Below are 72,089 nucleotides of genomic sequence, written 5' to 3' on the forward strand. Positions count from 1 at the left end.
ATGCTCTTTGTTAAAAGCACTATACAAATAAAATTGAATTGAATTTAATATTAGACTTGGTATATACATACACCACTGTATGTACCCTGTCCAGGGTGTCCCCCATCTGGTGAGTTGAGTGACCTGGGAAAGGCCCCAAGTTCCAGATGATCCTGTGTAAGATAAGTGCTACAGTAAATGGATGGATGGATGGATGGATGGATGGATGGATGGATGGATACAGTATGTACGTACATGTGTGTGCTAGGGATTAGTGCTTAAGTTTTAGTGTATAACAGATACCTGTAGAGTAGAAGTGTAGGGTTTGGGAGTTAGTGTCAGGGATAAGTGAGGGTGGGCATACCAATGACAGAACTGATCGGATGTGTTGTATTTTAAGGTTTGATGGACAGTGTATAGACATGTAGAGTTAGTGGAGGAAATGGGAAACGCTAGTGATTTGACAAGCTAATTTTTTTTTGCCATGAGTGAGTACTTAAATATAGGTCAAAGTTTGAATATCTGTGCTATTTTAACCCATTGAATGACTTGTAATAACGAGTTAAATCATGGTTTGTTAGGGGCAAGGACCTGTTCAGCGATACGATACACAAGAAAACAATGATATACCATATCTCCACTGTTTTTCATTTATTTTTCACCTCATCTTTTCAGTACATAACAAGCATGGATGATCGCACATGCAATCGGGGCAGCTCTTCTCTAATCTCCCCCAGTTGTGTGATTTGAAAAGCAGCAGGTGTCTAATTAGGAAGAAACAGCCCGTTGCTACTATTTTATTATCCGTAATATGAATGTATGTGGCGCTTTATTGCATCATAGCACTGATTTATTTTTCACATAGCCCAGCAATTTGATTCGGGTGTTTGACTGTTCAGCAGCTATGCATGGGAAACTGTACAGGAGTGGGGTTTTGTTTTGCATTTTTTACACCATCACAGCTCAGTGTTTAAAAGCAGTTTTGTCAGATTTTGGGGTAATATGGTGAAAGGAATCAGCGCTGATGAATTCTGACATTTATGAAAGCAAAGATTTTTTTGCTGTCCAAAAAGATGAAAAGTTAATTTTTTCCTTCATCATATTGGTTTCATGACCCTGATTTCCTTAGGATCCTTAGTCAGCTGTGTAATCCCAACAACCCTTGAGTGTCCATGAATGTTCACTTTGACAAGAGTCACATGTTATATATGATCTCATTCCTCTTGGCCAAAATAAACCACAGGGTTTCTGATCACAGCATTCTACTCATTAGCTTCTTGGCCTCAGGGCTGCAACCCTTCATCTCTTTTTTTTTCTTCCCCCTCCTCTCTACAGGATTTTTTCACCTTTAATGCTGCAGCTCATTACACAACCTACACTCTGGGGGTCTCAGGGGAAGCTGGGTGGATTTGAGATGAAGCCCAGACATACTGCATTCCACTTTCGCAGACTATCAGTACCAAGTGCTTGGAGAGATCCTCACTGGGATACAGTATATCTTACGAACAACGCATGAACAGGGGACCTTTCAATTGAGGGTTCCAAGTAGAACTCTGTTGAGAAGCCAAGAACCCTTCTTAACTATCCAAAAGAATTTTTTTAAGGAACGATTTTTCTGCCAAAAGTGCATTTTTATATCTAGATTTTCCAAATACTGTACAGTATGTCGACTATACAGGGAGGGTTTCAGGTAGAACCTCTTTATAAACACCTTTTAAAAATCCTTGACTGGTCAAAGAGACCAGAGTTTTTAAGTTTTATTCCTCACTATGGAAAAATTCACTAGCATCCATTTTGGCACCAGAAAACTAAAACTACATATTTTCTAAAGGCATTTGGTCCAATATCAAAGATACAATTTGTTCACTCTCTTCTTTCTTTGGATGAATCTTTGTTGAGTTGAGTTCTAGCACTTTACCTTAACTCATTTGGAAGACTCTTTTATTCAAAACAACTGGCAGAAGTTGAGCCATTGAGGGTTAAGGAACTTTGCCTGATAGTCCACTAGTACAGGTTCTACAAAAAGGGAAACCCTGTGTAAAAGACAAGACTCTTGACAATATGCCATTACAATACACCTAGGACTCTTTGAATACCGTAAAACAACTGTACATGAGTAATAATTTTGAATCCCACTACCTGGTTCCCCTTTGAATTCAGGTTCCCTCAAGCTTCCTGTTGTCTAGGTTCTCAAGCTTCTCCTTGCTGCTGCCTCATCTTGCTTTTTTTGTTAGGGATCTAAATCTACAACCAGATTTCTGTAACAGCTGAATGTCTATTATTCAAATAACACAATGAAATTGAATTGAATTGAATGTTTTAAAGCTTTCTAAGTGAAGATACAAGACTCATTAACAAAAACCGTCAGAAGAAACAATGCACTATTTTATTACTCATCAGTTCAAATGTTTAAAGAAAAAAAACAGAAAAGAACAAAAAAAGGGTTCAAGTCTAAAGGAAACCTGAGTGTTTGTAGCATCCTGTAATAAGAAAAGGCTCCACGTTAGCAGGCTTGAGTCAAACCTTTATGGTTTTTTGTGTGTGGAGTTTGGATCTTGACCCTCCTCATGCTTTGAGGGTTTCCTCTGGTTTTGTCCATCAGTCCAAAGACATGCCTTGTAGGTTGTTTAGCATCTCTAAATTGTCCAGAGTGTGAACAGGTGTGTTATTGTGCCCTGTGATTGGTTGGCACCCAATACATAGTGTCCACCACCTTGTGGCCCCTTGGATAGACTACAGGTTCCCTGCATAGGGTGAGCGATACCGAAAATGGATGGATGGAAGAAATGACGAGTTAGCAACTACCCATTTTCCGTAAACATTTTGTGGAAAGGTAAACAGTAATAAAACTCTACATTTCAGGCCAAGGTCATAGAATTCACTAACTCTACTGAATCAACAGTGTTTAATTGGAGGATGAGTGCATTCCACTGGGACTGTGTTTGTCTCCCGGGGATTTACAGCAGAGAGGCTCATGGGAGTTCACCTAAACACCCAACATCTGTGAAGTAATCATCGAAATGTCCACGCGCCAGCTAGCTCGCGTTTGGTGCCTGGCCGTCTGATGCATGAACGCTTCAGAGATTTGGAGTGTCTGAAACGCAGGTGGTGTTTTTTTTCTCCCCTCAACACATCACCTGACATTAGCCCACATTACAGCTCACAGATTACATCTTTTATAATGTGGCATAGTGAATAAATGACAGAACAGAAATACACCATCCATCCAACACAGTGTTGTCGTGGCAAAGTGATCAGGGTCAGTGGTAAATTTAGTTTGCTTGTGTGTGTTTTTTTTTTAAGCGCTGTGATTACGGGAGAGCCAGATTGCTTGACTGTTTCAGTTTAATTATGTAAATGTGCACACGTGTTGATTGATGACGCTGATGTAAAAATAAATGAGGGGAAAAGTCGTTACTCTGATGAAGGCAACAGACCAGAACGTGGCAGTGATGTAATGAAAGTGTTTGTTTAGGTTTTTTTTTTCTAATGATGTTGATGGAGCTGACTTTGTTCTTACGTGCTGTGAAAAGTACACATTATATATATATATATATATATATTATATATTACATTAGCAAAATTTATATATATATATATATATATATATATATATATATATTATAAATCCAGAAGTTTAAGATGTGGGTGTCAATCAGAGGTCAAACTTTTGACAAATGACCACCAATCAATCATTGGATTCTGCATCAGGCATGAGACAGAAGCAATGGGGAACATGCTAGGAAAATATGATCAAATAGCAATTACAGCAGATTTCTGTTCTGTAAATCTGCCTTGTGACAGTGTCTATTCTTAAAAGCGCTTGAGAAATAAAATTGGATTTATTTTTTTTTAATGATTTTGGTGTCAATGCTGCCACTCAGGACAGACAGCTCTGGATGAGTGTTTATTTACATGGTCTGGGAAGAGGGTTAAGGAGGGTGGAGACTTAAAGTGGTGCTCAGTGTTGAGTGGAGATTTTTTGAGAGCTCTTGGGGAGAGAGAGAGAGAGAGAGAGAGAGAGAGAGAGAGAGAGAGAACTTTTTCACAGCTATTTTCTTGAGTCATACAGAACGACATGTGCTGTATATACTGGGCAAAATGAGATTGTGGGTGGAGGAGAAATACCAGTAGGACGTCTGTATATATTTAATGTATATACAATGAAATAAGTGTCTAGGGCTCAGAGCAGTACTTTCACGTTGTGCCTCTGTGAAGTGTATCTGAATTTTTCATGAGTAGGAGGCAAAACAAGACAAAAAGGAAGGAAATGGAAAAAGGTTGTTGGGATCACTTCTGTTGATCTTTTTATCTTTATTGCAAAATTAACAGGTTGTTAAGTATGTGATATTCTCTATACTAACTTGACATGAATACTGTATATTCCACCCCAGCTCATGTCCTCAACCAGGACAAGACTTAAAACTTGGATTGTTCGGGAAATGTCCAAACACAAACATAACATGACACCCACTACCACAATTGGGTTTTGAGATGCACACATTTATTTCACACATCTGTATGAAGATTTTTCTCTTTTCTGGTGCCGACGTGATAGAACGAACATGCTTTAGCTCTAAATCTCTGGCGGTTTTCGAACGATGTCTAAAAACCTACATTTTGCGTGTTTAAAAAATGTCTGTATATTCATTTTGATGTATTACGGAGTTTTAGACTGACGATGCATTTCTGGATAACGACATCTGGCACATGCTGTTTATGTAAATCTGCACATCTGTATTTTACTCATAATAATCATACTTCTATTCCACGGATCTGCATCTATATATCATTTATGTATTATATTTTTATAGTTTCTACATACATACCTTCTATTTTTATTGTAATTCCATTCTTTTTGGTCTATTTCTATTCCACTACATGTCACACGGTGTATGGTTGTGTATGTGTGTATCAGTGTGCATCAGTGTGTATCAGTGTGTATTGATATAAAGTCTAATGCACTAATTTGTTAAGCTTGCTAAGCTGCAATCAATAACATGCTGTAATACTTCATACATGTGCATGCTTTGGGCGCTTTATTTGTTTTTTTTTTCTTTTTTCATCTGCAGAAGCTAATGTTTCTGAAAGGCTAATTAGTGATTAATGAAACGATTGTAGCACAATATACACACTACACACACACACTGTGTTTTTTTTAAGGTGTTTAGTACTAAATCTGAAGCATGGAGTCGATCCGTCAGGGAAAACGACACACTCTGGGAAAAGGAGAAACAAAAATTCCTACAGTTATGTCTCTAATGAAATCCCATGGCCATTTGTAGCTTTAATTATCATTGTTAATAGAAATTACAGAAAAAAAGTCTCAAAGCAGGATGTCACGGCTGAACGATTCACTCAAGGGCAGGCACAAGTACAGTCAAGTTCATTTGATCACCAAACCTGGTGGATTTCTTCACCTTGAGCAACGTTTATGAAAGCCAACCATTTATTTATTTATTTATTTATTTATTTATTTATTTATTTAGATTCTTCATTCTCTGTGCTAAATATTCACAGTACATTGTATTTAAAGGTCTAAAATGATGTTGATGATTTTCCAATAGCAGCACATCTTAGAGAGTTTTATTTCTTTCATACTACAATATTTTACCAATTCATTCCTTTCATCAAAGGTAAAAAAAAATAAATAATAAATCTATATTTGATGTTATTGAACATCCGTGAAAGACAACTTTAACTAAAACGAACTTAAGTCTGAAAAAACTGACACTGGAGACTCCTTCCTTTAATGTTAAACATTTCATTTCAGTCCTTTTATGGTTCAACTACATGGAGTCTCCTGCGTAAATATACTGCAGGCTTTCTTAGTGGACTTTTGGCCCACACACACACACACACACACACACACACACTTCACAGACAGTACTCAGCATCAGGTCGTTGAGTTTTCAGCCGTTTGCTAATGCATTAGCTGTGGCCTCAGGCTCCTGGTTTACGGCCTCGGGGCTCAGAGGTTTAAATCCCATCAGTCATAATAGACAAGCCCTAAAACACATAAATTGTGGCCTTGAGCTAAACCTATGTCCTGCTCTCCCACTCACACACACACACACACACACACACGCACACAATCACACACACCTACTACTGAGACAGAGTGGGTTGTTTTGGTCAGTTATCAAAAACTAAACCAAAAGTAGTTTCTTTTGTAACTGTGTTCATTACAATGTTATTGTACAGTGAGGGTGGCTTAGTAGCTTGTATGCCTGGGTTGTGGGTTTAATTCCTGCCTCCTCCTTGTGTGTGTATTTGGAGTTTTCTCCTCATGATTTAGGGCTTTCCTCTGGGTTTTCCGGGTTTCCTCCACCAGTTTAAAGACATGTTAATTTTCACTGAAGGCCAATACGAAATAATCCTGCTTAAAATTAGTTTCACTGACACCTGCTATGCACAAAGTACTCCTAAAAATCTATTTATGCGTCTTAATCAGGGAAGATAAAAGCACCCGAATTTACACCGCCTCAAAGAACATCATGATCCAGTGAGATAATAGCTAGAAGACTTTTTTTTGTGCCCTTATCTATTTTTTTTTTATTTAAGGACTAATCATATACAGGTCCTAATACTCTGGGACATTGTTAATCATGGTTGCTGTAAATAAATAAAGAAATGCGAAGTAGTAATTTTCCCAGTGAGAATGTTCGCTCCATGTTCTGGCCTGTGCTATTTCTAGCTTAACAACTGCATGTATCCTGTAATTATTCCCCTCCTATCACAAGCTGTTTTCATTCTCCCTCTTCTGCTCTTTCTATTTCATCAGCACACAGAGAGACGAGTGCATGAGAGCAGGATTCACACAGAGGCACATCGCTGTGTCTGGTCCGCATAGAACACACACACACACACACATTGTGTATGTAAGGAATAAAACACATTGGAGTATGCTCTTTTACAGGAATTGGGTAATTAGAGTTGATTATTTTTCTACAAGAGCAAACTCTGAAGTGTTTTGTTCCTCTTGCAAAACAGCAGTGTTCCAATGATTACAGTTTTGTATTAATAAATAAATTGTAATTTTTATCCATTTATAGATACATTTAATGTTGTGGAACGCCCATGAAAAAGGTTAGTTCCCAGTTATAGCAGTTATAAACAGTTTTTCCCTCACCATCTCTCTCTTTTTTTTCTTTCTTGACGGTGATCAGGCTAAAAAAAAATAAATAAATAAATAATAATTTTATAAACATATTTATTATTATTATTATTATTATTATTATTATTATTATTATTATTATTATTATTATTATTTAATTATTATTATTTCATTGTTTATTTTTTATTTTATAATATGTATTACTATATAACATATTATAATAAATTATATTGTAATTCAGTATTTAATAAATAAGTAAGTAGTAGTAATAAATAAGTATAAAATCTTCTGTCCTGATCATGTTAAACATGTTTACATAAACACTGGAGAGTCCTTATATTCTATAACTGTTCATACATTTGATTAATCCTGCTTTGTGAAAGTCTGCCATACAAGTCCCTGTGAATGAGCAGTTACCATAGAAACAGTGATGTGTTATAAAGCATAAAGTTCAGACTGATGATGCAGAACATTTTTGAGAAAATTCAAGAAACCGCAGTCATAGTTCTGGCTCAAAGTGGGCAGATGACACAAGATTATCCATAATCAGTGATTAATAAAAAAGAAAAAAACAGACAAGGGTCAAAGCTGGGAGTGACGGAACACGGAAACAACACGGAAATGCATGACGACGGCAATGAAACACAGGAAGCATAGAACAGGTGAAGACAGTTAGGTAACAAATCAATGAGAGAAGAGTAAACAAAAGAATGTAAACACATTGAAAACAAATCATGTGACCAATCAGAATCAAGAAATCAACAGCACTGTTATAAAAACCTGCCACGAACGTACTGCTCTGCATTTTATACAACATTTAGGAGGCATGAAATGTGTATCTGATATCAGTATGTTATGTATGCATCCATTTGATCCCTTTATTTAATTCAATTTATTAATTAAAGACTAAATTTCTCTTTTGAGCCTCAATAATGTTTCGCAGTAACAATAACCATAATCGTAACCACAACAATAACCATAACAGTGATGTGTGCTGAGGGTTAAATGAGCATGTGGTTAATTTATAGACAGATGGAGATGCCTGGAAAAAAAAGAAAAAACACAGCTCTGTTGGGGTTCGAGATCAAAAGATGAATATGAGAAAATGGATTCCAGCATATTTAAGTGTTTATTTTCTGATCATTTCATCTAGATGTGTTAAAGAACCTAAAATATGGTGATAAGCAAAAGTATTGGAACAAACCAATATTTCATTGCATATTCCTTGCGTGCAATAACGGCATCAAGCCTGTGAAAACTGTCACATTTTTCTTTTGTGATGTTTTAACAGCATCTTTAGGAGGTGAAATACTGCTCAATTGGGTTTTAGTCTTCTGACTGACTTGTCCAGTCTTAAAACCTCCCACTCTTTCCCCTTGATAAAGTCCTTGATAAAGTTTTGAATTATCGCCTTGCAGCATGATGAAGTTCCTCCTGATTCATTTGGATGCATTCTCTGTAAATTGTCAGACAGAATGTTTCTGTAGACTTCTGAATTCTTCAGACCATCATGAGCGCCATCATCAGTAAAGATTGCTGAGAATTTTCCAGAAGCTGCCGTGCAAACCCTAAGCCATGATTCCACTGTGCGTTTCACAGATGAGCTCATATGTTCTAGATCATAATCAGATCCTTTCTTTCTCCACATTCTGGACTTTCCATCAATTTGGTAAAGGTTCATCTTTGTTCCAGAGGTTTTGTGGATCATCTCTGTGTGTATCGTCTTTGTGAATTTCTGATTCTTGTTGCTGATGAGAAGTTTGCATCGTGTGGTATGGTCTCCATATTTTTGGTTTCAAAGTTCCAGTGGTGGATTGTAAGAACTTCACCCTGCCCTGTGGAGGATGTTGGTTGATTGTTTTAGGGATTTTTCTTCACAGTTCTCACAATATTTCTGATTTCTGATCTGTTCCATGTTTGGTTGTTAGAACGCCAGTGATTTCTTTCATTTTTTTTTATAGGAAATTCCATATTTTTGTATTGTTTATGCCCAGTGCTTGTGCAATGCTTCTGATTTTTCTCTCTTTTCTCAGATTCAGAATGGTTTGGTTTTCTCCCTTAGACAGCTCTCTGGTCTAAATATTTATTTATTTATTTATTTATTTATAATTATTTTATTCTTTTTATAATTCATTTTTTAAAAATATATTATTACTATTATATTATATTATTATTATTATTATTATTATTATTATTATTATTATGTTAAACAAATGCAGTATTCAAAGGATACCCTGGGCTCAAACCAAGAGTAGATTTTTTTTTTTTTAAAGCTATTCATTTGTTTAACCATTTAACAGGACTCAGCTGGGAGGAAAATGAAGACCTGTCAGTTACATGTTCCAATATTTCTGATCACCCAAAAAGGGGTGGGTTAAACAAAACATGCCAATCTCTTTAACACACCTTAGATGTAAATATCAGGAAACAACAAAAGCTGAATTTCTGATTCAGCCTTCAGTGTATGGAAGAAAAGAAGAAGAAGAAAGAATTGGGTTTGCTGTTCCAATACTTTTGGAGGGAGTTGTACATGGAGTTCTGGAGGCTGTGATAAATCTGGGTAGTAAATAGAGAAAGCTAATAAACAAATTAATTATAACTTATTTCTCTTTCCTTACTACATCGTTTTAGTCTTGACGTCCCTAGATGATTTAATACCTGAACTATAAAACTCCTTATGTTTTTGTACCGCTTTTTAATTAATGAATAAACAAAAAAAAAATGACCCGGCATGCTTATTATCCATTCTAGTTAACGTCGTGCAGCATCCATAAAACAAGGTCCTGTTCTCTGTTTTGAAGTTAAAAAAGAATGCAAAAACGTCAGCGTGTCCAGTTACTGAGCAACCGTACAGTTTCTACTCGTCCGTCTTCGAGTTGTCTTGAAGGAATCTCTGACACTTGAAACCTTTTTCTGTAAATGTTTTATAACCATTATAAGCAAATAAAAAAATAAATAAAAATAAATATCTGATTAGGATAAAACATCACTCTAACATTGGGATTAAAAAGCTCTGTGGTGAATTTAGTCTATGTAATGCACACAGATTGAATAAATGTATGATATAATGAAAGGCAGTTATCAATGTATCACTACATTCATATGCTCAGTACATCAATTTGCCCAGAGAATTGATTATCGATTAGTTTTTATCACAGATTGATTAGCATTACAAATACTTTGACTTTCCAGACAAACCTATTATCTCTGAATTTCTTATTGTTGATAGATTGACGTGTGTCTGGAGCATTGCATCAAAGTTAAGATTTTCTTTCACGCATCAGATGAACTCTGTTCTCGGTAAAAGGTTTGAGAAGAGAGCTTGCATTCCTCTCCGTCACACACAAAGCTATTGTCAGGAATATCGATGAGAAGCAGAGAGAGAGAGAGAGAGAGAGAGAGAGAGAGAGCGAGCAGAGAAACAGCCTGATCTCCAAGCTAATAGCAAAACGTCGAAGGCTCCGATATGGAAAGGTCAGACGCTGTGGGGGTGATGGAGACGAGAGGGACTGACCCTCGCCACACGTCTTTGTTTTGTTTTGTGGCTTCATTCGGAGCTTTATTGAGGTTTTTTTTCCGAAATGGTTGATTATGAGATGTGGCTAGGAGCTGCTAGCGCATGTTTAATAAGCGACCCGTTAATTAGCTGCTGATGTCTCAGTGGAGAATAACAGAGAAAACGAATCGGCTACATAAACCGAGTGAGTTTATTAAGGGAATTGATGTAGTCTCTAATTATCTGCCGACTCAATTTTTAAAAGCAGAGACAAAGAGAGAGTGACCACACCGTTCGTAATCTACTCAAACATTAGCCTGAATACACAACAAATCCTCCTGTATATTCATTTATTACGTTTATATAGATTCATTTTTGATGAAAGCAACTCACAGGTTTATCTTATTGTCTTAATACCCGATTGCTTTGCTGTTGCTATAGTAACCACTAATTCACAGGTACTTGTACAGCAGATGCTCGATGTCATTGTGGATATGATAAAGTTTTCTGACACCTTCTGGAAAGACGAGTTTAATCAAGGTAGGAAGAACACAAGACCCTGCTGAAGATGACTGTTTATAGCTCCTTTAATATAACAGTGATAACACTTAGTGCATCTATAAACCGATAAAAAATCTGTCAGAAGATTTTCTGATAAACTAGTAACCGATAAAAAGCTGCATTTTCTTTAAAGAGAGAGGGTAAAATGGCTGTGTGTGAGAACGATCTTGTTTTGCATGAAATGTAACTATAAATGTATAAAATGTACATTTCATTCTTTAATGAATTCAAAATTGAGGTATAAGAGGAGTAAAGTTCTTTTTTTTTTGGGGGGGGGAATCAGCTTTGGAGTGATAACAGTAAACTTAGCTTCATCGGATGAAGTTAATCCTACAATACGTTGTTTTGCTCAAACATTAAATTGATTGGAAAGTTTATTTTAATGTGAAATCTGTTCCTTTCTACTGACACGCTAATGCTGAAGACATGACAAAAAAAAATCTATAACACATAAGGGTGGCCAAGACTTTTCCTTATTCCTGCTTATTCCCAAAGGCGCGGCTGAGGCAAACGTGCCTCACCAAAGCAGATCTCGTGGGTAAGATCAGTCTCTTGGCTCATAGTTCTTTTTTTTTATTCGTCCCGTGAGTCAACTAGGGTATAAATTATTGCCTGCAGTTGTTATACACGCATGCTAAGAGGTTACATGAACACTCAGAGGACCGGACGTCAGGGGGCAAGACTCTCTAGGGTGTTTGTAGATGTGTCTGAAGGAACATGAACTCAATGCTGAGTGTTAAGCGATAAATTTTTAGATATTAATTGAGGATGTATTCGCTATTTAGAGTTTAGTTTAAAAGTTTCTTCAATATTTAGATATTAGACATATGTTGACTACAGAATACAGGGTTTTGTGTTTTATTTTATTTTATTTCTGTCAAACCCAATAAGACAAAAGCAAGGCACAATTTTAAAAATATATGTTATGTAGCTAGAAAGAACATGATATTGACAAATTACACTATATTGGCAAAAGTTTTGGGACACCCCTCAAATACATCGAATTCAGGTGTTGTGTTTCAGGGGTTAGTGTTTCCCCTTAGTTCCAGTGAAAGGAAATCTTAATGCTTCAGCTTCATACCAAGACATTTTGGACAATTTCATGCTCTTTGTGGGAACAGTTTGGGGATGACCCCTTCCTGTTCCAACATGACTGCACACCAGTGACCAAAACAAGGTCCATAAAGACATGGATGAGCGAGTTTGGTGTGGAGGAACTGGACTGGCCTGCACAGAGTCCTGACCTCAACCCCATAGAACACCTTTGGGATGAATTAGAGCGGAGACTGTGAGCCAGGCCAAAAATAGGACATAATATGGAGTTGCCCCACCTTTTCAGCTATAACAGCTTCAACTCTTCTGGAAAGGCTTTCCACAAGTTTTAGGAGTGTGCTTATGGGGATTTTTGACCATTCCTCGAGTAGTGCAGTTGTGAGGTCGGGCACTGATGTTGGATGAGAAGGCCAGTCTCGCAGTGTCCACTCTAATTCATCTCAAAGGTGTTCTATGGGGTTGAGGTCAGGACTCTGCGCCGGCCAGTCAAGTTCATCCACACCAAACTCACTCAAACTGTTCCCACAAATTTGGGAGCATGAAATTGTCCAAAATGTCTTGGTATGCTGAAGCATTAAGGGTTCCTTTCACTGGAACTAAGGGGCCAATCCTTGACAAACAACACCTGAATTCAATGATTTGGAGGGGTATATTCTCTTGTTTTATCTATGCTGCTGATTGTACAGTTTTGATGATGTAAATATAGCTGGATAGCTTGCTGCTAGCAAAAGACAAACAAGCCAGTTAGCTTGGATGTACAGAGATTGGAAAATGAGTCATGGATTTGCACTTCTGCAAGAAAAACATGCAACATGGGGTCACGTGCGGTCACTACATTACATGGTTCATGGGTCTAGTCTGTGAGGCTCATGTTGTGAGGTTGTGATGAAGCGTCAGAAGCAGAATTCATGTGCTCAAGTGACACAAGATCACAAATTTGGAATGATTACAGGCTCTAATCTATTATCATATATTTAGTTTCTAAACGAAACGATTCCTCCTTTAAAAAAACGTGTAACTCAAGCAAGTTTTGAATAATGTCTGGAGCTCTGAATACTGTTAATACTGAAAAGATGCTCAATATTCAGTATTAATCCCTCATAACATCTGTGTATACAACCCTAAACATTTCACACTAACAGGATCAGCTCCTCCTTGTCAGCATAATTACGTTTGTTGAAATGTAAAAAAGGGAGAAATCCAAGTAAATCCAGATCTCATGTTTTTGAATCATCATCCGAATTCTTGTTGAGTCATCGGATTTTTTTTTAGGCTCATTTCGGATTCAGTAGCCGTCAGCCATCAGCTCATTAAGGACACAAGCAGCAGGCTATAAGACCAACTGCCTAACCAGGGCACAGACCACACTGCTGAGGTAATGGGCAGTGTTTAATAAGAGATATGTGATGGATGCTGTATTTTAAACACGATTCAGGAACTTTGAAGCATTTTCCTGGTCGGGCTTATCAGCAAATAAGAGACATCAAAGCAATATTTACATAGAAACTTAATGAGTATCAGAGAGAAAGAGAGAGAGAGAGAGAGAGAGAGGACTCTGGTAATTTGATACCTACTCCGATTGCAGTTTCTGCTCTGAGGCTGTGTGTAAAATACTGCGTTATTGTATTTAAAACGACGTCATCTGCTTTCATGTGGTGAGATTACACCCAGGATCACAAATTTTTCCCCTCAAGTGGAAACCTAACGCTTACATTTTAATTATGATAATTTCCCTTTTCAGATGGAATTAACTTCGTTTACTAAGTAATTCTCGAATTTGCACAATTTTACGCGAGCCAAAAAAGCCTGCAATATATATTTGTTTTAAACTTTGTGGCACTTTTACCTCATTATTCATAATAATTCATTTAATTAATTTTAGGCAATGAAAGTTTTTATGCATTATTCATTTTTTTAATGATACACTTAATATCAAATGGATTCTTAGCCAACAGAAAAAAAAAAAAAAAAAAATTAAATCTGTGTGCTTCACAAAGGCATTAGAAATGTTCATGAGGGAAAGAAAATATTATAATCTATAATATATTAAAATATTACAATATAATAAGCACTCAGAACTGAACTGAGACTGTCTACATTTAAAAAGGAATATCTATAGGAACATACATATGAATAAAGAAAATTATATAAATCTATAAAGCTAAAATCAGAAATAGAAAGTTAATCAAATCAGTTCCAGATTTCTAACAATTAAAGCACCACTTCTAAATCATATCATAAAATACTATTGCTAGCGCTTCCCTAGCTAGCATGCTACATATTGTTGGTCATTTATGTCTTTATGATGCAAACCACGTACCATCTTTTCACTACAGCACAAAAAATGACACAGTTTCCCTCTTCTATACATTTTTTCTTTTCTATACATATTCATCCATACATAATTGGCTTCTCTATGGAGTACATTAAGTATTCACATCTCCCTCTAAAAGCTTTACTGTTTTTTTTATATATATCCAATGGCTTTTGTAGAGAATGTATATTTAACATGAAAGTGTGTGTGTGTGTGTGTGTGTGTGTGTGTGTGTGTGTGTGTGTGCGTGTCTGAACTTGATTCAGTGACGTCTTGGCTACCTTCCCAGCTCTTCCTCCTTCATCACTTCACCTTTTTACTTTCCTTCTTTTAAGAGCAGAACAACTTTTACAAAAGAATTTTTAATATATATACATATATAACACAAGGACAATTCAGACAAATCGGAAAAGGTAGTTTGTGAACAGAATTCTTCCCTGTGATTGGACGAGACATCGGTCACTCAGGATCAGCAGGAAGTCCAGCAGTAGCTGCAGCAGTAGAAAGTGGATTGGTGTGTGTATGAACGCAGCTCTGCTCTTATAGCGCTCCTTACATCCTTTAATCTGGAATAGTTTGGTCTTTGAATCATTCCTGCGTTCTTCAGGTGTGTTTTTAGAGATCGCAAACTAATCTTTATGCCATGATACGCTATCAGTATACCCAAAATCACGCCATATGAACGTCCTTCCTCAGAGTAGCGCTGAATGAATTCTGTTTTCTTATAAATATAAATATATGTGTTTGTTATTTTCTTTAAAAGATTTAATATTGCACTATTGAACAAAAATGGTTTAAAGTGAAGGCAGAACTCCACACATGTACAAGAAATAAAGTTAGATACACATTTTCCTCATTTTTGTATATCCTGAGTGACAGATGTCTCGTCCAATCAGAGGTAAGAATTCCATTCTCAATCTATACCTAACTTTTGTCTGAATTGTCCTTGTGTTTTCGGATTTGTTATTTTATTCTCGGCCACGGTACATTTCTGTGAGAAATCCAACCCCCAAAATGAACAAATCACTTCAAAAATTTGGCTAGTCCGTGTGCAGAATAACACAATTAGAATAAAGATTCTTTCAAGAGTTAACACTTATTGATCAAATCTGTTCCGAGTAAATGAGATCTGGAAAACAGGATGTCCTCATTTGAACTAAATTAAGATCATTAGTCTGGTCGCTACCTGTTCTCAGTCTGCCGCAGTGTCTTATCAATTGTTGACTGTGAAGGGGGTGGAGCACAGCAAGTGGGGGAGGAGCTCAGTGATGGAAGTGTGGCTTATGCTTGAAGAGGATGCGCAGAATATTTTCACTTGGAGTTACAATCAATCTTCATGTTTTAAATAATTCAAATGATGAAATGATAATTTCATGTGCTTAAGACTTCTGCTTTTAGAAAGATTTCTTATTTTCTGAGGTTTTTGTCTGACAATTTTAGAATAATAATGAATTAAGTACTCTAACCCATGGAGCAGTACTTCACAGGTCGATATCAGTACATCAGTCAATGTTAATCTCTCTCTCTCTCTCTCTCTCTCTCTCTCTCTCCCTTTCTCTCCCATTTTGTCTTCACTAGATTTTCAAATTTGACAGGCATCAGACAAATGCTATCTTGTTAGGGTGTGTGTGTGTGTGTGTGTGTGTGTTCAATCGCCAGTACAAATGGAAATCAACAAAATATGAATTTCATAAAAATCATAATTTGTTCTCTTGAAAATTACCAATTTTATTTAAAAATTGAAGAAAAAAAAAGAAAGTTTGAGGCCAGTTGGATTTAATCAGTCCATCAGTCCTCTGGCTAATCAGTTATTAGTACTGAATTCATGAACACTGAAAGGATACATATGGAATTAGACAGCAATCAAGAAAAGTGTTCAACAAATTCATATATTTTTATTTCTAACAGTAATCCTGATGAAGCATTACATCTAGAAGACGTTTCTTAAAATTCCTGAGAAAAAAAAAAAAAATAATAATAATAATAATAATAATAATAATAAAAGGCTCCTTATTGCTTCATCTAAGCTCTAAATAATCTACTTACTTGGGGGGATATTTTTATTTTGGGTAAATAAATTCAAATTGGTTTAAGATTTAAAAATACACATTTTATTCCAGAACAAAGTCTTGAAATTCAGTGACAAAAATGTGAAACAATTTTCAACCCCAGGCTAAAATAGATAGATAGATAGATAGATAGATAGATAGATAGATAGATAGATAGATAGATAGATAGATAGATAGATAGATAGATAGATAGATAGATAGATAGATAGATAGATAGATAGATAGATGTTTACTATTTCTATATTGTATTGTTTTTGCATTATTGCCATATACACAAAATATACCGTAAGTCTATGTAAAAAATAATAATAATTAAAAATAGTAATTTAATTAATTAATGCTGCCATGTTTCTGCTTTGGTCGGGTGCAAGCTCTTAACACTTTGTGCTGATGTGGGCAGAAGGGTGAACAGGAAGAAGTATAAAATTTAATGACCCAGAATAAAAGATGCCTCAAGGCTGATCATTTAATCTAAATACAATTACTATAAAAAAAAGAAAAGAAAAGATTGCAGTACTTGTAATGCTAAATTAAATTAGAAGTCTGGGTTGTTTTTAAACCTGCCAATAAAAGATTTCTGCCAAATGAGGTAAATGAGGATCTGCCAAACACTGGAGTGGTCCGTTCCAGATTTCTGTAGCATGCCGTTTCTCCGCTTTACAGCTCTATAACGTGCTAATTAGGCTAAAACAGTATTTTATGAGTAGAAAATCGATCAATTTTCCAAATAAGCTTTTAGATTTTATGATTGTGTCTGACTGATTCATTAAACATGTGACCCACTGCGGATGCAATCTTTTTTCCCCCTCATTTTGATTTTAAAACACTGATTCTCCTGAAAACTCGAATTAAAATTACAAAAGAAATGTCAGCATGTAACATTTTCCCCTCCTGCTGTGTGTGTGTGTGTGTGGGCCTTAAAGCTGTGTGTGTGTGTGTGTGGGCCTTAAAGCTGTGTGTGTGTGTGTGTGGGCCTTAAAGCTGTGTGTGTGTGTGTGTGTGGGCCTTAAAGCTGTGTGTGTGTGTGTGTGGGCCTTAAAGCTGTGTGTGTGTGTGTGTGGGCCTTAAAGCTGTGTGTGTGTGTGTGTGTGTGTCACCCAGGTCAGATTCCTTATCAGTGTCCAAAAGCCTCTTGAAATGAGCTTCTTTCTTTCTTTCACTTGAGGCAGAGAGGAAGTCGTGTCCGAGGCAGAACACAGATAAAGGCAGCATGTATGTGTCTGTATTCGAGTGTGAGCGAACACTGTACACAGCTTGTGTTAGTAAAGGTACGTATCTTTAGACGGATTTCCGTGCACCGCTCTGCTGAAGAGGATTTGTGTAGCACATGTAGGGCAGAGATCCAAAGGGAATTTTAATATAAATATCTCCTGACAGAACAGCGTCCTTAAAAAGGTCTTTGGAGAATAAAGAACAGCGTTCGTCCCGGGAAATAGGAATTAATCTTTTTCAGAGAGAAATGGACTGTCACTGCGTAAAGACCTGATATATCTATATATAAAAGAAATTAAATGCTCATGGTGCAGAAGTTCTGCTCCAGGAGTGTGTAGATCACCTTGATCAATGATCTGATGTATAAAAGTTACATTTAACTGACAGATAATTCAATGCAATATGGTTCAATTTTACAAGAGTAAGCTATGCCTCCTTAACTAGAATAAAAAAAAACAGCCCAGTAACCATGTCTCTTTTACTCTTGAATACCAGAGGCAATAACTTCTGAAATAAAACTGTCAGGTACAGAGGCCACGCCTTCTTCACTGGAACAAGCACACACAGGCCACACCTTCACTGGGACAAGCACACAAAGACCACATGTCCTTTATTGGAACAAACACACAGAGGCAATGCCTCCTTACTAGAATAAAAACACAAAGACCACACCTCCTTTTCTGGAACAAAAACACAAAGAGCATGCCTCCTTTTCTGGAACAAACACTCTCAGGCCACTCCTCCTTCAGTGGAAAAAACACACAGAATCCACACCTCCTTCACTGGAACAAACACACAGAGGCCACGCCTTCTTCAGTGGAACAAACACACAGAGGCCACTCCTCCTTCAGTGGAAAAAACACACAGAGGCCACGCCTTCTTCAGTGGAACAAACACACAGAGGCCATGCCTTCTTCAGTGGAATAGATGCAAACCTGTGCAATCATTTGTACAGGCAGACACAGAGGCCACACCTCCTTCACTGGAATGGACACACACTGAGTACACTGAGGCCACACCTCCTTTGTGGCAACAAACACACAAAGAGGCCACACCCCCTTTATTTGTACAGGCAAATACAGTGGACACGTCCCCTTCATGGCAATAAACACACAGAGAGGCCACACCCCCTTTATTTGTACAGGCAAATACAGTGGACACGTCCCCTTCTCTGAAACACACACACACAGAGGCCACAACTCCATCATTAGTACTAATAGACACAAAGGCCACGCCTCCTCCTGTAAGGTAAATGGAATATTACAATATAAAATGTATTAAAGAGCAGGTCTGAGGTGATATTCAGCGTCATACTTATTGATCCACAGACATCAGTGAATGTGACTGATTTGCAATTATCACAGAAAGATTAACGCATAAATGATAGTAAAGAAATGTTCTGCATGTTCAGAGCATTTGAAAAGTCACAGATATCGAGGTTGATTCCAGTCAATGAACCTGTGAACACGCCGTAATAGCAAGCAACAAAGCTGTGCTGCTTTATATCTCTCTTCACTAAACTCTTTAATCTGGTGCGTGGAAATGTGTATTTATCAGTAACTGAGCAGCACAAACCCTGGCTCAAGGACTCGCTATTGATTTGCAAAATGTGAGCAGTGAAAGAGCACATTGTCCTAGCGAGGGTCGCTATGATTGCACCACACGCCGCATCGAGACCCTGCAGTCACGAGAGGCTAAACAGCATCTGAATGGCAAGCTATTTAATCGAGTGAGAAAAAAAGAAAAGAAATCCACGGCATTAAATAAGAGCAAAGAGGTCACAGGTTTGTACAGAGTAATGAGAGAGTGCCAGAGCAGAACGATTTCCTTTCACCCAAATCTTTTGTGTCAACTTTTCAGCAGAAATTGAAGTGCATTTAAAAGGGTAGAAAGAGCCGTCAATAACAAATGTCAGAGCCACGTCATGTTCCCGACTGCACCGTTCCATACCCAGCCGCGCCACCTGACTCCATCTGGACTTGTGTATACATATATTTTTTTGAAAACATTATAATTTTTATAGCTCGATTATGTGCTTAATGCCTTGAATAGAAACCTGCAAGAGACTTGGACTTTACAAGCTGGGAGACATTTGTAAAAAGGAATTATATGTGTTACAATTGGGAAATATGGATTTAAAATAAAGACAAAAAAACAACAAATAAATTAATATAAACAACTGTACTATTATATGTACAATAAGCATATGAATGCTTATTATTTTGTTAACTTTAAACAGTGAATTAAAGCTTGATAAAATCTTCAGCGTCCCATGCACATTACAGTTTCCTGACCTCAATTTAAATTATGTGCACTTATTATTTATTTATTTATTTATTTATTTATTTATTTATTTATTTATTTATTTATTTATTTATTCGTGAATAAAGAGTGTGGAAGCCATGTTACTAAAAAATTACAGTGATTTATGCTATTATAACTATTATGCTATTATAACTAATAAATAACTATTTATTTATTTATTTAAAGACTATAATAGATTCCTGTTAGAAATCAACTTCAACACTTGTCATCCATGCATTTTTATATCATCTTAAAAAATTCCTTTTCTCATTTTTTTTCCCTTTAGTCTGCATTCCCCAGACTGAGCATTGTCCCTTATATTTTCTTTCTTTCTTTCTTTCTTTCTTTCTTTCTTTCTTTCTTTCTTTCTTTCTTTCTTTCTTTCTTTCTTTCTTTCTAGCTTAAAGGCAGATGTATTTAAATGCAGTGGTCAAGACATGACAGTAAAAACAAAATCTGGCAACCTTGGCGGTGTGAACTACACACAACTGATTTGTCCGATCTGATTGAATCATCACACAAAACATCTGTTGCTTTTATTGCCTCATCATTTGCTACACAAAAATATTTCATGGCTTTATGTTTTAAGTTTCAGGAAATGGCAAAGGCTCGGATCTGTGTTTATTTCTACACAACGTTTCAGACAGAAACCGTTCTACACAGTTTAGTGTCGCCTTATCATCCTGCGTGCCGCTGTGAGGCGAATGAGCTGCTGGGACTCGTCTCTCACACCGAGCTCCGCGATTTAACTCATATTAGTTTTCTCTGTCTGTGACAAAGTGAAATCATCACCACACACACACACACACACACACACACAGGAAGTCAGAGACAGAGATCATATTTCTGCTCTGTTTACTCGCTTCACTCTGTGTACACTGACCTAAAAGGTTTGTTTCCTTTGAGCTGTTTTCCCATATTTTCCCTCCGCTCGCTTCTTTTGATTTTTTATTTGTGTGGCTCCTTTTTGTAGATCCCCCAGGCAGGAACTCTGCATCTGCTCATTTTCTTCACGATGCTACATAAAAGATTTGGAAATTTAAATTCACTTTATAGCCATAGAAAATCCCAGATTAACCCGCAGAGTGAAGTCCTACTGCCCAGGTGCTTCACCATTTATGAGTTTTTATTACTGGATGCCAGATTGGTGCAATTTCCACTAAGGACATTTGGCAGGTGAATGACTTTGGGTTGACATTCTAGTGAACAGGAAAGTGGTCCAAACGACTGAACTACATGAGTGAATGAATGATAATTACGGTCCAGAGGTCTGAGTTTGCTCGCTAATATTATTATATACTGTATAACCATAGCTAGTTTATATCAAAGCTCAATTTTCTATTAAAATTATTTACAAGGCGTATCCTGTGCCCACGTCACACTCTTTGATTTTCTACCTTCTGGTGATGCACTTGGACACATAATCAGTGATGTAACCTGCGGTCATTGAGCATTTCAGGTCTTTGAACTTCAGACATCCATCGACCCAGCCGGGGGGTGATCAGGCCTTGGCTTGGGTTCAAGTAGTTTATATTCTGCGGATTACACAGTGCTCAACCTTCAGCCTTGCCAACATGTCTAACGCAACCAGAAGCCTACAAACCTTCCCAGTGACTATGCTGTAGCAATCCCCACTGGAATGTTAATGCCTGCACAGCCCCGCCCGCATGCCGACACGCGGACATGTTGACATGTCCGCTTAATATCTGGTCTTATTTAATTGAGTAGAACTGCAGAAAATGACACGAATCTTTGGCAGCTTTGTTCAGAAATCACCACATGTTGTTAAAGATCTATCTATCTATCTATCTATCTATCTATCTATCTATCTATCTATCTATCTATCTATCTATCTATCTATCTATCAATTAAAGAAATATTACTGGAACATGTGACTGACCAGTGTTTCTTGTTGCCCAGGTTTAGAGTGTGTTAGACTGATTGATTAAATAAGGTAATTCTGTGTCTCAATCTGCTCCCTAGTTCACTACTCAGGGCACTGATCAGGGAGTCGGCCATTTTAAGTTCTGTATCTGTCTCTTCAGTGCATGTTCACTCACAAAAAATACCTACAGTATAGCACTTTAATTGCAAATTGAAACATAATATAATCTGAAACATCTGAACTTTTATCTGCAAATGTATTAGTGTTGTTGTATCTGTCAAATAATTATTGATATACGTTAAAGATTTTAGCTTCATTTGACCTTCTAAATAGAGTTTGACTCTAATGACTTTAAAAATGTTTTAAAAAATCCACTAGCTTGCCTACAGTCCTGCTTGAAGCACTGTGACAGAAAGGCACATGATTAATAAGCTACACATTTATATGACGTAATGACGAAATATTTGATATGCTTGGGTTATCATTGTCCCAACGTGTAGTGAGTCAAAGACCTTGGATGTGTCTGAATTCGAATAAGTGATGTACTGATTCATAACCTAGGAACCTAGGGAGCTAGAAAGATTGCTAATTGAGACACAATCTGAATTTCTATTTTCGATTTGAGCTCTTGGTTTCATCTATAAAAACATGTTATTGGAACATGATGACCAGAGAGCTGTCTATGGGAGAAAAATCAAACCGCCATTTTGAAGCTAAGAAAAGAGAGAAAATGTATCACAGAAAATGCATAAAAACTGGGAATAGTCTGGAAAATGACGTAGACAGAGCAAGGAAAATAACAGCAGATGATGACAGAAAAACAGTCAGACAGTTTTTTCTTTGGGTGGAATCTGGCAACCCAAGTATGAAAAACCCAAAAGAATTCAACTCTTAAATATAATATTTTTTATAAATTAGGCCAACATTTGAAGCTTCCACCATTCCCATTGCAAAGCAAACATATTTTCTGAAGACTCCATTAGTGTATAAACTATAAACAGTAGGAACAGAAAATCGCCTGTTGTAAAATAAAGTTACTTAATATTTCACACTGTTGCCTAATTTCCAGCAGTCCTCTGGGTGTGGGAGTGTTTGTATCCAGCACGGCATGTTCCGTGTTCATCTGTCTCTCGCCGAGACATACAGATGGATGCGAAATATCAGAGGGGGAGAAAATGAGGTCAAAAACAAAATCGATGGGAAACGAGGGGAGTCTGGCGTATCAGAAAAGCAGACAGTCTCAATAAAACATCAATCCTCTATCTTTGCATGGGAGAACGCTTGAACGGAGAAGGTTTGCATAAGCAAATATGTAAGTAATAATGATTTTTGATTTTTTATGGAAACTGTTGCCATATCAAACCCAAAGAGAAGATTAATACATGCAACTCATCGCATCTGACGCTCTGAACTGAATTTATTTTAATCTCTGTGTGAAATGATTGTTGATTTAATGCAGTCTGTTAGCGAATTGGAGCAGCATTAATCTCAGTCGACTTACACTGAAGGAAGATTTCTGTAATTTATACAATAAACTGTTGCGTATAAACCAGATGATGGTTGAAGTGTGTGTTAAGGCTCGGCTGGAATTCTGGGAATGGAATGACTGTACTGGTAGATTATACTGTAGCACTGGACCTTACTGGACAGCTAGTTAGGCAGTGCTGTGATTATACAGTAAATGATAGAATAATTATTCGTCTGAATGCAAAAATATTAGTCTGAAACATTTAATCTATCTATCTATCTATCTATCTATCTATCTATCTATCTATCTATCTATCTATCTATCTATCTATCTATCTATCTATCTATCTATCTATCTATCTATCTGTCTGTCTGTCTGTCTGTCTGTCTGTCTGTCTGTCTGTCTAGGGAGATAATGCAGCCTTCTGTCTATCTGTCAGTCCGTCAGTCTGTCTGTCTATCTGTCTATTTAGGGAGTAACTGCAGTGCTCTGTCTATCTGTCCATCCATGCGTCTGCCTGTCTATTTATCTATCTCTCACATAAACATGGTACCAATTAATTCCTCCCTTCCAGCACAGTATGTATACTTCCTCTCCCCCTTTGCACAGAGTGTGTGCTGGAATCCTACAGTGATTTGAGACACAGCCGTATCTCCCCCTAACTAGAGAGAGAGAGACAGAGGCTGCTGCTGTCCTCATATTGAATGGCAGTTTGTTTTCAGTGTTTGTCTCATTTTCCCAGTTTACCTCCATTGATTTTCCCCTGTGGGTCCCGGAGTAGAGCAGCTGTCTCACACACTTTCTCACAACACACACACACACACACCGGTCGAGCGTGGTGTTTGTGCTCCATCATGAAGCCCAGTGGAGCCTTTTAGCGCTACACACTCGGGTCAGAGACAGAAAAACCTGCTGTTCAGTTCACGAGACAGACGAGGCAAAAAGAAGGAGAGGAAGTTGATGTTAAAGTCGAAAGGAGTTTGGGATACGAGATGTACATCTGAGAGGCAGATTTATTTATTTATTTTTCCAATATGTTTTGGAGGAATCTATACAGATAAATCAGAGAAATCAAATCAGATATATCACATATAACCCCCCCCCCCCACCCACCCCCGAGTGTGATGATGAGAAACATGGCCGTGAATATTATATAATGCATTCAAACACTTGTAAAATTAAAATGTAAATAAACGAATCATGTGGGGGAAAAATGTTTTGTGAAAAAAATCTTAATCAGAAAAAATCTTACAAGAAAAAAAATCTTAATCTGAAGAAAATACATATGAAAATGAATCATGAAAATAAATGAATATTGTGGGGGGGGGGCATGAATTATTTATTTTTTATTTTTTTATATTTTTTATTTTTTTTATTTATTTTTTAATATTTATTATTTATTTTGCATGAATCATGTATGAAATGAATCAAACAAAAAATCAATCAATCAAGTAAATGAATTATGTTAAAGTAAATGAATTTGAATGTTTCCTGCAAATGAATCATGTGAAAAAAGTTTTCATATGAAAATGAATCATGTGAAAAAAAAAGAATCATGTAAATGAATCATCTGAAAAAAAAAACATATGAAAATGAATCATGTGAAAATAAATGACTCATGGAAATGAATCATTTGATAAAATATTCATATGAAAATGAATCATGTGAAAATAAAAGAATCACATAAAAATCACACTTTAATGAATTCTGAAATAAATGAACCATGCAAAACAAAGAAATCATGAAACATGAATCATAAACTTAATTAAAATGAATCATATGGACCAACTCACCTGAAATATAAAGTAATCAGTTTATTAAAACAGGTCATTAAAAGCAAGATGTTCTAAAACAACACGTTTGTGTAATAAAGTGTTTATTCATAGGTAAGGGAACTACTTCAGTCACACACTATTAAGAATGAGAGCAAAACTCAACAACTACATACACACTACAATACACTCGAGACAAAGAAGCATCATGATAGAAGTATTATTTCATAGGGAAACAAGAATCAAGTGCACAAAATCAAACAAAAGGAAACACATCAGTGCATACACATAAAAAATAAAAAAAATAATAAATAGGACAGTTTTTTCTTCCTGTATATTAACCACTGCTTATGTAATATGACAATAATTTGAATATTTTCTGTATTAAGCCTTACATTTCTTCTGTACCAGACCCCCCGTGCACTTCACAATGCCTTTTCACTTTGAACAAACGAGAGATCGGTGAAAGCTGTTTGATTCGACTATAATTATTAACAATGGCGGCCATTTTGTGTCAGCGTGTTAACATGGCGGCACCTTTAATGAGCTGTGACAGAAACTGCGAAATAGCGAGGAAAAAAAACAAGAAGGGGAGAGATGAGGGTAATCAGGAAGTGATTACAGTGTTGTCACTTAATCAAGTGTTGCCAAGGAACTTTGCAATGTCACAATTAAAGTGACAAACATGCAGAGAGAGAGAGAGAGAGAGAGAGAGATTGTTGTGTGGGTTAAGAGATTAATGTGATGGATAAATCGCAGACGTGTGTGTGGTTAAAGTTTCTTGACAAATGTTGGTTGATTGCAGTGTTCTTTAGCTTAGAAACAAAATTAATTTTTTTTCTAACATTGAATTAAAGCAAATACACATTAATTTATCTCAAGCACAAATATCTCATTATGTAAAGTTTCTGTGTATTCATGTGATCTAAATAAATATCCGCTTAGCGTGGAGCTAGCAACTGCATACAGTGAGGTTAAGTAGCTTCCAGGCTAATGGCATCAGGACATTAAAGTTACTCTTCACTTCAAATCTGTTACTGAAGTTAATTTAAAACCTCAGATTTAAAGGAAAAGGGTTTGAAACTGATCTTGTAATTCAACATGACAAAATTTGATGAAGTGATTCACAGGATCTTTGGGACATTCAGACTGCAGGTCAAAAGTTTTGGCTTGTGGACTATTTCAAATTTTAAAAATGACCTTTTATGGTCACTAAATAAAATTTTACTTACAGTTTGCGCAGTTATATATTGTGTGTGCTTAAATTATTGGCACCCTTCATATAAGAGCATAAAAGTAATGCTTGAGTACTTAAAAAATCAGTCCTGTATTTTCAGGACAAACCTTAATATATAATTCAAATAATAATAATAATAATGATAATAATAATAATAATAATAATAATAATATATACTAAGCAGCATAAGTTTATATAATGTATATAAGACAAAGACAAAGAAAATTGCAAAGTAAAATAGAATTTATAGACCAGGATTTTGAATAAATAAGTTAGGTAATATTAAAATACATTATTATTATTATTATTATTATTATTATTATTATTATTAATAATAATAATAATAATAATAATAATAATAATAATAATAACAATAATAATAATGTTTTTCAATATTAGCTAATCTATTTAGTCAAAACTCCTGTCTCTAAATTCTATTTTATTTTATAATTATATTATTATATAATTATTATATTATTTTTATTTATTTATTTATAGTTCAAATATTTTTAATGAAAAAAAAAATCGCTTGTGTTTGGTAACAAAAAGCTAACACAGAACTACACAATTTGTGTGTTACACCTCACACATCCTGAAACACCAGGAGTGTGTAAAACACTTCAGCGCAGCTCAGACTGAACAAATCATGTTTACTGCCTCGGAAGCTGGACAACACGTTTAGAAGGAAGAGGCTGAGCATCACAGAAAGCTCTCATGAGCCTTGGCACTGCTTTTGCTGTGATTAATTCCTCTTCCCTCAACTGACCTGAAACATATCTGTGGTTGCTGTGCTGCTGGAACTTTCTAGAAGTCAGGAGGAAAAAATAGCTATAGAGAGAGAGAAGGAGAGAGAGAGAGAGAGAGAGATGGACAGAGAGACAGCAGTGTGTGTGTGTGGGTGGGTGTGTGTGTGTGTGTGTTTGTTTCACTGTGTGTGAGAGAAAGAGACAGACAGCAGTGTGTGTGTGTGTGTGTGTGTGTGAGAGAGAGAGAGAGAGAGAGAGAGAGAAAGAGAGAGAGAAGGATTGACAGACAGACACATAATGAGAGACAGAAGTGTATGTGTGTGTAAGCATATCAGAGACAGACAGACAGACAGACAGCAGTGTGTCTGTGTATGTGTGTGTCTGTGTGAGAGAGAGAGAGACAGAGAGAGAGAGAGAGAGAGAGAGAGACAGAGAGACAGATATAAAGCAGTGTGTATTTATGTATGTGTGTGACAAAGAGAGAGAGCATCAGTGTGTGTTTGTGTGTATGTGAGTGTGTGTGTGACAGAGAGAGAGAGAGTCCATCAGCGTTATTAAAGCAGTAACACTTCATGGCTGGAGCTCGGTGTTTGTCAGCTCATGTGTGTGTGAGCTCGTATGAAAGTGATTATTTTCTACAGAATGTGAATATAATCAGTAGCTGTGGGCTGCTTCCTCTGTCAGAGCTGTAAACCAGAAAGTAGTGAAAACATCTGGAGAGGGACAGCTTTCAGCTTACAGAATTCCAAACCGTGTGGACGGTAACATCTGGTCATTCCTTAACAATTAAACATCCGCATTTACATATGATCGCCGTTCTCCTTCTGATCAACACGGATTAATCCCTTCATCTGTCTTTTTCTTTTCAAACAGCTGTGTAAGAAAATCAGCAGGATGTAACTGTAACTACGTCACTGTTTTCAGTTTTCTGGACATTTTTGAGAGTCCTGGTCCTGAACATATGCACATGAGGATTCAGAGAGTGAACCGTGACATGATTTATACTTAAAATTAAGATTTCATTTACTTCTAAAGCTCAGAATCTGCAAATTACAGTTGAATTGATGTTCAGGGTTGCCAGATTGGACTGAAGATTTCCAGCCCAACTACAGCTTAAACCCTGTCTATTGTTTAAAAACATTACATATTAAACTTGATTGTAAAGTTTGTTTGAATGGAAAATGAATAAAAAAATTAAAACCCGCCAATTGCATCAAAAGCCAGCCCAAATTTTATCAACCCACCCAATGCATTTTTTCCCGGTTAGACATGACCAAAAGGACCCTAATTGGGCTGGAACCCACCCAATCTGGCAACACTGGACTTGTAGTGTGATAAATAGAACTGTGAAAAGCGAATTAAAGTAAAATCCGAGTCAATATTGCATCTGTTCAAATATTTGGGATGAGTTTGATGCTAATTTGTTGGTCAGGATTGTGTATTTGTGTTATTTTTGTAGTTTGAGAAGTTTGAGGTTGCCGCTAACATAGTGTGTATCAGGAGCAAAATATTTCAAACATTCATACAGATGGAAATATTAATCTTTCACATTGTAATGTGGCAGGCAAAAGTATTAATACTGAGTGTGATGAAGTTATATCTTCAAGCAAAAACAGGAACTTTGGGGACTTTGGGAGGTTTTGGAAAGGGTGTCATAAAACAATTCACATTCCTGTGTACCTCCCCCTCTTCAAGGAGACAGTGGTGGAACTATCTTCTGGATCTCACCAAGAATTTACATTCTTTTACCTTTCAGGTTCTAACCTCAATGAATACTAAAATATTGTAATGATATACTTACTGTATGATGTTATTGATGTTTAATGACATTCTAAAGGTCCTGGTGCGATTGGTGAAAAAGGTCTATTTTCCAAATTAGAGTATACTAAAGTTTACACATAATCTGTACTCCTGTTGGTGATACATATGTCCTTATGGCCTTATTTAACCCCCTCTTTGGCCACAAGATAACAATCTGAGCTCTGGTCATACTATGTCCTTTACAACCCTTATTTAGTGACCACTGGGTGGTAAAACTAAAAGCATAGATCACAATCAATCTCTGATCCAGATGTTTCCTTACGACCCGACCAAAACCAGGCCTTCTGGGGACTAATAGATTTTACAACCCTTTGTCTCTCTTGGGTATAGAGGGTGCATTGGCAAAAGACTCAGGGAAGCGTCTGCATTCAGAACTTCCCACACTATTGTTGTGTGTCTCTATTGCCAGGTATGACTTTAACTCTGTAACTGGTGTTTTTCATACTATGCTGATCCTTTTAATTGTTACTGTGTTTGGTATTTTTCTAATTGAATAAACTGATTTAAGTGGAACCTGCCTGGCAAAATAAAATTGTTAATCTTGACTTATTCTGAGCCTATGGAAACTCATTATTATACACCTCTTTAATCTCAGATTGTGAACTTAAATCAGAATGGAGAAGGCCTAGGTTTAAGTTGGAATGGAGTAGCCTCGACTTAAACTTGAATGGAGAATGCCTCGGTTTAAAGTTAAATTAGAACAAACCGAAATTTAAACTTGTATGGAGAAACCTAGGTTTAAGTTTAAATAGAGTTATGTTCAATCAATTCAATTTTCTATCTACTTAATAAATTTGGAATAGTCAATCCTCTAAATCGTGATCAGCATCAGATTATACTTATATTAATTATTGATTGGAGTCAGATTATCATTATAAACAGAGTTCAAAGAATGAAGCCAAATTCTAACAAATGAAGCAAATTCTTCTAGAAGTGCAAAGGAAAGGTAGGACATGAGATCCCTTCAGCCACGCCGCTGGATTCCGTCGTTGGGCCAGTGGGTGGTCCTTACAACATGTGAACCAGTGAGCCGTTATACCTCTAAACAAGCTCAAACCTTTCATTTTTCCATTTAGAATTCTCTTTCTGATGCTTTTTGATCCAAATGTTTGATTCTGGCTCAGAATTTACGTCAATATTTATTCAGAGTTGTTTTACACACATGGGGAAAATCCTTTTCTTCTGTGCTTATTCATTCAGATTATTACAATCACTTCACACTCCTGAGTTGAAGCAGCTGAGACAGAGAAAAAAACAGGAAAGAAAATACGGACCAAAAAATCAAGACTTATTTCATTGAATTTGTAACTTAAAAGAAAGTAAAAATAGTAATATATGAGTGAGAAGATGACAAGCAGGGGAATAAACATTTAGCAGTTTATTATACAGTATATTAATAATATTTTCTTTAGTCAGGTTTTCCTGTAAATTTTTCCATGTTGATAAGATCGTTGTTAATCGTTGTTATTGCACAGAATTGTAATTATTGTAATTGCACAGTTTAAAAATATCACACACAACAGTGTATATTATGATGAGAGGTTATTACACAGTTATAACACAGTATAAAAAAATCAGTAGTAACAGTATGTATTATGGCTACTGGTTCACTGAGAGCAGCTCTGGTTGATAAGGTTGCTAAAAAATGTTTCATTCTTTTTCAGCTCGGATCTGAAACCAGGAACAAGAAGTTGGACTAATCATGAAGCTTGCTCTATTAGCTCTGAAAAAAAACAAAAAGCAAGAAGAGTAAGCACTCCATTTCTGTTTTGCAGTGATGTATTCTGATGTGAAGGTATTTCAATGAGAAGAACTTAAAGTTGCAGAATGCAGGGCAGCTAAATGGCGCTGAGTGACAGCAGAGGCTAGGCTGGGCTAGTTAGCGTGACGTGGCTGATGCAGGTATTAGCATGAAGATCAGTTTAAGGAGGTAAGAGAGCTGGACTGAATCTAAAGAGACTATGCTTTGCGCTATTTATGGATAGAGAGAAAAAGTGAAGGATAAATCCCACAGCACCTCTATCAGCTATCAGCAGGTAGACGAATGGCATTGTGGCAATGCGTTACCCACAATGCCATCTGTTTTATAAATATATATATATATATATATATATATATATATATATATATATATATATATATATATATATATATATATATATATATATTTAATTAAAAAAAAATCTAAGAAAAGAAAGAAGATATAATCATAAATCATTTATAATAAATAAATAAATAAATAAATAAATAAATGAAACAAACACAAAACTTTGAGTATAAGTAGGTAACTAAATTGTACCCCATTATTTGTGTAACAATATACAGACAAACAAACAAACAAACAAACAAACAAACAAATAAATAAATAAATAAATAAATAAATAAATAAATAAATAAATAAATAAATAAATAAATAAATATTTAAATAAATAAATAAAAATTCATGAAATTATTTTATTATTTAATTTTGCTTAATTTAATTTCCAGGGTTGCCAGATCTGTGCAAACAAAAGCAACCCCAGGAACAAGCAGCATTAAAATGGCCAAATAGTTTGTTTGTTTGTTTGTTTGCTTGCTTGTTTGTTTAAATGTAAAAACCTTCTTATTTACCAAGAGTGATGTGGTCTTCTGCAGTTGTAGCTCATGCACCTGAAGCTTTGTTGTGTTGTCTGTTCTGAGATGCTTTTCTGCTCATCATGGGTTGTAAAGTATTACACAGTTCTAAAAAGTGATTATTTTAGTTGATATACACTTCCAGTCAGCTCAAAACAAATCCTCTGGTCTGATCTCTCTCATCAACAAGCACCTGACGATTATCATTGTAATGAGATAATCCTAATAAATGTTATTCTTTTCAGTTATATGTACTTTTAATGTAATGGCTGATCATTAAATGTTCATGAATTATATGATTATATACAGCATATTAATTTCAATGGGTTGATAATATAGCACCATTCCTATTCCCCGAGAATCATGGAACGTAATGCTGTAATTAAGTTCAACATGAAACCATAAAATCCATAAATCTACTCTGATGAGTTTCACCATTTAAATAAAAAGTGATTAATGAGTCACCTTGTGCAGCCTTCATACACACTCCTCTGTCATATAATAAAGTTAGATAAGACTACAGGGACTGAGAGTGTATTAAAATCTTAAATTATGTCTTCGTTTAAGCAGCAAAATTGTTAATGAGACTTGTTTCAGAGTGCGTGGCTGAGACGCTGACTGTAATGAACGGAGATGTATGCTAACGTGTTGCGCCGCATTTAGCTACGACACTTAATAGAAGTCGTCAGTGATAATATCAGCTCCTGCTGTGTACTCCGATCCCATGAATATGAAAATAAATTATTAATAGCCCGATAATGCAAAGAAGGACGTATCATACTTATATCATAAAGTTTGAAATAAATGGATAAGAGGAGCCGAGGATTTGAATATTTCCAGGAAAATTGTGGTTGAAGCTAAAAAAAAAAAAAGAAAAGAAGCCTGCTAGCTCCGTCTCAAAGACCAAACCATGGACTTTCCTCTTTTGATGCCGCTATCAAAGAGCTATCTTTCATCTTTCACTCAGCCTCTCTGTCTTCCATCTTCTAACTTCATATCTAAATTCTAACTAGCCCTCCGCTGTGACAGGGCCGCCTGTGACATTTTGTTCAAGACAAAAGGATACAGGGAATAGGGAAGCTTTTGAAACAGAGGGGAAAAGCCGAGAGATGCCAGTCTGCCTGGATCGAGGTGACCAAGTGCTAATGGGCTTCGAACGAACACCTTGATTTACACCACAAACGTTTGTTTGATGTACAACAGTCACGGCAGCCAAACTCCTCAGCATTCAGAAAAGACGTTTTGAACCTTCTCATTTTGTTGTGTTTTGTTCTCTAAGGCTTGTGTAAAGCCACACACTGGCAGCGGATATCAAAACGGTGAGCCATTACACCTCTGACCATTGAGCTCAAACCTTTCATTTTCCATTCAGAATTCCATTTCGGATGCTTTTTGATCCGAATTTTGGATTTTTGGCTCCGAATTTACGTCAATATTTATGCAGTGGCACACATGGGAAAGTCCTTCTTTGAGGGCTTTTCATTCAGAATTAGTTCACACCTCTGAGTCAAAGCATTCGAGATGGAGGAAAACGGGATAGAAAATACGGACCAAAAAAGTCAAGACATTTCAAAAGCAAGAAAAATATAAAAAATACTAACATATAAGTAAAAAGATGGCAAGCGCTGGAATAAACAATTTACTTTATTATTATTATTATTATTAATTAATTATTATTATTAATTGTTTATATTATATAATATTTATGAAAAAAAAGAAACTATAAATAATATACTATATATATATATATATATATATATATATATATATATATATATATATATATATATATATATATATATATATATATATATATAGTATATTATTTATAGTTTCTTTAATCAGATTTTCCTGTAAGTTCGTCCATGTTGATGAGGCATTAAAGGTTAAAATCTTTTATCCTTTTCCAGCTTGGATCTAAAACCAGGAACAAGGAGTTGAATAATGTGATATATACTACTAGGACTAATCATGAAGCAATATATTGATATATATTGATTTACAAATCAACATGTGGCATGCTACCTACTTATTTGTTATCCAATATTTCTGTACAAATAATACTTTAAAAAAACAAACAAACCTAATATCGCAATGTTCATTCAAAGGACATTAATCACAGCAAATTTGTTTGACTTTAACAGCACAGCTTCCAGTCGCTTTATTTGACAGCTTAAAAAATAACACTTGCATGTTTTTATCTAATTTTGCAGTTCATTTCTTTATTTATTTTAAAATATCATTCAGCAACAGGTAATAACGTGGAAACTGGCTGGCGGTCAAATTCATAACTGAGACAAGATTCTATTTTGTCTCTGCTTTGTTTGAGATAAAGACATTGCTGTATGAGCCGGTGATGTATGCATATGCTGGATGCAGTGTTGCCAGATCTGTATAATCTGTACAAGCAGCTTTAAAAGATGTAGTTTTACAAATGTAATAAATTTAAGGGAACATGTAATCAGCTGTGAGTACTATTTATCCAGCTTTTTTTTAAATTGAACTTACCTACTTCTTTTTGAGTGATTCTCTTTCAAATGAATACATGCACTTACAATGGAAATAGCCTTTTAAACATAGCTTAAATTGCAAGTTTCGTATTGTGTTTATTTATTTATTTATTTATTTATTTATTTACTTACTTACTTACTTACTTACTTACTTACTTACTTACTTATTTATTTATTTATTTATTTTATGTTATGTCATGCATTTTACAATAAGGCTATATTTTGGGGAGAAATTAATAAACTAACAGCAAGCCCAAGGTCAGGATAGCATGTGAGTAAGACTAAATGTAAGTAAATAAATCCAGAGTCTCAAATCTGTGAGTTCTAAAATAAATTTAATCTTGAAAATTAAATGAAATGAAACAGCCTTTATTTGTCACATATACATTACAGCACAGTGAAATTCTTTCTTCGCACATCCCATCCTTGGAGGTTGGGGTCAGAGCGCAGGGTCAGCCATGATACGGCGCCCCTGGAGCAGAGAGGGTTAAGGGCCTTGCTCAAGGGCCCAACAGTGGCGGTGCTGGGGCTTGAACCCCTGATCTTCCGGTCAACGACCGCCTTAACCACTTGAGCCACCACTACCCCTTTAGTATCTTAAAATCACTTTTATTACTTTAAGTCAGTGTAGACATGTATGTATAATCAGTTCTGATGTTATTTATATATATATATATATAAACATCAGAACTGATTGCAAAGATTCTAGTGATCATATAAATAAATAAATAAATAAATAAATAAATAAATAAATAAATAAATAAATAAATAAAATAAACCTTTAAAGACCTATTCAGACTTCCATACCCAGTTGGTTTAAGGAGATAAGTGTCTGTGTTTAAGCTTAAAGACCAACCACGGTGAGCAGTGAATTCTGGAAGCTTTGTATCTTGACACAACTTTGATCCATCCAGCTGGTTCGAATCCTCGCTCGACTTATCAGAGATCGTGAACAGCTTTTTGAACATCAATCATTGCAACTTTCTGCATACACGCTTTGATAATAAGTCCGGATCAAATAAAAAGGCACTGATTCGGTCTGTCTCTTAAACATGTTTGTGAACACTTCAGTAAGTCGCAGAAGCTCGGAGGCGCCAAGCGACAGGCTCGGAGGAATGAAAGGTGACAGCAGCTGCCTTGATTACATCATTTCCTGCCTTTAATCACACTCTGAATTAGAAGTGTCAAACCAGATCCGTGTCAGCCCGAGCGACTTCTGATTCTCTCCGATTGCTCAATCAGGCCGAGGATTCGCGTCTCCTAATGCTCTACTGGGGGATTGATTTCGCTTCTGTTAAAGCCACTTAGGCTAGCTCATGTCTCCAGAACCGACAAACAGGTGGTCTAAAGAGAAAGAGAGAGAGAGAGAGAGAGAGAGAGAGAGAGAGAGAAAAGGAGAGAAAGAGTCACTTGTTTTTTCTGTTAGCATTCGTAAAATTGCATCCAGATGCCAATTTGAAGCATATTAAAAGTTAAACAAACAAGGTGTTGATTAATTTTCTAGCCCCTGGCAGTGACAGAGATATCGGTGCAGCTGACAATCAGAAAAGTTTGAATATATTATTATGATATTGACATAAATTTGACATAAATGTGTGCGTCATTGAAATGGAGTCTGGTCAGTTTTCTTTGAGGAGACATTTATGGAAGGAATCTCCAGTTGCTGCTCTTTAACACAGTCAGAGATAAAGCTTTCAGTTTTCCAGCACAGTAAAGTCTTCAGGAGTTTACGCTCCGCAGCGCTTTTTTTAACCTCAAGATAAAGACAAAAGAGAGACTGAAGATGAAGCACACTTTGCATATTGCCTCTTTAATGGAGCATATACTGGATTTTTCCACTTGTACATTAGTTTTCTGTCTAAATGTAACTTTTACTAGGGAGGCAGCCATGTTTCAGTCTCACTGGAGTGAATTTATTGAAGATTCAGTTTAAGGCATCCGTCTCTGCAGGCTCAAAAGAATTTTTTCTTACGGAAAGTTTCAAATAAATGCCGTGTAACAGGCTGATTATCTTTTTTAAGCTTTCCAGTGGAACTCTGGCATTGGTGCTTTTTCACTTTTGGCCTTGGAGACTCAAACTTACCGTTTTCTTTTAGAATCAAATAGAATTTCTAATAATCTTTTAAAAAATCTAAGTACAGGAAATGATTGTTTTCTGAATTTTATTCTGTTCTGATGAATCATTTTAGCTCTTACCTGCACTTAGCTTCTTTTTAGTGTTTGATGATAAGCTTCTATAACTATCTTGTCATATTGTGTTTAACTTCTCATTAAACGTTGAATAGAAACATTATAAATATAAAGCTTGGAAGGAAAGTGGAAGTAGCAGAGATCATTAGAGCTTCTAGGGAGTGTTATACAATCTTAACCTTTTTAAAAATTTTCAGTGGCATTTCTCCGCTCCTCCTGCTACTGCAGCCCCGGTGCTGAACGGACAGCGCCATTTCAGCACCCCCAGTGTTGTGGATAGCCAGGAAGCACATGGCTGCAAGGCGGGGCGGCAAAAGCACGCCACAATCCAGGCAGCCAATCAGAGCAGTGCTGTAAGCTCTTCACCTTCTGTGAGAATAGCAGAGAGAGCACCATGGGGTGCAATGCCTCCTCAAGAGTAAAGTCGAATGTAGCACTACAACTACTGTGCTTTTCTCCCTCTTATTTGGAAGACATCCCGTGGACTCCAAAGACGATGCTACCTGAGCTCAATGCACCTAGCCAGGCTCCTGGGCCTCACCGCATGGCTGTGCCTCAGAAGCCCGGAACTGCTCCAACCAGCTGACGCTCCAGAAAAATGTTTCCCACTCCCTTTTTTTTTTAATTTTCACTACACTTAAAGATTATTCCACTGGCTTATAGTAAATAAAACAATACTCCTGCTCACAGAATGTGGTCTCTGGTGTCTGTGTTCAGCCCCTCACAGCCTGAGTAACTACAATTATTACTATATACCTCTGAATACCCAGACACTCCCACATCCACAGTCACCCAGCTCTGCTTAAGTGTCTCTGTTCAAACACCTATCAATTCTTCATCACTGTTAATCTTACACATCCATGCTACACTCTACTTCTAACATGATTTTTCCTACCAATTCTCACCCAGACTTTTTTGACATAAAAAACACAATTTTTACTATTTTCTATGTGCAAATTCAAAACTACTACAACATCAAGATGGAAAACCCCATTATAAACATTTTCCACAAAATCACTACCTTTCTTTCCACTTCTTTTCATTCCCAAACAGCTGCAGTGTAATTTGTCAGACAGTATTCATTAACTGCAAGTGCCTTATACTTTATTCCAAGGGAAATGAAGAAAACATCGGTTTGTGGTGTTTTGGGGCACTCTACATATTCCATATTCCACAAGGTTATAAAACACACACGGTTTCCATCTATTTCTGTCTCTTGACTAATGATCCGGGCCGCTTCAGACCTCTTTGATCTATGGCTCCTACCTGAAGATATATTTCAAGATGAGCTGCTTTATTCCTTTGTGTATTCACTCTATGCTTTCATTTGCTGGAGCAAACTGATGACTTTGTACTTAAAATTGCTGTTTTTTTTCTTCTTCAGCCTGGGTCAGAGAAAACCATTGATTTCATAAAGTTAAGTGCATTTGCAATATGGCAAAACAAAACAATAGACACAATCAGAATATTCTTGATTTCTTATTTATTATGCAGAACTGGACTGACTGTCAGGACAGAAAGCCCTCATCAGAGGCAAAGAGCATGAGGAAAGAGAATCTGTGAGAGGTTTTAGAGAGGATCTGAGCCAGAAGCAGGGATGAGCAGCACATCTCTGGAGGCCAGTATTGAAATGGCGTGAAAAACCTGGAATAATGGAGCGAGAGCTCCTGATTCAGCAGAACCTAGATGCTGCATCCATACCGTAGCTACCCTCAGAGCTCTGAGTGTGTACCAAGTGCCTGGTGTATGGGAGGGAAATGACCTGCCTACACACTCCATACACACTTCATACACACTCCATACACACTTCATACACACTCCTTATACACTTCACACACACTTCACATGCACTTCTGCCTCCATCTGACCATGCGATTTACTCAGCAATCTAATGCATTGAGAGGATTTTTCATTTTACTATATAATTTTTTTTACTTTTAATAATAATAGTAATAATAATAATAATAATAATAATAATAGGAAGAAGAAGAAGAAGAAATAATGCAATAAATTCATCCACAAGCCTAAGCGTAATCTTACATTATTTTCATCATTGTTAATCATAAAATATAATTATTACACTATTACTCCATGTTTATTACACATTTATTACATGGCTCAAATTTTAAATGGACTTATTACATAGAAATTCATTAATATAAATAAGCCCATAAATTCAATAAGAATACTGCTATATTATTATTATTATTATTATTATTATTATTATTATTATTATTATTATTATTATTATTATTATTATTATTAATTCATGCACAACTCTAGGAATAATCTTATATTATATCCATTATTCCTACGATCACTATTATAGTTATTACATTGTTATAACATGTTGATTTAAATGTTTATTACATATGTAATAAATTCATTACAACAAAAAGTACAACGTTATTCTTTTTTTTAATTTTTTTGGCAAAGTAAGTTGGCAAGTTGTTGTAAAACAAAAGGAACAAACCACTCTAGGACACAATGTTGTTGAAACTTCAGGGTACTAACAGTAACTCTACTTCATCACACCACTATTTTGTCAGATTTTATACCTTAAATAAATATTCCAGTCCGGTGCATGACCAGTGTTCGTGTCAGAAAGTCGAGAGCTTCTTTGTAGCCTGAACACTTTGTGTTCTGTCCTTATTTTAGTCGAAACTCAATTCAAAATTCATGCTCTTGTGAAAGATGGAGCTCCAACCCAGCTTGGTGTTCGTGGTACAGGTTTTCATTCCACAGGCCTCAGGCTTTCCTTTACAAAAAGTTAAAAATATTTCCACACCATCCAGAGCTGAGAGTAAAAATAGAGCACCTGCACTTCCTGCCACTACACGGAGCATCCAAGAGTGAATATCTCTTATCTCTCAGAGACTCTGATGGCACTACAGCATGTAGTGGAGGACATTGTTCCAGACGAACCACACTGGGACATATTGTCAAGCTTTAGTGCTCCAAAAAAAAAAAAAGTCAACATTATACACATAGGAATGTAGCCATAGGATGAATAAAGTGTTTTCTGCTCTTTTACCATAGCAATTTATTATTGAATGACACATCATGTAAAAAAAAAACAAACAAGAAACTGTTGTTGTTAATGACACAAATGTGCACATATGCCATACAAGTCCCTTAGAACAGATATCAGATCTTATCAGATCTCCTTTAATAGAAAATTAATCAACACATTCTAACCAATCGGAGTTGAGAATTCCTCCTACTGGTTCCCCCAGTGGAATCCGTAATCTTCCAGGGCTGGTTTATTACAGCTTAAGTATCATATTGTTGTTGAGCTCTCAGAGGCCTGAGGGATTGAGTTAGGATCAGGATAATCTTCAGGAGCAGGCTTACCCAGAAGCCATATCTTTTTCACAATAACAAACAAAAATTGAAGCTGATTCCGAGCACAAACAAATACAACAAATCTGATTCCATAAGGAAAATTAGATATAGTCTAGACACATTTTCTTCATTTATCCATCCTGCTTTCGGACTGCCTTCTGTGTACTGCCAACTCTGTGTACATTTTATTAGGGAGGTACAAAATCTGTATTATAACTCAGCTCAAAACAAAGAAGTACACAGAACATGAGGCTAGGTGTTAAGCCTGAAAAAACATCATAACTATTTGACATGTGTTATGTTCCTAGGAAAAGTGCAGGAACAATAACTTTTTATGTAGTAGGTTGTTGAATGATGGTGACAGAACAGGATGTAGAATATGTTATTGCTTTAATGAATTTTAATAATTACAAGAAATTACTGACAAAATATGAAAACTTAGGACAGGAAGTGACAGTGGAGCTAGACTCACAGAGATAGGAGAATATGGACATGCCAAGGAAATAATAAAAAAGAACAGACTAGGCTCTTTTTTAATGAACTAACCTAACTTACAAAAATACAAGCAAAACAAGCTGACTAGCTTCAGCTAAACTAACCAAAATTACAATGGGTGGCACCTGCCCTTTTGGATAGGGTATCTAAACAATCAGTAGCTGGACTACTGACCAGAAGGTTGTGAGTTTCAATCCCAGGTCCATCAAGCTGCCACCACTGGGCCCCTGAGCAAGGCCCTTAATGCTCCAATGCTTAAAATGAAATAAATTGAAAGCTGTAAAGAAAAAATAACTCCTGCATGGGCAAACAAGGCTGTCTTCTTCCCTCCAGGACTTCTAGGTGTTGCCTATAAACAGTAGGCTCCACCCCTTCTAGTTGGATTCTTGTTCCTGACTAGTCCATTGGTCCACCTGTAGCACAGCATAGGGAGACAGAGCCAACACATTAAAAAGAACAGATGTAAAACAACACTATACGAGACATTTACACAACAAGGTGAAGGTAATGACATAGTAACACAGAACAGGTGAACACAGTCAGGTAACAAGCTGAAAGCACATGCTGTGTGTACTGTGTAATGTACTGTGTATACCTAGCTGAAGTGTTCAAAGGCAAAAATAGCACAGACACTATTTTAAACTGAGAACTGGTTTAAATCTTCCTAATCTAGTCCTCTCGACTTTATCTTCCAGCACCTTTAGCTCCTTCAGGCCATCAGCTGGCAGTGATTTATTACATGTGACGTCTTCCTGCTCTCCAGCTTCGAGCTTTTGAATAATGGCTCTGATCTTTAAGGTTGTTCTCGACCACCAACAGGTTTAAAGTTTCTTTCGTTCAAAATAAATCATTTAAGATTTGAAACAATAGTTGACCTGCTGTAGGTCATAACTCTGTACCTGAAACTCTGTATGTCACAACTGTACACATCTGTACATTTAGTGATATGTACTTGCTCGATCTATTTGTCTGTATGTTGAAGTCAAATACAAGTACACTCAGAGCTACAGCGCTACAGTGCTACATTCCATGTTGTCTTCTTGTTTACATCTTTGGTAATAATTCAATTCAATTCATTTTATTTAGATATCATTTTTAACAATGGTCATTGTCTCAAAGCAGCTTTATAGAAGTATAGAAACAAAGAATAAAAATGATAAAGTTAAAAATTAAATTAATATTATTACTAATAAGCAAGACTGAGGTGACGGTGGCAAGAGATGATATAACCAAGGGCAGTGGTGGCTCAAGTGGTTAAAGCTCTGGGTTGTTGAGCGGAGGATTGGGGTTCAAGCCCCAGCACCACCAAGCTCCACTGTTGGGCAATTGAGCAAGGCCCTCAACCATAGGCCCTGTATCATAGCTGCCCCTGTGCTCTGACCCCAACTTCTTCAGCTGGGATATGTGAAGAAAGAATTCCACTGTGCTGTAATGTCTGTTTGGCTTTATGCCCTCAGTTCAGTATAAGGAAGAAACCTTGAGAGGAACCAGGCTCAGAAAGGAACATCATTCTCATTTGGGTGACACTAGACAGTAAATAATCTTCTACAACTGTTCAAGTGGAATTGTGCAACCAAGAGCTCCTGATGAACCAACAGGTCAGCATAATTTCTGAGGTCATTACAGACTTAACACTAATTCCTTCCTTCTAAAGTCTTCAGCTGACAAAGCTGACTGCTGCAACAGCAGTTGAAAGTTTTGATTCATGTCTTATCTCAGCAGATATCTTTCTGGTGATTTTACATAAATGCTAATAAAGCACTAATAATCGGAGTGTGCTTTGATTACTCTCACAGCTTTACAGTTTAATCCAGAGGTCTCCAACCTTTACTCCTCTAAGAGCTACTAAATTAAGGTGGCCAGGAGCTACTTGTGTTATTACTGGTAACGTTTATTTACATATATAATTTATTGTTATAAACCAAACCAGCTGAAAAAGCTATTTTTGTTTCAGATAATTGTCAGATTTCCTTCATTCACATGGATTCTGTTATTTTTCAGTAAATTGTTACTGTCCAGTCCCCGGGCACATCCCCTGATGGCCTCAGCAAGACTGAAAAAGATTCCTTTCATAAAAAAGGGAACACTATTGATATTGAAAGTGATTTTGAAAGCAGAGACCTGAAAATGTATTATATACTTTAAATGATTAATATACACTTTAAATGATTAAATAATCGCATTCTTATGCATTCAGATGCATTTGCAGTGAGAAATATTTAAACAGTACTTTACTCTGAAACACCTTCTGCACTAATAATAAATATCTGCAGCAGGATAGATTCATTCACCGATTTTACTTTGGCAGCATCGTAACTTTATTCCTAATGATGTCGAATCCCCAGCACCTTCTAAGATAAATGCATCTGCTGTGTGTTGCCTTTATCCTTTATCCAAACTACTTCAATTTGTGCTTTAAGTTAATATAATGCTTCCATGAACTGTCTTGGTGCTAGCTGTGTGTGAAATCGATTGATGACTGGTTGGATTAAACTGCGTGTGCATACATTGAGGAGTATGATTTGTCTGGGAAGTCAGATTCCAGTACACTGAAAAGGGGCAGGGTTTATTGAGTTGATTTGATTTTATCATTCATTCATTCGTTCATTGTCTATACCCACTTCTTCCTAGGACTCCTAGGGTCATGGGGTTCTGCTTTGATTTTATCAATTTGTACATATTCTATGAATCTTTAGGCAAGCTACTCGTAACTGGGTCATGAGCTACTGATAGCTTGTGAGCGATGTGTTGGAGACCTCCAGTTTAAACCCTCATATTTCTGTATTCAGTATGAAATATTATTCAGTGTTTACCTGCTTTAATTTAAACAAATTAAAGGATCTGCTGCTAACGTTTTGATGCCACAGAACACCTTCAGAGATCATGTGGAGTCATGTGGAGAATGTACACAATACAATATCCCAAGCTCCGAACTGCCAGAGAGAAAAGTTTGAACTCGAACGGCTCACTGGTTCACATGTGAAAGCTAAATATTTCCAACTGTATGAATGTTTGGAATATTTTGCTCCTAATACACACCATGTTAGCAGCAACCTCAAACTTCTCAAAGAAATAACACAAATACACAAACCTGACCAACAAATTAGCAAACTCATCCCAAATATTTCAATGAATGTGTTACAGAGTCGGATTTTCCTTTAATTCGCTATTCCACAGTTCTATTTATCACACAACATGTCGAGTGTTGCCAGATTGGGCGGGTTCTCACCCAGTTGGGCTCCTTTTGGTCATGCCTAACTGGGAAAAAGTGCATTGGGCAGGTTGATAAAATTTGGGCTGGTTTTTGGTGCAACTGGTGGGTTTTTATATTTTGACTATGAATATAATATTTTATTCATTTTCCATTCAAACGAACTTTACAATAAAGTATAATATGTAATGTTGACATTTTAATTATATGGTTCAGTTTAGCCAATAAGTTTCAGGAGAGTCCTGTCCAATCAGACTTCAGTCTTGATTGGCAGGTTGTTTGTTATTGTATTACTTATCACAGTGTGAATTTTGGGCTGGTATTTTTTTTTTAAATGGGTGGGTATTAAGCTGTAGGTTTTAAGGCTGGAAATCTTGAATCCAAACTGGAAACACTGCCCTCACCAGCATTTGTGTTGTGTAGTGGCAAGGCTACTGATTATATGTCCGTAAACCTAAAAGTAGAGACCGGAAGTGAAGAACTCTGGTGAGCGTTCTCTCTGGTGGTTCAGAGCTTGGGCTATTGTAACAAAGGAGGTGTTGTTGTTTTTTTTATCTCTATTTATTTTGTGTTATTTCTTAAAAAGTTGTTAAAAATTTGCATGATCAAAGCGATCAAAGCAATACTAATTCATAGTTTGCTATCATTTCATTAATATAATATTATTTGTTGGCTTGAAAATTGCTTCTATTTTTCATTATATTTCTTTTCACAGCAAGAAATGAAAAGTGATCTACTTCTTCGACCATCATCTATTTTTTTATTTTAAAGGCTTAAAGATGAGTTCTTGTGCTGAAAGATGTTGGCTTAGACATTAGTAAAAAATTGCGTCTCAGACTCTTTTACTCAGCAAAAATCTGGCAACCTCGGGGCCAATCATGTAGGTGAGTTCATCTATATCTAGAGACTAGAACATGAACCTAAGCAGGTGAAGCACAAAATACGAGAAACTTTTCCAGTGTAAATTTGTGTGATTTTTCTTTTTATGGACTTTCTCTTTTATTTTATTCAGAAAGATGTCCTGTCCTGTCCGCCATAAGACCTAAAAAATGAATCCACTGCATTTTTCCTCCCAATTATTAAAAAAATCCCCTTTTGCAGTTGTGCATGAGGTCAGATAATATTAATATATAAAGTTAGAAGGTTAAGATGTGTGTTACAACAATAGATTGATTCAGAGACTTAGTGTGTATCATCATTTGCATAAAAAAACATTCCCAGTAGTTTATTTTTCCCCTCTACAGAACTTCCATGCTTTTCTGTTGAGCTAAACCCTCCCCGATCGCTCTTGCAGTCAAGACGAACTCCGAAACGTGCCATAAGAACAATTTCTGACAGCAGCTGAATATGGATGGGAATACGTTTCCTGAGCCACACTGCACTTCTCTGCACTTCTCTGCCCAACTCGCTCCTCTCCTCCTCTCTGGATTAAGCCAGAGTGTGTGATGGTGTAAGAAAGCCTGGGAGGTGGAGTGATATCCCAATTTACATTCATTCATTCCTTTCTCACAGACGGTGTAAAATATTCACCAAGAATATAGGAGCTGTGAGGATTTGCAGCAGATGGTGGGTCTTCGCCAGGGTGAAAATGAAACGACATGACTACATTGAACAAGTAGGTCTTTAAACTGACGAGTTCAATCTTTCACATTAGAAGAAATCATCATAATAATAATAAATAAAAAAAAACTTCTAATAGACACACTTATGTGAACAGGATGATTGCAGCTTGCAGAAGACCTAATCAGTTGTGTTTGTATTACTAATCAGATTAATTGCTCTTCACTTACTTCTCTTTTCTACCCATCATATGGCATCTAGACATTGTGCAAGCCCCAGTTGTGTTCAAAGATTTCGAACCTTCAGTGAGAAGAGGCCATCATTGCGAGTATCAAGAGGCATCTAGAGATTGTATATGCTCCTGTTGAGTTCCTCTTCATGAAGATTTCGGACCTTCAGTAAAAAGAAGAAGCCAAACTTACAAGTATCCAGAGGCATCTAGAGATTGTATCAGCTCCTGTTGAGTTCCTCTTCATGAAGATTTCGGACCTTCAGTGAGAAGAGGTCATCACTGAGAGTATCCCAAGGCATCTAGAGATTGTATCAGCTCATGTTGAGTTGAGTTCTCAGTGAGAAGAAGCCGTCATTGCGAGTATCGAGAGACATCTTGAGATTGTATCAGCTCCTGTTGAGGTCCTCTTCTTGAAGATTTCAGACCTTCAGTGAGAAGAGGCCGTCCTTACAAGTATCCAGAGGCATCTAGAGATTGTACCAGCTCCAGCTGGATTCTGCTACATGTAGATTTCAGACATTTCCATCCCCATGAGGACTTTGAGGACAACACTGTGCTGATCAATACATAAAATATCACTCTACATATGCTGTATCTTTATCATTGAGCATCTGAAGGCTTCAGCATGGAGGAGTCAGTGTTGAATCTATAATGAACTCAGATGTCGAGCTAATTTATGACTTGGTTCCTGGTTACACGACTCCAACTGACTGTAGAAAGAACATTATTTATAATCACACTCTCCAATGATCACCCAGATGAGGATGAGGTTTCCTTTTGAGTCTGGTTCCTCTCAAGGTTTCTTCCACTTACCATCTCAAGGAATTTTTTCTTGCCACAGTCATCAAACCTTATCTGCTATGTGCCACCCCTGACTTCCTGGAGGTTTTTATTCCCTTCCTAGGGCAAACATTAATGGGTCTAAGCTGAAGAGATGAAGCCACGTTTAATCAGGAAACAAGGTTACCAAGGACACTTTCTTCTTTCTTTCTTTCTTTCTTTCTTTCTTTCTTTCTTTCTTTCTTTCTTTCTTTCTTTCTTTCTTTCTTTCTTTCTTTCTTTCTTTCTTTCTTTCTTTCTTCTTCTTCTTCTTCTTCCTCCATTTATTTCTTTATTTCTTTCTTTATTTTTTCCACAGTCACCTCAGGCTTGCTCATTAGCAATAAATAAAAACATTTATAAATCTAAATATTTGTCTAATATTAAACTTGACTTTTTTGTACTATATTTCCTATGTTCTGTAAAGCTGCTTTGAGACAATGTCCATTGTTAAAAGCGCTATACAAATTAAACTGAATTGAATTAGGAGCTTAGCGGCTAAGGGTTGATGTTTGAACAGTTGTTAATTCATTGATCCGAATGAAAAAGCAATGTTGAGCAAAGCACATAACCCATAAGTGCTCAGCTCTGTGCTTGGAATGGTTAATCCCTCTGACTTCAGAGACTACAGAGAGGAAATATTCTGTAAGGGAATAATCCCCACCCCTTCAGCTCCCTGCTGGACGTACACACTGCCCACGGCGTCTGCATCTGTAGAGGCGTGGCTGTGTACCCAGCTCTATGGGTGGTTGATTAGCAGACTTGCTCTGTTAATCCTTTATTATGCAGATCAAGACTGTTTTTCTTTTTTTTCACCAAGTTTCCAAAACACACTTTAGATACACAGCAGGTGGGAATTCGGCCTTTAGACTACATGCTAAAAATAAAAATGTATGAACACATGGCTACCAAGGATACACTTTCTTTCTTTCAGAGTGTATGTTTATAAAGTTTTAAAGTATCACAGTAACAAAGGCATAATTCCCTATGGACCTCTGTGATCAGATTTCTCTCTGTCTCTCTCTTGAGGCTAATAATTTGTGCTCATTCATCCACAAGAGCATGAGCATGTTAAGCAAGAACATAAATCACCCTCCTTCAGACTATATACCTGTCTATGAACATTTTAATATTCTATTTTACTATCGTGACTTTGGAAAAACACTTTCTGTTCTTGTGTCCATCTCCTGTCTAGATTTCTTAGAAAGTGACCTGTTAAATGAATTGCTCTTTAGTAAAAGGCCAGGAACACGTTGCTTCATGTTTATTTGCACATCAAGTTTATCTGCAACACAATGCAACTTAAATGTGCATACAACATCAAGCTGCATTAATAGATTTACTTTTTCTTGCCAGCTGCACCACTTGGAGGACTGGAGGACCACTTCTTAATGATCTTAATGATGGCTTCATTGATTGGTCAATGCCAAGAAAAGGGACCAATAAGAAAGTGCGTTGGTATTGGAATTATTATTAGTGTTATTGTTATTATGATAATAACAATTATTATTTCATTTGGCTTGTGTGGAAAAAAGACGAGAGTGAACTAGCCAATTAGCTAGTCGCTATATGTGTGGAAGGAACATTAACACTAAAGCTTTCTGGCAAAACTTTCAAGCTTATCCACTATTCAGAGAATTATATCAGTGTACAGATTGATATCTGAGTATAAGTATGACTGAGGAAAATATATACAGGAGAAATATTCTTATGCACAACACCCATAATGCACCGTTCAACAAGGCTTGTAACGTTATAGTAGAAGTGTTAGAATCCTGTCCTGTCCCAAATTGCACCCTCTTCACTAAATAGTGCACTAGTATCTTTTGGAGATACTCTCAGTCAGGACTAACAGCATGCTGGGAAATAGCCAGGGTGCCTTCAAAAACTGTTCCTGATGCCTCCTTGATTCACATATGCTCAGCTCGTGAGTTTTTAATATATTTATGTTTATACCCTTCTTCATGGCCTGTGTTTATTTCCTGCATGCTAAAGGAGCTTCCTCTCTTTGCTCAGGTGCTGCAGGTAGCTTCAGAGTCAAAGCTGGACGAGAGCATCATGGACGAAGTGCCCAGACTCGAAGGTACTCTTTAACTCAATTATCTAATGCTTGTTATGGCCCAGTGCTGAATTCTGGATTCTGATTGGTCAGAAGGTTGTGCAGCTTCATGTTATGGAGTTATGTTAAAGCACTCATTATCGTTTCCATAGTAACAGCTCCTTCAGATGGATGTGTACTGATTACAGAAACGCGTGTAAACATCCATATGGTGAAGTTCTGTATTGTGAGGAGATTATTTAACATGGAATGAGTCTCCAGTGTCAGATTCATTGTCTTTCTTTCTTTCTTTCTTTCTTTCTTTCTTTCTTTCTGTTGACTCTTTAATGTTTTCATTCTTTTAAACAAAAAAAGTCTTATATATATTTTAATCAGAACTCATGGCTATGAAGGGGATAAATTAGCATAATTTAAAAGTTCTTCCATTCTTTTTTCCTGGGGATCTCCTTAATGAGTCTAGTCATCTTAATGACGAGAATAAGGCTACCCTTATTCAGAAAAACACAACTAGAAACATAAGGAATTCCTTCACTCTCCAGGAACAAAACAATAAATCTAAAAACTGAAAGACTTTTTTTTCTCTTAAGGGGAAGCCTGAACATTTCAAGGTTGATGACAAGAAGCTAAGTTTCAGTCAGCACACCTGGCTAGAAAGGATGACTTTTAGAAAAAAAACAAACCTCAACCCTAAGGATTTCTTTCTTTTATTCCTTTCTTTTTTTTTCTTTTCTTCAGTTGAGGTGAAAAAAATCTAGAACCCTCAGGAGTTGTTTTCTCAGGTGGAAGAAGTTACACTGAAGACCCTTAAAAGGTCTTGCTTTTTTAACCTGAAGAAAGCCATAATATTTCTCATAAGGACCCTAGATAAACCCTTCCAGAAGTTTAATAAAACAAGTGTCCACAGAACATTTGAGGATCTATCTATCTATCTATCTATCTATCTATCTATCTATCTATCTATCTATCTATCTATCTATCTGTCTATCTGTCTATCTATCTATCTATCTATCTATCTATCTATCTATCTATCTGTCTATCTGTCTATCTATCTATCTATCTATCTATCTATCTATCTATCTATCTATCTTTAATTTGATTGGAAGGATTAGATTAGAAAGATAGATGGATATGAAATCATGCACTACTCTCACACATGGATGCAAGTGCAGTATTAAGTGTGACTGCACCATGTTCTGTTTGACAACTGAACAATAAACGCAGTGTATCGTGTCATCGAGTGTCATTCATGCTAAAGAGAAGGAACCTAAAAGCAAAGCAGATAAATTGAATAATCTCTATAGAACCACTGGACGTTTATTGATTCGTAACTCCAATAACTGAAGCCGAGGTAATTCATTTAGACCTGAAACCTTCATGTTTCACACAGCCTTGTTGTCTTCCACATGGTCAATACCGGAACTCTCTGACCTGATAATCACTCACTCAAGACCGCTTCAGAAGAGTGAGAAAAATACAGTGGAACCTCCCTTGGCAAACAAATTTAATTTGTTCTTGAGGTGAGTTCTTGAGGTGAAAATCTGTATTGCGAAGCAAATTTTCCCATAAGAAATAATGTAAATACAGATAATCCGTTCCAGCCATTCAAAAATATGACCAATATGAAGCATAGGTAAACTGTATGGCTGCTTACAATGAATTGACCCAAGCCAAGCATTCCATGTCAAGGTTCCTCACAGGAAGTCGTGCCACCAAGCTTGGGCTAAAAATAGAACAGACCACCCACGCCACCAATCTGTCAACAAAAAAACACCCAAAAAATCACCTAGCTTTGGTTGGCTTTTCACTGACACTAAAAAGTTTTTACTGGCTCCCGGACATTGGTGAAACTTTGCCTGTGTTCAGTTCGGTTTGTTCGCATGCCGAAAAGGCTTTGTATGCCGATGCAAATTTCTTGCAAAATTTCAATTCTTAATGGGAAAATTAAGGAAGGAAGGAAGGAAGGAAGGAAGGAAGGAAGGAAGGAAAATAGGATGGATGGATGGATGGATGGGTGGATGGCTGGATGAATGGATGGAATGAAGGAGGGAAGGAAGGAAGGAAGGAAGGAAGGAAGGAAGGAAGGAAGGAAGGAAGGAAGGAAAGAAGGAAGGAAGGATGGATGGTTGGTGGGATGAAATGCATCTATCTATCTATCTATCTATCTATCTATCTATCTATCTATCTATCTATCTATCTATCTATCTATCTATCTATCTATCTATCTATCTATCTATCTATCTATCTATCTATCTATCTAAATGATTTGCATGCTGATTCAAATTTCTTGCAAATTTTCATTTCTTAAGGTGGAAGTTCATAAGGGAGGGCATTCGTAAGCCGAGGTTCCACTGTACATGAGAGTCTCTGCTCAAATGAGCACTTGTGGAATATAACGTTTTAAAAGCTAAGCACTCCAAGGCCTGAGTGTGTAGTGGCCTGTGTTTAGTGGGATATTGATGTGGTACGTGTCACTGCTGTCCTCCTGCCTGCTGGGTGAAAGGTAATTAATGATGGCACCAGGGCAGAAGGCGTGAAGGCCAGAGAAATGATTAAAAGTTAGGAACTGAGTGAGCGATGTGGAGTGATCGAATGGGCTTACACGGTCATTGGGCCGAAGATATCGATATATTTTATTCTCCTACGTGAGTTGCTTAGCTGAAAGACCAGACATGCTTAAAGGGTCTAAGTGGAAGCATTACAGACTGAAGCATGACACTAATCCCTGAACATTCCCAGGATCATCATTTATTCACACCTTTAAATATTTAATCCATCCTGCATATCCATTCTTTCATCCATATAGCTGCCTCAAGATCTATCTATCTATCTATCTATCTATCTATCTATCTATCTATCTATCTATCTATCTATCTATCTATCTATCTATCTATAATTTGATTGAAGCAGTTTGTTAGATGGAAGGAAGGAAGGACGGAAGGAAGGAAGGAAAAATATCTATCTGCAAATAAATGTCTATAACTTTATACACCAATCCATTAGTCCAAGTTTGGATAGAGATGGATGGATGGATGAATGGATGAATGGATGGAGGGATGGGTGGATAGACTGATGGATAAAAGAAAGCTGCATAGTTGGATGGCAGGATCTATCCATCTACACATCTATTTATGGAAAATTTAATTAAAAACAGCTGGGGAGATAAATACGTTTTTGATGGATGGGTGGGTGTATGGATGGATGGATGGATGGATGGATGGGTGGGTGGTTGGTTTGATAGATGGATGAACAGGTGGACGGGTGAACGGGTGGACGGGTGGGTGGGTGGACGGATGGACGGGTGGGTGGACGGACATGTAGACGAATATGTAAGCTATTAAACTTTACTTTTCTTGGTAGAACGCACATCATAATGTAGAATTAAATATACAGCAGTTGCTCTAAAGATCCAATTATTTTTTCTCTATAAAAAGTTTCAAATGTTCACTTTGATGAACAAAAGTAAAAAAGTTGAAAACCTTTGATGATCCAAATGTCATGAGAAAAATAGTTATATATTTTTTTCTCTATGTAGCTAATTAAAAGAATTAAAAAAAGCATTCTATTTCATATTCAGTCCATTTTTATTTAGACGTGAAAAAACAATTTGCCAGAAAATCATGAAAACACACCATAGATTATTTTTCACAGATCTAAAATCTCCTTGGAGTAACACACTCCTCAGAATTTATTCATTAATCGTACACATGTATATGATGGATTCTACAAACACTCTCTATTTAAGAGTGTGTAAATTCTTTCGCTCTGCAGATTTGCCTTGATTTAAAGGCTCTGTCGGACGCCTGTAATGCGCCGATTAGTCGGGACGCGAATAGACGAGTGCAACCAGAGTGTTTGGATCAATCCCGCCGTAATTCTGATGCTCAGCCGTGCAAAACTCATTCAGCAGTCAGCGACGCCAATTATCTCACCATTCACACCTTCCCTGAGCGTGGGCTTATTTCAGGAGGAGATCCGAGCCACAACCCCATTCCGAAAAACGTTCTTGGTGATGTAGTAGAAGGTTGAGTGGGTAGCAGATGGTGGAAGATTCTGAGGGTTTGCTTTTCCTGAGTCGGGTCTTTCCACCTCATGGAGCGTCCTAATTATCAAAGTAAATGAGGAGAAATGGATGAAATTTTTTTCATTAAGCTCAGCAGCTAAAAAAATTCTGTCGGGCTGTCTACAGATTTCACAACATGCTATAAATATTAGTGCTAGCGGTAATAGGGATTTTTTTCTTTTTTTTTGTTTTTAATTTTATTTATAATACTGAACTTCTTGTAAGGTGAGCTTTAATAAACTTTGTCTGGTTCTGAGACGTCTGGTTCTGAGAGTTGCCAGACTGGCAGCCATGACAGTTTGAGATCTTAGGTCTTCTAAGGATTTCTAAGCACTTTTGTCTGTGTGACAGAATGAAGTAATGTCAATCAGAAATCTTCAGATTTTGCTTGAGGCTGGAAGTCTGCAGAGCTTAATCTTAAATCCTGCATTAGTTTAGACGTCTTTGTGTCATATCTCATCAGTACTCTAGTGTTTTCATTTTCTTATTTTTTTTTCCCCTGAACATAAACACACTCAAGTCTCAGTAAATCAGTGAACAGTTCAAAACTTCAGCAAAGTAAACCAAAGGCTCTAAAACTATACTGAAAACATTTCCTGCTTACACTTTCTGAGCATATAGTACACAGTTATAGATTTATAACATTGTCTAGTGTCACCTAAATGAGGATGAGGTTCCCTTCTGAGCCTGGTTCTTCTCAAGGATTCTTCCTTATATCATCTCACGGAGGTTTTCCTCACCTCCTCTCATTAGGGATAAATGTTAGGGATAAATAGTAGCTTAACTTTAAAAATTTTTCTATGTTTCTATATTTCTATAAATCTGCTTTGAGACAATGTCCGTAGTTTAAAATGCTATACAAATAAATTGAATTGAATTGAATTGAACTGAATATACATGGTTATTTGGATGATTTATAATCACACTCTTCGGTGTCACCCAGATGATGGTTCCCTTTTGAGTCTTTCGAGGTTTCCCTCAGTAACATTAGAGACTCCTACTGTAAGTCACAAGCTTATAGATATTGTATTTTAAAAATAATTTTACATTAAGAGTGCAAAAAGTTCTAAAGTCGTTTATCTTCTTTCTCACAAAAACCTGGCACCAGGGGTGTGAAGATTTTTTATTTTTTTTAAATCCTGTGTACATAAATAATTAAAATGAAGGCATTAATGTAATTAGTCACTGTGTGAAAACAAAGGCTTATAGAGTTAGACTGCGGTTTCTTTTAATCTTTGCCTACCAGAGAACTCAGAAACTCATTTGGAAATGTCAAGAACGTGTGAAACTCCACACCCCCTGGAAAAAAAAAAACATTAGTAACCTGCAGAGGAAATGGTGTCAGGTATCCATGGGTGACGACATAAATCAATAACTTCGTGCTTTATTATCATGACCTTTAATCTTTTACAAACTAGCTTCTCTCTGTTCTGTGTAATGAATTCGAGCACAGAATGTCTATAATCGGTCAGGAAGGTAATAACCATAATGAAGAGCTGAGGTTGGATGTCTGGCTGGAGGTCATGTGTAACACGAGGAGACGATTTTGACCTGGTGAGAAGGTCTCGGGGGCAGAAATAGTGTTTAATATTGATTCAAAGGGTAAATCTGTGCAATAACGCTGTTCAGTTCATGATTCTGCCTGGTCTGAAGATGCTGATTAATTTTCTACAACAGTAGCTTTGACTCAAGATGAAAAAAATTTGAAATGTTTGCTTTTTTAAAATGAATAAAACACCTGGAAAAATAATCAACCTCCAGAGCAGAAACAGATTTTTTTTTTGTACTTATTTCACAGTTTTGTCGAATATGAATCCAAGCCCCAGAGCTCTTTAAACAGCCGACAGTGATCGAAAAGCTCAATTTCCCCAATTGGCCCGAATAACAGAGAAAGCTGACAAAATATGGTTGTGAAAGCTGATGGTTTGAGTAAACGCTAGCACTCGAGAGTGCTCCACAAGCACCCAAGATACAATCATGCTACAAATCATACCATCATGCAAATCAGAGAATGCTGGCTTGCAGTAATAACTGTAATATACAATATCATGGACAAATAAATAAGCAGAGCAATGTTTTCAAACAGAGAGGGACTGAACGGAGGTCAAGAATCTGCTTGAAGGTGGCAGCGTAGCCAAATATTACACATCCTGATAGAATTCTGATGGAAAGTGCAGTTTTTTTGCACTAAATGATCCTGAGTTTTAAAAGCCTGGGAACAAAGCTGGGAAATGTATTCCACTGTTTTTATTTTATTTTATTTTATTTTATTTCAAGTAAAGTTGCAAAGTCTGTGCTCTACAATACAAAAATCCAAGCAATCAATAATTTATTTTAATTGTTTTTTTCTTTTTTAAAATTTCATCACTAATACAGGATTTTTAGATTTTTATTTTTTACAGATAATTTTTTATTATTTATTTATTTTTTTATTTATTTTTTTATTTATAATGTAGACTCACAATTGGCAAAAAAAATTGCAAAAACAAGTTGTCTCACAACACAAAAACCCACCCACCCAAAACACACACACACACACACAGAAACAAATCCTCAGCACAATTTACAGTACCTAATTATTCACTATTTATGAGAAGCAATGATTAAAATATGTGTTGCATCTTGTTCGAGTCTTTCATAAGAAAAACAGCACAAGAGACTATAATGCGAAACGTGACTAAAGAGTAAACAGCTGCCCACATTCTGCACTTTTATCATTTCTTTCGCAATCTATTGCCTCTAAAGCTTCACTGACCTGATCTCATGTAAAAATCAAACATGTTCCAGGAGTTAGACTAGCAGGTTTACAATACTGACCTTTATTTTATTTTATTTTATTTTATTTTATTTTATTTTATTTTATTTTATTTTATTTTATTTTATTTTATTTTATTTTATTTTATTTTATTTTATTTTATTTTATTATTTATTTAGTGCTGTGGACTTTTGATCAAGATCCTGACCTAAAACTTTCACACAATAGAAAAAACAGGAAAAAAGGAGAAAGCACTTTAGTACACATCTGTATTAAAGGGAAATCTTCGAACCCTTGCTCTGTTGCTGTGTTCAGTTGAAGTTTTACTGTATCTTTAAAATCAGCCGTCTGAACCAGCTGGCTGAACTTTTTCATCAGAAGCTGATAAGCACACAAGATGGTCAGCGATGTGCCAAGATTTTGATGAAACCACATCAGCATTTCTTCATCCTCACCGCTGTCCTGTTTGAGGTCAAGCTCTCATCTTAAATGATATCAGTTTTGTGTGAGATTTTTCTTTTCTTTTTCTTAATCATTTCACCCTCAAAGATCTAAACAGCTGCTGGATTTCTGTTTACGCTCACAGTCCGACAACAGCGGCGTAAACACGTTCTCACATTCTCACGTCGTTCTCACCTTCTCAGAGTCGTGGTGTTTCACAGCACGTTCCCTGAACTCAGCTCCGACACACCTCTTAATGACAAGCAACAAAGAGGATCGACAGAAAGCAGAGAACAATAACAAGGCGAGATGCTCGGTTTTACGCGTGGATGTGGAGCGTCGGGTTTTAAATGGGAAATCGATATGCTTTGAAAACTAGTTTAAGGAGGAAAAGAATAAGAAAAAAACATTGCAGTGGATGATTTATAGCATCAGATATACACGTTTAGACACTTTAAAGCTGTTACACTCGAGCTGTTTACATGAGGATATGAGATTCATTTAATTTCACATGTTTTTTATTGTTATTTTATTTTTTAAAAAATAATCTATATTTATATGGGATTCAGATCTACATGTAACTGATTTCAAAAAATTAATTCATTTCCATATTCCATATATTTTTCATTTAATTATTTATTAATTTTTAATATGATACCTTTTTTAATTTGTCATTTTTCACATGATTTTTCAAATATGATTCAGTTGGCTCTAAATTCCAACATTTTTTGTACAATTAGTTTATTTTCATCATAATTTCATTTTTTTAAACAGAATAATTTTGTTTATTATTATTATTATTATTATTATTATTATTATTATTATTATTATTATACAAATTATTTATTATAAATAAATAATATAATATAATATAATATAATATAATATAATATAATATAATATAATATAATATAATATAATATAATAATTTTTTATATAATTATCCATTCAGATATTTTATCATAATTCATTTATTTTTACCTGTTAAATTATTTATCATGTATGACCCACATGTTGTTAAATATTTACCGGAGTTCAGATGTGTAATTTCTGTAAAATCTTTTTTTTTTTCATAACAGTGGATACAAATGGAAACCCAAGAGAGCCAAAAGACATTAAAAAGCAGTGAAGATGGAAAGGTCAGTTGGAAGTGAGTGATAAATAAAGCCTCAGCAGGGATGAAGTGTGGATCCAGGCTGGACTCCGGCTTCTGCTTGGAAGCACAATTCCCACAATTCCCACAATGCTCTCCGTCTTCCTTGGAGCACAATAGCTTCACGCGGCTTGGCCCGACTCCTGCAGGACGCTGCTTCATTATGAACTTCAGGTTGTTTCCTCCTCTGAGCTCCTCAGTGTGTGCTATTATACACCTCAGCACTCACACCGTCCTCCTGAAAAAACCACACACACTTCCTCCTGTTGATCATAAAACATGCAGAGAAGCCACATGGTAGGAAGTGTGTGTGTGTGTGTGTGTGTGGTTCTGAATATGATGCCCTTTGGCTCCTGTGCTGCTTATTAATGCTTATCACTGTGTAATGCCTCTAAATAATGCACACACTATATGACGATAAGTCAATAGCCTCGGGTCGAGCGATTGATGGTGGCTTTAAGCAGCAGGCCGAACCCACACACAGGGAAAGAACGACTGTGATTTAATGTTCACTGGTGTTATGAGGAAATTCATCTCACACACACACACACACAAATACACAGACACACACACACACACAGACAGAAAAAAACAAGGTTACACACTGTTCTGTAGGCACTTGAGGTTTTGATGTGCAGCAGTGTGACTGTGTGTAGATGTGTGTTCTGTGTTCTAGTGAAGGAAACAGCGCTGAAGCTCCAGTGAAAGCAGACAGGAAACAAGACGGAAAGAAGTGGAAGTGACTCTGCAGAGAGTCCAGTCAGAGACAACACACTCCTGGAATCACTGCTCAGGAGTCGGTGCAGAGGCCAGGGCAGATATCAGGAAGTGGAATAAGCAGGATGGATTCACACAGTGGTTTTATTCGGATCAATGGAATATCCATGGCCATGATTCAAAACCACCAGCTGACAGTTTTACACCGGACAAATCCATAGTCACTGATAAAAACCCACAGGCTGGGCCAGAAAAATGTGACTAAACAACACAAGGAACTGCAGATTAGGAACGAGGGGACTAATAAAAAATGTCGTACAGTTTACAATGCTCTCTTAAAAAAGAGGATCCTTGTGGTTCTATGTATATATAGAAACCTGGGGTTCTGTATTTGGCCAATAGAACCATTTTCCTGGAAAAAAACAAAAGGTTCTATGTAGAACCCTTGGATCAGGCATAACATTCTGGGCAGTGCCAGGTGAAGTGAATAAGACTGATGATCTCCTCATCATGGCACCTGTTAGTGGGTGGGATATATTAGGCAGCAAGTCAACATTTTGAGCTCAAATGTTCGTGTTAGAAACAGGAAAAATGGGCAAGGATTTGAGCAAGTTTGACAAGGATGTGATGGCTAGACCACTAGAAAAGAGTATATTCCAAACTGCAGCTCTTGTGGTGTGTTACTTGTCTGCAGTGGTCAGTATCTATCAAAAGTTGTACAGGAAGGAACAGTGATGAACCAGCGACAGGGCAATGGGTTGGTCAAGGCTCATTGATGCACATGGGGAGAGAAGGCTGGCCCATGTTATCTGATCCAACAGATGAGCTACTGTTGCTGGTTCTGATAGAAAGGTGTCAGAATACACATCACAGTTTGTTGTGTTTTGCCAGCACAAATGGGACCAACACAATATTAGGCAGGTGGTCATAATGTTATGCCTGATCGGTGTATACAGAGACTGAACACATGTCTGACAAGTCCAAAGGGAAAACCAAACTCAAAGTCAAAGAAACTCAAGCACAAGTCAAACCCAGAACAGAGAACTCCACACAACAATCTACTTCAATCTGGGGGGATGTAGTAGTTTAGTGGTTATGGTGTTAGACTCCTGATCGGAAGCTTGTCAGTTTGAATCCCAGGTCCACCAAGCTGCCATTACTGGGCCCCTGAGCAAAGCCCTTAACCTTCAATTGCTCAGTTGTGTAAAAGAGTGTCTGCCAAATGCCAGAAATGTAAATGTACTACAACACACCATCTCTACCACCCTCCTCCTTGCTTCTCTTCCACTTCTTTAAATAGAGGGTGTGATAGCTTAGTGGGGATGTGTTATTGTCCCAAATCCCAGGTCCACTAAGCTGCAACTTTTTAACTCCTTAATTGCTCGGTTGTAAAATGAAATAAATTGTTAGTCGTGCATGAATATGAGTGTCTGTAAATGTAAATATGCGCAACAGTGATGATGTCATCGAAGTGGAGGCAGAATAAAGGCAGGCTGGAAATCTGTCCTGCACACAAACATCACACAAAGAACACAGAATAGAAAACAGACACACTAAAATCTTGAGTTGTAACATCATTAAACCAATGTCTCATCAAACCTTATTCAACTGATTTTACTTCGAAGCCAACTGGTGCTGTACGACTTCATGGAGCCACCCATTTAATATTCAGGTCATTGCTGTGACAGTTTATGAGTGTATTTGTGTGTTTCTATGCAGAAGTCTAGGCACAACAACCTCTTTCATAAATGTAACATTATTAACCGTGGTATTCAGCCTGGAACTTTACCTGTCCCCTGGGAATTCTCCTGACCTTCCGGATTAGCATCTCGGCATCGCCGAACTGATTAAACAGTCCGAGCTGGAGTGGAACTTAAAGCTTACATTTGGCAAAATAAAAAAATCTGTGCTAATAAATTTAGACTCTCTAAGCGACTGAAGAGTGAGAATGGAGAGACGTTTAGTTCTGCTGAGAATAGAGATGGCGTTCGCTTTTTGGGATAATGAACCTTCTGTGTTCACAGCATGCTGGTGTAGGAGGATCTCATGGAGGACATCACTGTGTGTGTGTGTGTGTATTAGATGTACATTGAGGGGGTGGCTGGCAGAAGATACAATGAGCAGCTGTTATCAGGATAATACCCTCCCCACATACACACACACCTTTTACTAATTAACACTTTCATTAAATCTAGCCTCCTCCTGTAAGCCGCAAAAGTGCACCATATGAAGTCGAAAGATGAAATCACACCAAGACGTAGGAGCGACAGCCAAACCTTGGCCACCAGTTTTGGTTTACGGTCAGAAGTTACATCATTTCTTACAAGTCATGTGACATCAGTGTAATTAAATTTCTGGAAGATCCTTGGCTTTGTTCAGGAACATCAAAAATATGAAGAAACACCAATAAAAATCCAAAAGTTCTGGAAAAGTATCAATCAAGGAATGGTTTTTAAAAATATCCCAAACTTTGGAAGACAGTTTAGCCCATTAATAAAAAATGGCACAATGTAGACTAGAGAAGGCCATACACCTAAAGCCATTAAGGAGGGAAAGAGGGGATTAGCCGGAGAAGCAACAAAGTGTGTAAGGGTCAAAATGATGGTCGCACTATTATGCTTTAAAAAAGGTCATGAGAAGCAACAGTCGATCGCTTCGGATTCTGCGCATTCATTTCAAAAGAAAAATCTTTAACTTCTTCTCAGTGCGTTATCAAACATCATCATATTTCTCTGTAAGCAAGAGTTTCAAAGTTATAATATGATTTTCTTTTTAAAAATCAGACAGTAAATAGATTCCTAACAGTTCAAAAAAGTTCACTGCAAGATACCGTCAAAGTATACTTTTGCTATGTATACAACTTTTGGCATTCAGATAGGTGGAAGGTCAGAGTTGTTATCATGTTAGCTAACTACTTTGAGGCTGTACTTCAAGTTAAATTTCTGCACTTTTATTACTTCACAGTTTCAATCAAAACAAGGCCTTTCCAAGGCTTCCTCCACCTCCCACAACCATGACTAACACCAACGTTCAGAAACTAAATTTTACAACAGCTGGCTCCAACTTCTCCAGATGGCTGGCAAGCTAAAAAGAATCTAATTTGATGATAAAGTAATGCCTGGTGGACAGCATAGTTAGATGTGAGTTACTTGGCAATATGCCTGTTTAGGGGTATTAACGTAGCAAGGAAGGAAGAATCATGATGTTAGGTTCTGAGACTTGCAATGGATTTAAAAGCAAGCAAATGGCACTCTTGGGAGCACAGACATAATCCTTCTCAGCTATTTTTTTAGTGAGTTTGGGAAGTCCATTTAATATGAAGAAGACTTTATTATCGCCACATATACATTTATAGCACAGTGGAATTGTTTTCTTTGCATATTCCAGCTGAGGAAGTTGGGGCCCAGAGAGCAGGGGCAGTTATGATACAGCACCCCTGGAACAGAGAGGGTTAAAGGCCTTGCTAAGTTGCCCAACAGTAGCAGCTTAGGGTGCCGGGGCTTGAACCCCAACTTTTGATCAACAACCCCAGAGCCATAACCACTTGAACCACCACTGCCCCAGGCAAGCCTTTAAAATAGATCCATAGTGATGGAAAATAGTAACTAGCCCAACTGCGTCATATCACAACAACCACCTCCACCATGTCCTCCAAAACCACCTCTACCTCTAACATGGTGGCCTGTTTTTTAGGAGATGGGAGGAAACCAGAAAACCTGCTGAAAACCCACACAAGAGGTGATGCGAACATGAGACACTCCAGACAGACAATAACCTCAGCTCAGGATCAAACCCTGAAGGAAATTAACATCTAAACACTGGGATCATATAAAGATTAAACAGCAGATGTGGTATATAATGTCGTGTACAGTAATCGTCCTTAGTGAACATTTGGGTGAGGAGCTGTAACTGTAGTTAGCAGAACAGCTGTATCTTAAACAGCTGGCTGTGCTCCAAACGCTGATCTAAGACTGGCATACCTGATGTGACAACACCTTATTAAAATCCAGTGTATTTGTCCTCACACCACCCCTCATCGCTCTAACCCCTTCCCCGCTGCCTCTATTTCTCCCTTCCTGGCAGCTTGGGCCTGGAGTCGTTCCACCGAGCTGAGCATAAATCTAGCAAAGTGCCCAGGGCAAGGTCTTCATCAGCGGCCTATTCTTCAGCACTTTACATGAAGTCAGCAGGGCATGCGGATAATTACTGAGTCTCATGAATAAAGTTCCCCGTGTGACCTGTACTGCAGGATGCAGTGCTAGCCCTAACAGGTGGGTTACATCAGTTGCGTTTGCCTTCTGCTTGGGTTTTATTTGCTTTAAATGAAATTTGCTTTGCTGCCTTGTGCCTCGTGTTATAGCCAAATGACTCCTAGAGCTGTTTGACCATGTGAGGTTAGGGGTTTGTTTACACAGCAGAGGAACAGGGCAGGTTCAGAAGAACTGGACCAGTGGAGCTCATCTCTGTGGTGGAATTTAGGCTTTTTACTTTGAACCAAATAAAACACTTCTGACTTTAACAAATCTGAAGGTTTAGTCCTAATATAAAATTTAGTATATAGCAGTAACTATTTTCAGGGAAAAGTGAGTCAGTACTGTGCCTGATTTTAGTACTGGACATCTAATGGTCTCTGAATTTAGCTATGAATCTTTAAGATGACACAGTACAGTGGAACCTCGGCATACAAATGCCCTCCCTTATGAATTTTTTGCCTTAAGTATTGAAATTTTGCAAGAAATTTACAGTTTACATATGCTTCAGATTGGTCATATTGGTCATATTCTTGGTCGGCTGGAACAGATATCAGCATTTACATAATTTCTTATGGGAAAATTGGTTTCACAATACAAATTTTCACCTGCATTTGTATGCAGAGGCTCCACTATAATTCCATTTCCTTGAAGATTCACAGTTACAAATGCTGGCAAGGTTTTTGAGGTGCAAGCCATCACTCCTCAGAATTTCAGTTCTGCAAAACACATACTGTTCATAAAAACAGCATTACATCATTTATCAGACAGGAAAGTCAACTGCTTTGTAGTGCTCTCCATCACAGAACAATGTATTGAGCATCGTGGCATGATGCAAGTGAAAAAATTCAAGATGTGTTTTATTTAAGGTAGTATAGCATCAATATTGGTAGTGGGAGTCAGGGGGCAGGTAGGTCACTACCATCTAAACAAGTTCATTCACAATAATAAGCAAGGAAGACAGGCAAGGTCAAAACTAAGAAGTTCAAACACAATACGAAATACAATACAGGAAAATCTGGCTTAAACTTCACAACTAGGTACAGAACCCGCAGGTTTAATAGGGTGACCAGGGGTGTCTAATCCTATCTACAAAGAGTGAGTGTGGTTGCAGGATTTCATTCCAATCAAGCAATCAATCATCTACATCTGATTCCACCTGCTTAATCAGTTCATCTTGACTTTCAGTTGACTCAGTAGGTGTAGCTTTGCCTTAGTTGGAACGAAAACCTGAACCTAAACTGGCCCACTTTGAATTAAATTAGACACATCTGATAGAGACATTTAGACAAGGGGTGTCCAGTCTTATCCAGAAAGGGCCAGTGTGGGTGCAGATTTTCATTCCAACCAAGCAGAAGCCATACCTGAGTCTAGTGAAAGTCAAGATCAGTTGATTAAACAGATGGAATCAGGTGTAGCTTCTACTTGGTTGGAATGAAAACCTGCACCCACACCACCCCTGGTTTAGACTTTTAGACTTTTTTTTTAATCAGCCAATAACCGTGCATGGTAGAGACATTGTAGATGGCAAAGTAAACAAAAGTACATAACATGAATCTGAAATAAAACATAAATGACACCGATTTAGAGCCTGTTGCTCTTAGAAGTGCAAATAGGTTAGCATCTAAGAATCAAGACAAAACACTTGTTAGGGACAAGTTGGTACAGCAGGAAAAGCAATACAGGTATATATTTTTTAAATAAGTGACTCAGCTATTTAGACAGCCAGAGGAAGTTGGATGCCAGAACAGAGCAGAGACTTGATACCGATCTTCCTTGTGTCTTGAGGGATGGTCAAGTCAGACTGTGGGAGGCTAGGCAGGAGTGTGGTGCAGAGTCACTTTAGTAAGTGCCTTGAGGTAGCTCCAGGGCCTGTGACTGTGCTTGCAGACGAGCTTGAGTTTTTTAAAATCCTGATACAGGCAGCTACGGAAAGCCAACAGAGGAAATATAGCAAAAAAGAGGCATCGGAGAACTTGTGGAAGTTTAAAACAAGATTTGATCTGTCGGATGGTGTGCAAGAAGCAAATCAAGCACCTGAGTGGTCACAGAACAAGTGTTCTACTTGTGTGTATAAAAAGTTTTGCTAAAACAGAAATATTTTACATAAACCTGGGGAAAAACGACCATAAAAAAGTTATATACTTCCCAAAACATCAAAGTTTTGAATGTGTGAGCCAAAAGAAAACAAATCATGATGTCTAGCAAAATGGAAGAACCAAGACTACTCCTTGGTAAAGAAAATTCACAGGAAGTAATGATAAACATAACAAGAAATGAAAGATTTATTACAACTTCATGCTGAGATTCTGAAAACGATTTCCATCACATCATTAACAAAAGTCATAAATTATTGACTTATCAACTTGGGATTTCTCTCGTCATCGGTCGAGGTCTAATTCAGTACAAAGAAGAAGACAACATTTTCACTGCTTTCATAAATAATAGCTAAGACAGACATTCTGCAAAAAGCCACAGTTACAGATTATGGAGGAACAGCTGCGAATTTACAGGCAGCTCATATGAATAGGTATAAATGATTTAAACGACTACCATGGGTGAGTTTTGAGGTTGGAGTCCTTCTTGTGACTTCTGTCATTAGTGATAAAATCATTTACAGTTCCTGTAAATTCTTCATGAGACACTGGAGATTTGTACAACAGCATACAGATTTCACTGAATTATTGTAAGGTTTTTGTTCGGTCTTATCCGAGAGCAAGATATTAAATATTGTTTTGAAAACATAGACAGCAAAACCATACACTGACCATGCCTCCTGGTGTCAAGTCAACTGTTAAGTCAAGTTTATTGTCATTTCAACCATGTATACACTACAGTGCCAAAAGTTTTGGGACACCCCTTTAAATCATCGAATGCAGGTTTTGTTTTTCGAGGCTGGGCTTGACCCCTTAGTTCCAGTGAAAGGAATGCATCAGCATACCGAGACATTTTGGACAATTTCACTGATCCCAACTTTGTGGGAACAGTTTGGGGATGACCCCTTCCTGTACCAACATGACTGTGTACCACTGCACAAAACAAGGTCCATAAAGACATGGATGAGTGAGTTTGGTGTGCAGGAACTTGACTGGCCTGCACAGAGTCCTGACCTCAACCCCATACAACACCTTTGGAATGAATTAAGAGCGGAGATTGCGAGCCAGGCCTTCTCTTCCAATATCAGCACCTGACCTCACAAATGCACTTCTGGTCAAAAATTGCCATAAACACATTCCTAAACCTTGTGGAAAGCCTTCCCAGAAGAGTTGAAGCTGTTGATATGGACCAACTCTATATTAAATTCATGTGCATGTATGGGAAATGTCCCAAAACTTTTGGCAATACAGTGTAGCTGACACCGTACACAGTGAGATGAAACAAAGTATCTTCAGGACCCTGTTGCTATATAAAAAAACAAGAGCTATGGACTTAAAGTAAGTTGTCCTATACACTTAAAGTGAATTGTGTGGAACCTAGTGCAAACAGACAATACAAAACAAAACAGCACAGATACACAAAATACACAAAACAGTGCCAACCAGTATATATTGTGTATATTGTACAGTACATTGTGCAAAAATAAGAGGATTGTGAACAAAGAAGGTTCTTGTAAACATATACACTTATGTAACGGCAGCAGTTGGTGGCAGTGTTGAAATGTGGTGTGCAAAAACAGCAACTGAGTGAATGTGCAAGACAGCATGAGCAAAAAACAGCATTTAAACAGGTTTAATACAGGTGGTGCTGTAGACATAGATGTATATTGAATGAGAGTTTAAGTGTGTGTTTGAGTTCAGTACAGTTCAGTTTAGTTCACACAGTTGAGTGTGTATGTGTGTGTTTGTGTGTGGGTGAGTTCAGTACAGTTCACTTCTGGGTGTTGAGGAGCCTGATGGCTTGAGGGAAAAGGAGGGATATAATAAACACCAAGTGAACAGCCAGGTCTGGAATTTGAAAAATGGGCAAGTTTAAGGATCTTATCCAACTTGAGAAGTGCCATATAGTAATGGCTGGATGACTTGGTCAGATAATCAGCAACAACAGAAACAACAGGTTTTGTAGAGTGTTCCTGGTGTGATATGGTCAAAAGTGGTACAAGGAAGGATAACCTATGAACCAATGACGGGGATATGACCACCTAAGCAAATTGCAGAAATATAATGTTGAGTGAAAAATGTCAGAACACACAGGATATTGCTGCAGACCGGTCAGGATGCCAATGCTGACCCCTGTCCACCGCCGAAAGCACCTACAATAGGAACTGGATCAGAGCATCAGACTGTCTGGAGCATCAGACATAGAACCAATGGATCAGCCATAACACAGTTTATATAAAGCACAGTAATGGCTTTTATCATAGGAAGTAGACAGAAGGCAGAGGACAGAACTGACCAGAGAGGACACAGAAATACTGATGATTCAGCATGCTCATCTTTCTCTACTGCAGCCTAATTACTCCATTAATTATCCCAGACTGGGAAAAAATTGGGAATGTTTAACAAGAAGTCATTAGTTAATCTTTCTTTACAAAGCCCAGACACAAAGGTCAATAGCGAAAATCTTTTCCGATAAAACACACACACCCAGCCACACACACACACACACACACACACACACATAGATACAAAGGCCTGGAAATACGGTCAACTACAGCACAGCGAACACAATAACTCATCTTTAACAGCTCTCCGATTCTACTGTAGTCACCGAGCGCAGAACTTTTAAAGGGCTTTACATTAGAGACCAGCTTCAGCCTCAATAAAAATAAAATCCTGCTGTGTTTAAGATTTATTGCTTTACACCATCTTTTGTTTTTTATTCAGATGGTGATTAGTTTCCTGAGGAACTTGTAGATTTCCTGGGGAAGACTCATTGTAGTGTGTATATTATATTTAAGAATTGGGGTCATGATGTGTTTAAGGTTTTCAAATATTAGGAAAGTTATAGCTTTACCTGTGACTGTTATAGGACTCTGACACTGGAGACTTCTTCCATAAATGTTGACTAAACATCTCAATGTTAAACTTCTCAAATTTTCTTGAGCCTCTTGTTTGAAAAAGAGTATAAACTACAAGGTGTATATGAATAATTCTGGTACCAAAATAAAGGTTACACATGTGAGATGGCTTCAGAAGAATAAGCATGTCTTTTTCAAGCAAGAGGCTCAAAAGTAGGCCTCGGTTTTAAAAGTTTAAGTGTTAATGTGTCATTTAAAATGAGAAAAAAACATTGAGATGATTAGTCAACATTTATGGAAGGAATCTCCAGTGTCAGAGTTCTATAACAGTCACAGTTAAAGCTATAACTGTCCTAATATTTGAAACTCTTGAACACATCATGGCCTCAATTCTTAAATATTATATACTCACTACAGCGAGTCTTCACCAGGACTCTGGAAGTGGATATATTACCAGGTCAGAGTAAGAAAAGATGGAACACAGAGAAAAAAAATCCACCTGACAAAATCTTACAGAGTATATCTCATGCAGTGTTATCCTCCAGAGATCTAGTGCATAATTTCTCACCATTAATCAACCTGTGATTTGAAACTGGAACCCAAATGAGAATGAGGTTCCCTTCTGAGCCTGGTTCCTCTCAAGGTTTCTTCTTCATATCATCTCAGGGAGGTTTTCCTCAACGCCGTCGCCTCAGGCTTCTCATTAGGGATAAATAGTAACTAAACTTTACACTTTTACACATTTTTCTATGTTTTTATACTTCTCTAAAGCTGCTTTGAGACAATGTCCATTGTTAAAAGTGCTATACAAATAAACTGAATTGAATTGAATTGAATTGAATTGAATTGAATTGAATTGAATTGAATTGAATTGAATTGAATTACTATCCAAGCTCCTGTTATGGAAGCTTGTGGGAATTTCAACTGCATAATATACACCAGAAGAACACAAACAGACTCATGGGACATTTTCAACCAGCAAAAACAAGCCATTTTCTGGTCGCAAGTCTGATATAAAATGTGTCAGGACTTTGTTGGCATTCTGTGTCTTTTAGACGTGTGTTTTTTCCCTCTGTTGGAGAATCTTACACAGAATAATAATAGTTGAAGGTCAAATTTTAGCTGCTTTGTAGCTGAACAAGCACATGGAACATCTTAGAGAACAGAAATGGGTTTAATATCAACATTTACTTTGAACATACAAACATTTTGTTTGGGAAAAAATGAAACATTTTTGTTTTTTGGGAACCTTTCTATAAATAAATTGCTTCCAGTAGGCTAGGGGAAAACAGAAATACTGTTAAAGCCATAAATTCTTAAAGTCCTGAGTGTCTACTTTCATATAAGCTTCATATTAACCACCACTGTGGAGTGGAACATGACAAAGACACTCAATCATCAACATAGACACAACAAAAAAGGAGCAAACTCCATTTTTTTGTTTCTGGGAAAACAGTTAGGGCTCTGGTTTACTGATCAGAATTTCCAGGACTCTTCTTCAACATCTAAGCAGTCAGATTTGAGATTTCAGCAGTGTTTGGTTCATACATTGCTGTTAATCTTTTCAAAAAGATTGGGGTGGTTGGGGTGGTTCCCCCCCCCAACCACCCCCCAGGTCCTGCTCGCAACCGCTCCAAGCAGGACTCCAGCATGGGAGGCAGGCGCACTAACAAGGAGGCCTCCGTTACATTTAGTACAAGTTTTTCACATTTCATTTCCTCCTATGGCTTTTCAAAGGCTCCATGAAAGCCTCATCCTGTACTCTTTACATAAACATATGAATCTGTTGAATCTTGTATTATTCAGCATTATATCAGATTCCCATTGAGAATGCAGCCGAAGGTGTGTGTGTGTGTTTTTTTTCCACCAGCCTTGTCAAATGGATTGAACGTCCGATTCTGTCAACATATCTTCATTTAGTAATGTTGACGAAGGGAACACAGAAAGAACGGCGGTTAATAGAGATTTATGTTGACCTACGCAGAATCGACCCGAAACCATTTCTCCTGCATATACATCATTTACTGGGTAATATAATCCAACACACTTCCTGTGTGAAGGAGCTACAAACACAGAATGGGACATGCTGGAATACTGAATAAAGACACAAGAAATGTAATTTTCTTCCTACCTTTGGCGGTGTTTACATACAGGTTCACATGGAGCCGAATCGCTGCCTCGAGTCACACTAGTCTTACTAGTGAAATATTGCTTTTATACAGTGGTTTAATAAACACAAAATTAATATCGAGTAACTGACAAGAGAGACTGAATATGACCAACGGTTTTGTTTGCTTTTGCTCCACTAGGGGAAAATAGGTCCTGACAAGGAAGGAAAAAAGGAAGGGAGGGAGGGAAGAAAGGAAGGAATGAAAGAAAAAAGGAAGGGAGGAAAGTAGGAAGTTTGGAAGGAAGAAAGTTTGGAAGGAAGTTTGGATGGCAGGAAGTCTGGAAGAAAGGAAGGAAGGAAGGAAGGAAGGAAGAATAAAAGGAAGGAAGGACAGGAGGAAAGATGGAAGGAAGAAGGAAAAAAGGAAGGAAGTGGAGAATGTCAAATTAATATAAACCAGCATGTTCTATGGGAAGGTCCCAGATTTTTATAAAAAAGAGTGTTGAGTGTGTTGGAGTGTGAGGCATGTGTGAGTGTGTTGGAGTGTGAGGCATGTGTGAGTGTGTTGGAGTGTGAGGCATGTGTGAGTGTGTTGGAGTGTGAGGCATGTGTGAGTGTGTTGGAGTGTGAGGCATGTGTGAGTGTGTTGGAGTGTGAGGCATGTGTGAGTGTGTTGGAGTGTGAGGCATGTGTGAGTGTGTTGGAGTGTGAGGCATGTGTGAGTGTGTTGGAGTGTGAGGCATGTGTGAGTGTGTTGGAGTGTGAGGCATGTGTGAGTGTGTTGGAGTGTGAGGCATGTGTGAGTGTGTTGGAGTGTCAGGCATGTGTGAGTATGTGGAGCATGTACAAGTGTGTTGTGACTGAGCTCGGGTGTGAGAGTATGTGAGTGTGTGAGAGTGTTGAATGTTTTGTAAATGAGCTCAGGTGTGAGAGTGTGTGGAGTGTGTGAGAGTGTGTGGAGTGTGTGAGAGTGTGTGGAGTGTGTGTGGAGTGTGTGAGAGTGTGTGGAGTGTGTGAGAGTGTGTGGAGTGTGTGAGAGTGTGTGTGGAGTGTGTGAGAGTGTGTGGAGTGTGTGAGAGTGTGTGGAGTGTGTGAGAGTGTGTGGAGTGTGTGAGAGTGTGTGTGGAGTGTGTGAGAGTGTGTGGAGAGTGTGAGAGTGTGTGGAGTGTGTGAGAGTGTGTGTGGAGTGTGTGAGAGTGTGTGGAGTGTGTGAGAGTGTGTGGAGTGTGTGAGAGTGTGTGTGGAGTGTGTGAGAGTGTGTGGAGTGTGTGAGAGTGTGTGGAGTGTGTGAGACTGTGTGGAGTGTGTGAGAGTGTATGGAGAGTGTGAGAGTGTGTGGAGTGTGTGAGATTATGTGGAGTGTGTGAGAGTGTGTGGAGTGTGTGAGAGTATGTGGAGTGTGTGAGAGTATGTGGAGTGTGTGAGAGTATGTGGAGTGTGTGAGAGTGTGTGGAGTGTGTGAGAGTGTGTGGAGTGTGTGAGACTGTGTGGAGTGTGTGAGAGTGTGTGGAGTGTGTGAGATTATGTGGAGTGTGTGAGAGTATGTGGAGTGTGTGAGATTATGTGGAGTGTGTGAGAGTGTGTGGAGTGTGTGAGAGTGTGTGGAGTGTGTGAGATTATGTGGAGTGTGTGAGACTGTGTGAGAGTGTGTGAGACTGTGTGGAGTGTGTGAGAGTATGTGGAGTGTGTGAGATTATGTGGAGTGTGTGAGAGTATGTGGAGTGTGTGGAGTGTGTGAGAGTGTGTGGAGTGTGTGAGATTATGTGGAGTGTGTGAGAGTATGTGGAGTGTGTGAGATTATGTGGAGTGTGTGAGATTATGTGGAGTGTGTGAGAGTGTGTGGAGTGTGTGAGATTATGTGGAGTGTGTGAGAGTGTGTGGAGTGTGTGAGACTGTGTGGAGTGTGTGAGAGTGTGTGTGGAGTGTGTGAGAGTGTGTGGAGTGTGTGAGAGTGTGTGTGGAGTGTGTGAGAGTGTGTGGAGTGTGTGAGAGTGTGTGGAGTGTGTGAGACTGTGTGGAGTGTGTGTGGAGTGTGTGAGAGTGTGTGGAGTGTGTGAGAGTGTGTGGAGTGTGTGTGAGAGTGTGTGGAGTGTGTGAGAGTGTGTGGAGTGTGTGAGAGTGTGTGGAGTGTGTGAGACTGTGTGGAGTGTGTGTGGAGTGTGTGAGATTATGTGGAGTGTGTGAGAGTGTGTGGAGTGTGTGAGAGTGTGTGGAGTGTGTGAGATTATGTGGAGTGTGTGAGAGTATGTGGAGTGTGTGAGAGTGTGTGGAGTGTGTGAGAGTGTGTGGAGTGTGTGAGATTATGTGGAGTGTGTGAGATTATGTGGAGTGTGTGAGAGTGTGTGGAGTGTGTGAGATTATGTGGAGTGTGTGAGAGTGTGTGGAGTGTGTGAGACTGTGTGGAGTGTGTGAGAGTGTGTGTGGAGTGTGTGAGAGTGTGTGGAGTGTGTGAGAGTGTGTGGAGTGTGTGAGAGTGTGTGTGGAGTGTGTGAGAGTGTGTGGAGTGTGTGAGAGTGTGTGGAGTGTGTGAGACTGTGTGGAGTGTGTGTGGAGTGTGTGAGAGTGTGTGAGAGTGTGTGGAGTGTGTGAGAGTGTGTGGAGTGTGTGTGAGAGTGTGTGGAGTGTGTGAGAGTGTGTGGAGTGTGTGAGAGTGTGTGGAGTGTGTGAGACTGTGTGGAGTGTGTGTGGAGTGTGTGAGAGTGTGTGGAGTGTGTGAGAGTGTGTGGAGTGTGTGAGAGTGTGTGGAGTGTGTGAGACTGTGTGGAGTGTGTGAGAGTGTGTGGAGTGTGTGAGAGTGTGTGGAGTGTGTGAGAGTGTGTGGAGTGTGTGAGATTATGTGGAGTGTGTGAGAGTGTGTGGAGTGTGTGAGATTATGTGGAGTGTGTGAGAGTGTGTGGAGTGTGTGAGACTGTGTGGAGTGTGTGATAGTGTGTGTGGAGTGTGTGAGAGTGTGTGGAGTGTGTGAGAGTGTGTGTGGAGTGTGTGAGAGTGTGTGGAGTGTGTGAGAGTGTGTGGAGTGTGTGAGACTGTGTGGAGTGTGTGGAGTGTGTGAGAGTGTATGGAGTGTGTGAGAGTGTGTGGAGTGTGTGAGACTGTGTGGAGTGTGTGAGAGTGTGTGGAGTGTGTGAGAGTGTATGGAGTGTGTGAGAGTGTGTGGAGTGTGTGAGACTGTGTGGAGTGTGTGGAGTGTGTGAGAGTGTATGGAGTGTGTGGAGTGTGTGAGAGTGTGTGAGACTGTGTGGAGTGTGTGAGACTGTGTGGAGTGTGTGAGAGTATGTGGAGTGTGTGAGACTGTGTGGAGTGTGTGGAGTGTGTGAGAGTGTATGGAGTGTGTGAGAGTGTGTGGAGTGTGTGAGAGTGTGTGGAGTGTGTGAGATTATGTGGAGTGTGTGAGATTATGTGGAGTGTGTGAGATTATGTGGAGTGTGTGAGAGTGTGTGGAGTGTGTGAGAGTGTGTGGAGTGTGTGTGGAGTGTGTAAGAGTGTGTGGAGTGTGTGAGAGTGTGTGTGGAGTGTGTGAGAGTGTGTGGAGTGTGTGAGAGTGTGTGGAGTGTGTGAGAGTGTGTGGAGTGTGTGAG

At 37.6% G+C, this 72,089-nt stretch overlaps 1 long non-coding RNA gene across 1 annotated transcript; it reads left to right on the plus strand.

Annotated features, from left to right (window-relative positions):
• The first annotated feature begins 23,122 nt into the window (after positions 1-23,122).
• Positions 23,123-37,157, plus strand: LOC131367384 (uncharacterized). The gene is made up of 3 exons (XR_009206932.1): positions 23,123-23,302; positions 30,699-30,783; positions 36,545-37,157. It is a non-coding gene; the product is annotated as an uncharacterized LOC131367384 (long non-coding RNA).
• Positions 37,158-72,089: the final 34,932 nt, after the last annotated feature.

The sequence above is a fragment of the Hemibagrus wyckioides genome, linkage group LG16 (assembly GCF_019097595.1).
Source record: "Hemibagrus wyckioides isolate EC202008001 linkage group LG16, SWU_Hwy_1.0, whole genome shotgun sequence".
Taxonomy (NCBI): domain Eukaryota; kingdom Metazoa; phylum Chordata; class Actinopteri; order Siluriformes; family Bagridae; genus Hemibagrus; species Hemibagrus wyckioides.